The following is a 72,089-nucleotide window of genomic DNA, read 5'->3' as shown; positions in this document are numbered from 1 at the left end:
ACTGTGCATGTGTGAAAATTATGTGAGCTAATTTTACCGTTTAATAGCTCAATTTGAGAAAAAAAGGACTAAATCGCGTAAAATGCAACAGTTGCATTCTATATGATAAAGGTGTCTATTTGCCATAGCTTATTAAATAAGAGGTCCTTATGTTGTAATTAGACCATTGATAGTGGAATTTGACATAATTGGGCATTAAATGAATGATTTTAAATGGTTATAAATAAGGTTAAAATGGTAAATAGATTATTAATGTTATATTAGATAAAATCAAGTGAAATTATCATCATTTTTGTTCATCTTTGCATTGAAAATAAAATAAAAGGATAGGGTTTGAATGCTTAAACTATTCAGCCATTGATAAGCTTGATTAAGGTATGTAATTTGTTTGGTTTTTGATGATTTCTATGTTTTTGTAATCGTTGCTTCGTTTTTTAGCTAACCCATGCCTCAATTTTTGAAAGTGTTGATGATTTTGAAAGTTATCATTGATGAATTCATGTGTTTTATGATGTTTGATGATGAATTATGAAAGCTTGGTGCTTGATATACATGTTTTGTAAAGTGATTTTGAGTGAAAATACGTATTAGGGATTAAATTGAAAAGCATAAATCGAGGGGTTAAATTTTGAAATAAATGAAAAATATGGGCTACTAGGGACCTATAGAGAATTCGGCTAAGCATGGGCTTTGTTAAATTTTGTATAATTTGTGTTTTTGTGATTAAAAGGCTAAATTGAACAAATGTGAAACTCTAGGGCTAAAGTGCAAAATGAAAATATGTGTTTGTGGATGAAATTAAATGAGTTGGTGATTAAATGGGTTAATTTTGAATACATATAGATCAAAAAGAGGAACTCGGACTTAGATCGAGGCAAGAGCAAAGTACTTGATTAATTGACTAGTTTCGCTCGTTTTTACATCCGAGGTAAGTTAAATGCGTGATAAACATTGTTGTATTTATGTTTTAATGTTTTAATAATGCATAAATTGTATATATGAAACTACGAATGCATACAACGTGTAACACCTCGAACCCGAGACCATTGCCGGTGTCGGACACGAGGGGTTAATAAGTCAAGTCCACATATTTTGCCCACCAATTTGACATTTCCAGTCGGGCTGGAAAACTGCGTCACCGTCGCCTTAAAAATCATATCTCGAGTTTCAAAACTCAGAAACTAGTTTCGTAAATTTTCCCTGAATTTAGACTCATATATCCATCCATGGATTTATTTCTAGAATTTTTGGTCGGGCCAATTGGTACAGTTTATTAGTTAAAGTCACCCATGTTACAGGGATCGACTGCTCTGACCTTCGCGCGTTACAACTTGAATATCTCACAGTACATGGCTTTAATACTGGTTCCGTTTGTTTCTAATGAAACTAGACTCAAAATGGAATCTGTACATATAAGGCATGACTCCTAATTCTTTCTGGATAATTTATAGTAAATTTTTAAAGTTGCGACAGGGGACCCAGAAACCGTTCTGGCCCTGTCTCACAATAGCTTTAATATCTCTTAACATGTAACTCCTACGACCATTTCGTTTCTTCCATATGAAAATAGACTCATCAAGGTTCATTTACATAGCTTATTCACTATTTAATACCATTCCTACAAATTTTGGTGATTTTTCACATTCACGTCACTGCAGCTGGCAGCATCTGTTTTAAGGTAGGTCTTACCTATTTTGTAGTCTCCATGAACCAACTAGTCTTGCCATACATAGGTTCACATATGATCATTTTAACCATGCCAATGGCTGATCATGTGACCATCATTCCCATTTCCAATCCATAGTCACATCATGACACCATATATATATATACAAACCGCAAATAGTCTAAGTTGGTACTTCACTTTTACGAGCCATTTTCGCATGGCCGTACACATATACATCACAACATATTTAAACCAACAAGGGGTAGTCCTATACATGCCATTTCAAAGTTCAACCAAAAATTTATACCAAAATAGAGGAGTTGATAGTGTGGATGACTTCGACTTTATTGATCCCGAATCCGATTGCTATCTAGCGAAATCTATAAAACAGAGAGCCAAAGCAACGGGGTAAGCATTTTTTTTATGCTTAGTAAGTCTCAAGGAATATAATCAGCTTTTATTAAAGCAATACATTCACATAACCAAATACATCATTCCATTAATACTCATTCACATAGTCATTCTTACTTCACACCTCATCATTATATACTTTCACAAAGTATCGATCAATTCAATAGCTGAAATTCATTAGTCGATTGAGCGAATGTTGCTCAAACATGTCGACTTTCCAATGCACATATAAACGTACCTTATTCTTTGGGCTTTTTGAGCGTACTAATTGAATTTATTACAGCAACCAACACTCACCTCCAGCCCAAGATTCTTCGGAATATAACCGGATATAACCACGTGCACAAATGCCTTCGGGTCTTAGCCCGGATGTAGCCACTAGCACAATTGCCTTCGGGTCTTAACCCGGATATAATTTCCAGCATAATTGTCTTCGGGCTTAGCCAGATATCATTCAATTTCTCATGCACACATACATCAATAATCATTGGACATACATATTTCATTTTCGTTACTAAGGCTCAAACACAATTATATTCACTAGCATAATCGCCGGGACTTAGCCCGGGTATTATTCAATACTCATACACACATAAATCAATAATCAATACATCCATATTTCATTCCACATAATTCAATTAAGGTCACTTCTTGAGGACTTACCTCGGATGTTGTCGAACGGCTTTTACGGCTATTCGATCACTTTTTCCTTCCCTTGTCCAATTGTGGCCCTCTTAGCTCTTGAGCTAATTCAAACAAATTCAATTTATTAAAACCTCATTGTGCTAGCTTATGGCGAATATGACAAGGAGTTTAAATGGTCATATGGCCACTCTTTAGCTTGAATACACAATGGTCATGCACATTTTATACTACATCAAGCAATTCAATACAATTTATTCGAGCATCAAGGAAAAGCTAAGGCCTTCAATAGGCTACCCAAGGCGAATATTCATGTACATGTTGAGGCCAATTATGCACTTAATACCTCACAAAACAGCATGCATTTTACTAGTTAATGCTTTGCATATTGTAGCTCAAAACTTATAATATAGCATCAAGCACTCATATGTGTGCTAGGCCGAATGTGCTTGCAATTTCACAATCATTCTTCAACATCTTCTTCTTTAAACAAACATATTCATCACTTAATTCATAACCAAAACATCATGTGCAAACATATATATACATATATGAGCATGGCGAATTTCAAGGTGTCCATAGCCATCCAAAACACAAATTTTAACTAACATGCAAGAAGCATGAACCATGCTCATGAATGCATCATGGCGAATATGACAATCATGCCCTTTTCAACTTCAATCATGATTAAACAAAAGAAAACTCAAAATCTTACTCAAGAGTAGACAATCCATCATTGCATGCATCATCATCAAGCTTCACACTTAGCACGCAATGGCTTTATCACCATAACAACTTTGGCCAAATACCATTTCCATGGCATAACAAAGATTTGAGCCATGGCTAACATGCACATCAAGTTAGCAACCAAAACATGCATGAAACTCCTAACACAACCTCATACATACCTTAATCTTGATGCAAACTTAGCCAAATCTCCTTCTAGATCTCTTCCAAACCAAGCATGAAGCAAAAATCCTCCCCTTTTCCTTAGTATTTTCGCCAAGAAGTAAAATGGATGAACACAACAATTTTTTTTTCTTCCTTCTTTCTCAACTCACGGCAAGGGGGAATGCTACTCTCTCACACACATTTTTTTCATTCTTTTCTTACCCATGCTTATTTGTTTATTATTTCTCCTAATGCCCAACAAAACATGTTTCATGACATGTTTAGCCCATATCTCTTTGTCATGGCCGCCACACTTGTAAAAGGGAATTTGACATGCAAGTCCATTATTTTGCATGCATGCTTTAATTAGTCATCACACATTTCCCTATCGTACTTTCAAAGTTCACTACTAAGTCCTTTCTAGTGGAATTCACCTTTATAACACTAAATCAATCATCATAAAATGTCATACATGAGCACACACATATTATAGGCATCAAAATAAATTTTTAATTATTTTTATGCCTCGGTTTTATGGTCCCGAGACCACATTCCGACTAGGGTCAATTTTGGGCTGTCACACAAGGACAAATCTACTATATTTGGCACTCAGTGTGTGTATTGGAATAGCTTCGGCGTTATGTGGCACTAAGTGTATGATATCGAGATAGCTTTGATTTAATATGATGGCACTAAGTGTGCGATATCGTTATAGCTTTGGCCAAATAATTATGTACTAAGTATGTGAGTTCTTAAAGCATTGAAAGATTTCTGAACGATTAAACATATTGAACAAAGAGGTGAGAATGAAATACATAAATATAGGAAAGTACAGGTACGTACGATGCCTATGTGGTAGATGATACTATGTGTATAAAGCTTGATGAATTTGTATGTACATGATAAATTATCATGGATTAGATTTGAATGATGATATGAGAACTAATAAGTATTTATTAATTGATAAATTGAATAATATGAACTACTGAGTGTTTTTAGTATGAACTTACTAAGCTATGAAGCTTACTGTGTGTTATTTGTCTGTGTTTTATAGATTATCGAAGCTAGCTCAGACTCGGAGATTGTCAGGAATACGTCATCACACTATTGATCATCTCGTTGGTACTTTTGAAGCTTTGTATATATAGTATATGACATGTATAGGCTAATGTCATTGTGGTATGTTTTGAGACTTGATTTTAGCCATGAGATTTGGCTTGTAAATGTTGGTGTAGATTTGGCCATTTAAGTTGGCTTAGGTTATGTGTTTGATAAGTTATTTATGTGATGTATATAATGCTTATGTGATAGCTTGATTATGGGATGTTGAAATGGTAAGTTTTCAGGTATGAAATAGGTGATAAGATGATGATGAAATGATTTTAGATATTATATAAGTTTGATGATTTTGGCATATTGTTTCGGTATGATTTTGGTTGAGAATTTAATTAGAGAAATGGTTAAATATGTAATGGCATGAAATGTATTTGAATTGGCATGTTTAAATGCTTATATATATGTTGAAATGGTACCAATTTAATGGCTAAGTGAATATGTAAAAAGGGTGGCATATTGGCTTTACAAATGGTCTATTTTTGTCCACACGGACAGAGACACGGGCGTGTGTCTCAGTCGTGTGTGACACACCGTCATGTTACACGATTGTGTGTCCCCTGGGGTAGTCTTACAATTTAAAGTCAGTCTCGAGCATAGCCTTAGCACACAGGCGTGTGGTTAGCCGTGTGCCCAAGTCAGTTTCGACCACGGCCAAGGCACACGGGCGTGTCTTGTGGCTGTGTGAATAAGTCTGTATGTATGCCCTATTTACACACGATCTATAACACGGGCATGTTTGGTAGCCATGTGAGGTACACGGCCTGTTCACACAGGCATGTGACCTTTAAAAAAAAGAAAATTTTCTAAGTTTCTAAAAGTTTGTAATTGTTATCGGTTTAGTCCTGAACCTTGCTTCAACATGTTTTGAGGTCCCATAGACCTATGTAAGGGACATTGTGAATGATTTATATGAACTTTGGTTATGATTGCTTACATGTATGAAAATGATGTGTATTGATCGATAATGCCTCGTAACCCTATTCCAGCGATGGATACGGGTTAGGGGTGTTACATTTATTAAATCTTTCATCACCAAATCATGAATATTTTCTGGTTAATCCAACTTAAAAGTCGAATTACACTTACTAACAATAGCCTGGTTACAAATAAAATCAATTATTTTATTACAAAATCTATTGGCCCACACAGCCTTGGAATAAGTAAATTGCTCTATCTATTCGCATAACACCTCTAAGTAATAGCCCAACAATGTAATATCATGACCTCTTTTGTTTATGCAGTTAACCAGATTGACACAGTCAGTTTCCAAAATCATTTTATGGAAATTGAAAGCTTTTACAAACTTAATACTTTCTTCCAACACTTTAAGTGCAGCCTAAGTAGCTGTCATCTCCGTATCAATAAGGCCCCCAACCTCAAGCACAAAACCATCTGAGTCGTGTGCAATCAACCCAAAGCCAATCTTTTCTGATGAAACAGCAGCGTCAAAATTGATCTTAACGTTATCGTGAGGGGTTTAATCCAACATTTTTTAATCAGAGACACCGGCAATAAGGGTTTATAAACCAAATTATGAATCTAGAAATCTTGACTCAAAGTAGCAGCTCTTTCCTACACCACCCTTGCTTCTTCCTATTTACTTCTAAAGAGAAAATTGTTTCCATTATTCCAGCTATTCTAGAGGGTGGTTATGAAGTTAGAAATAACTTTAAGGTCCAAAACCCTCATCACGTCCTCTATCCAATCAATGCACTTAGAGTAAACACCCCATTCATGTTATATGAGGGGATTTGGGCTTTTCTTGCGTCGAGTCCAATTACGAGTCCTTCCTAAACCCTTTTTGACCCAATACTCTCTAATATGATCCAACCCGATTCACTTTTTCTATTTTCCAAAATAAAAATTAATATTTATATTTATAAACACATTTTTCTCATCCCAACTTTACCCCTAGAAAAAATTTGACTATTTTATCCCTGATAAAATTTAGAGAAAATATGATCAATATGTCACAACTCAACATGTTCACAATGACCGAATGATTTATTTTCATTTTCAAGCTTCAAAATAGTCCAAAATCATAAATTTATTCTTCCATCATTTATTAAGTAATGTTATATTCATTTCCATTTTTGGAAACCTATATTCATTTCTAAATCATTCCTTTTCTTCATTTCGAAAAAAAACCATAATCATTCTTGAATGTTTCCCATTTCTCTTTTTCTATTCATTATGTTCATTTTTATTCAAACACACAAATCATTTTTGGTTTCAACGAGCTAACAGAAGGACCCATTGAATATATGTAGTTGAGGCTCAAATGATTTATAAATAAGTACCAACTTTTCACCTATTAATCATAAACTCGTGTAGTCACAAAGTCATTCCAATATAGTATCGTGACTGAGCTCTCCCTAACGACATAGCATTACGAAAACAACTACTTAGTGCCCATTTAATGACATTGTCATAACTGTGTTACCTCCATAAGATATCCTTGATCTCTTTGGAATAATATCCGTTCTCCCAATATGATCCTATTTTATCTCATGGTAAATATTACATTTTCCTTCAAGAAAATTCAATCACTATAAAAAAATGATCAAGTCATCTATCACAAAGATGGACAACCTGTGGCCATGTTTACTTTTCATCAACCATGTAATGCCAATGAAAAGATATCATTTACTCATGTTTTAGGCTATGAATTCCACTATTGTGAAGGATGCTACATACTAAATAAGTCGAACACCGAACGTACCATTTTTTGGTTCCTTATCTATTTGAATTCAAGTTTTTACTTATATCAAAGTGTACGAGTCATGCATACATTGTCTGCCATCCATAAAATATTTAGGTATGTCACACTATGAATGTCACAATTGAATAAATCCATAAAGAAATTCAAGATCTATTCTGCTTGGGTCTTGTTCGATACACTGTCAGTCTAGTCAGTCACATCTATTTCTCAATTTTCTGGGAGTTATCCGCTCTGATGCCAAAGATAAGGCATCTCCCCAATTGGACTTGATAGACGAAATATTAGTCTTTTAATTGGTTTGCTCATTTTTTATTAGACTAAGTATATGTTTAGGTTCATCTACTAACAAAAAACCTATCTTTATGTACTATGATCCGACTACATAATACTGTTTAGTATTAATTAAACATTTAGACAACCAATGAGTAACATTTGCTTGTATTTTGCTTTGAATGCAAAAACAAAGTAAGAACAACCATACAAAGTATATTAATGTAATCAATGAATTTGTTTTATCAATTAATCTATTCAAAAAAATAATTACAAGTGTATATTGGCGAAAATACTACATTTAGGGCACCAGATCCAACATAGCCATGTACTATCAACTTGTAGTAGCAGGTTACATTGGGAGAAGACCCTAACATCTAAAACAACTGGAGGAAAATTTTTCTCCCCGATTGTAGTTCTTTGTCCAAGCCTTTGCAAGGTATTGTTTGGAAATCAACCACGATACTTGGCATGTACTTCTACATTGAAGATATCCACACATGAAGTTCATTGTATTACACATCCCAGTCACTGTACAACTGCTCCATTGCCATTTTTTTCACCCACCATGCTTTCTTGTACGACACTATGTACTTGAACCGCATTTGCATATTAGTGATAAGGATTGCTATAGTAATGGTGTGCATGTCTTTTACTAGCAATAGGATGTAGTTGGATATTGTTTTCGTATCTAGTTTGTGGTGGTCTTATGTCATATTTGAAGTCGTCCATGTATAGGGCCCTTCTAATATTCATCTTGTCCACAATTGAGTCCTTTGTATTAATGCATCCCGAACCTGCTTGTTACAGCATTCTTCAGCCCTCTAGCATTCCCTAACATATAAAATTAGTGTGGACTTGGACCAATGTAGTCCAACGACCCTTTCATAATATATTACTTGATGGCAAATACCCAGTTCGCCTTATTATCGAACTGTTTCCCAACAAAAAACTTCTTAAAATATGAATCTGCCCCAACCATTGAGCATGTATTATATCTGGGTACTTGTGGAACTTGGGTGCAAGTACTTCATTGGGTCTACGCTTAACATGTGGGCCTCAGGGTCATTCCATATAAATATACCATGATTCGAGTTCCCGACCAAAAGGAGGTGTACGCCTTGACCCTCTTTCATGCCTCAATCGTTGATATCGTCCGAGACCTCATTCGTATCGGGGTCACTAATTTCTTCACTGTCATATAAAAATGAGTATCATTATTGGACCCTTCTTCACCATCTGCGTTGGTTCCCATCACCTCCAAATGTATCTCTAGATAGGGGCCTGAAATAGGGTTGTTTTACGAACTTCCACTATAGTTTGGATTTCGAGCTTTTGTAATATTCCTCTATAGCCTTACTAATCTTCCCATTTAACATTAAGATCAAAGTCAAACTCGTGATGTTGACTTCTTTAAGGGACAATTTGAACAGGCTTGGGATTGACTAACTCAATGAATAACTTAACAAGTCGAGGGTTGTCGATCCCAGCCAGGCACTAAACTGCTATCCTAGTGCCTAGGTCATCATGATTTACAAGTTTCATCTCCTTGAATTTCCACGGATCTAAGGAAACTGGAAATTTGTAGAATAATCTTGACACCATCTTCCCACAATAGACAACTATTTTTGCATTAATCTTTCGTTTCAGTTCTTCTAGCATTACAGTCTTATTGAATCTTATCCCTAATTTTTGGTAGCCTTGAAATACACAACATTCTTCAGTTGTTTGTATGAACTTATACCAACAACATTTGGTTATTCATCTTCAATAAAATTTGTTTTCTCTTCAACTAAACATAGATATTTCCTTCTTTTTTTCTTTCTCTCTTAAACAATTAAAGCAAGAAAAACTCAACAAAAACCCAAACTGGATGCATATATATCTTGGTGGTATCACCACACAATCTGCCAGTACATTCTTTTCTCTACCACCAGTGTCCACAAAGAGAATGTTGACAAAAAAAATTTTCCAAAAGAAAATGGTGTTGGCAACAAGAAAGCCGTCACAAAAAAAAATATTTTCCTCACATCGATTCCTTCAAGAAGAACGTCTGCAACAAAAAAAAAACAATTCTATTAAAATTAACCCACACTGGTGCTAGCAACAAGAACCTTGACACCCAAAAAAGTCATCCCCCTAGCAAAGGTGTTGGAAAAATGCGGCGATGCGAACCCTAACAAGAACACCGGTACCAAAAAAGCACTGACACACTTATTTTAAAAATTTGAACCAGCTTCAGCAATGTGACCGTCGACACCTATTAAAATATTATTTTTTATTTCCAAAATATCATTATTTTTAAGGTGTATTTGAAAAATATACATATCGGTGCTAGCGAACATAGTGTTGGCCCCACAGAAATCATTTTTTATAGATCGAGCAATCTTCAAGCAATCATTACATGATGATGGAGGGTGGTGTCGGGGGTGAAATGGTCGGCGCCAACATGCACTATAGAAAATAAGTAATTTTCGTACAAGATATTGCACCTGGGTCATTTTCATAAATAATCAAATTATTGGGGTCAGTTTAAAAAAAGGCTACATGGCATGATGCATTACTGAAATTTATCAATTTATCTTCATTGAAGTAATTACCATTCATGTAGAGGTCCAAGAAGAAAGAACACTTTCGTAAAACAAAGTTTGATCCTAATCATCTCAAATATCTTAATAAGGAATTGTTTTTGACTTTTAATTATTTAAAATAATATAATAATGTATTTTTTACTTGAAAATACCCTTAAAGTAAAAACGAGTAAAAATAATGTTATAAATAAAAATCATGGATACAAAAGTAAAAGAAAAATAAGAGAATGTGAATATTATTTTTATTGATTAAACATTAACAACACTTTAAATTCACCATAAAAATATATTTTATTTAAAAATAAAGGCACTAATAACATGTTCTAACTTTTTTAATTGTCAATATTTAAATTTATATTATCTTTTAAAGTATAATATAACATGCCTTATCATTGCATTCAATATTTGTGTACGTATTAATATGTCTGTATCAACAAAAAATACTTCTATATATACAACTTCGCACTGTTCCACTTCATAATCCATACCAAGTGAAAACGATCTATTGAGCAATAGTTTGAAGCTTCAGAAATGGCTTTTTGTCTATTTAGTTCTTTCCCGATGTGCAGTTTCCCCATACACTCAAAATGGAAAAGCTTCTCATACAATAGGTCAAGCTTTCGTAGGTTAACTATTTTTTCTGCCTTACAAAGTGATGCTGCAAACAAAAATTCTACTGAAGACGCCATCATAACTAGACGATCGGCTAATTACCACCCTCCTATTTGGGATTATGGTTATGTTCAGTCACTCAGAAATGATTTTGTAGAAGTATATTTTACATTCTTAGTGCATATATACGTGGCAGTTAACATCATTTTTGTTTTGCTTTTCCTTTTTTTCTCCCTAGCAAAGCTAAATTTGGAGCAAGCTAACAAAAACTTGATCTGACCTGTGTGTATAGGATGAATCGTACAAGGAACAAGCAAGAAAATTGAAGGAAGAAGTGAGGATGATGCTTGGAAATGTGGTGGATCCTTTGGAGAAACTTGAGCTTATTGATACCTTACAAAGACTTGGCTTGTCCTATCACTTTGAAGCTGAAATAAACAAAACCTTGAAGAATATAAGTACTAATCACATCAGTACTGCTGCATGGAAGAAAGATAATTTATATGCTACAGCTCTTGAATTTAGATTGCTTAGACAACATGGGTATAAGGTGGATCAAGGTAAAAACAAAAATTAAAATATTGGATGTATCAATTTTTATATCTAATTTAATGATACTTAACATTGAATTATTTTCATCGAGTAGAAGTTTTCACTTGCTTCATGGATGATGTTGGAAACATTAAATCAAGCCCTAATCAAGATTTCAAGGGACTGCTCAACCTGTATGAGGCTTCATACCTCTTATTAGAAGGTGAAACAATGTTGGAGAATGCAAGAGAGTTAGTATCTAAACTTCTCAAACAATATTTGAAGGAGAACAATGATCATCAATATCTTTGGACGCTAGTGGACCATGCCTTAGAGCTTCCTCTACATTGGAGGATGCCAAGGTTGGAAGCTAGATGGTTCATAGAGGCGTATGAGAAAAACAAGGATAGAAATCCCATTGTTTTAGAGCTTGCTATTTTGGATTACAATATAGTCCAATCTATGCACCAGGAAGATCTTAGAAATGTTTCAACGTAAGTATGCCTACTACATCCTAGTTCAAAAATTTAACTCGTATGTGCTTCAACACAAGTATGATTTCCGTTTTTTTTTTTTTTTACATGTATTATTTAGATGGTGGAAGGAACTTGGTATTGGCCAGAGGTTTAGCTTTGCTAGAGATAGGCTGATGGAAAACTTTTTATGGGGTGCGGGAATGATAATTGCTCCTCAGGATGGAAAAAGTAGAATAATTCTTACAAAGGTCAATGCGCTAATAACAGTTATAGATGATGTTTATGATGTTTATGGAACCTTAGATGAGTTGGAGCTCTTCACAGATGTTGTTGAGAGGTTTGCACATCTGATTTTATCTTCTCTTGGAAATTCTTACCAATGTTTAATAATCTTTAATATATATGATGGTGTAATTTCAGGTGGGATATAAATGAAATACAAAGGCTTCCAGACTATATGAAGATATATTACCATGCTCTTTACAATTCCGTAAATGAAATGGCTTTTGACACTATTAAGGAACAAGGGATAGATGTCATTCCCTTCCTTAAGAAAGTGGTATTAAACCAATTTCTTGTCTTTTTTCTTGCTTTTCCTTATCAACTCTATCTTATTTGTGTTATTCATCCAGTGGACAGACCTTTGTAAAGCATATTTGGTGGAGGCAAAATGGTATTACATTGGATATACACCAACTCTAAAAGAGTACATCGATAATGCTTGGATTTCAATAGGGTGTTATTTAATGCTTGCTCATGCCTATTTGGTAACTAGTCATATAACGGAAGAGGGATTGCACAATATCCAAGAAAATTACATCGGTGTATATCAGCCCTCCATAATTACACGATTATCAAATGATTTAGGGACATCATCGGTAAGCAATATATAGTTGTAAACTTCAAATTTCCATTAATTAATTACTCTAATACTGATATGTGTGACTTATTTTTTTTTATTTTTGGGCTAGTATGAGCTAAAAAGAGGTGATGTTCCTAAATCAGTCCAATGTTATATGTATGAAAGTGGAGCATCTGAGGAAGAAGCTCGTGAGCACATAAGGAAGTTAATTGACGCAGCATGGAAAAAGATAAATGAAGATCAAATGGCTAAACTTCCTTTCTCTCCGACGTTTATTGAAAGTACTAAGAACATTGCTAGAGTGTCTTTATTGATGTACCAAAATGGCGATGGTCATGGTCATGGTATGGAAGATAAGGAATATAAAAAAAGAGTGTTATCATTATTTGCCCACCCAATTTCTTTGGCCAAATGATTAAGAACATTGGAATTATTTCCGTACAAGGTCAAGAAAATTGTTAGTTTTTAGTGTAATGTCAAACCATTTTATGATCTTTTACTATGATTTACAATAAACTTAAGGTCTCATTTACATTTGATGGTTTCTACTTCTCTCTATTGTTCTATTTATGCGTCTTTGAAGCCTTTGCTTGGAACTCTATTCTTATAAAATGAATGCTACATGTTTACTAAATTTAAACGAAACAAGAAAGGAAAGAAAAGAAAAGTGCCATACATGAGCCCCATGACCGAAAGAAATTTATTATTGTATAATTTTTATTAACTTATTCTTAGATTTTAAATTATTTTAATAAATAATATAATAATTAAATATAATTTTAAAGTTTACATAAACCATAAATATAAATTAACTAAATACTTAGAATTTTTATATTCATGTGTTAGAATTTTTATATTCATGTGTTAGTTACTAGTTATTAGATAAAATGATAATGTAACAATATCTACCATATGTTATTTTCACAATGTTTAACATGCCACATATCTGCATAGCATTATTACTTTTAAAATGTTTTTTTTCCTAAAATTTAAATTAAACTTTTGATCACCTATCTTTTAAATAATTTTATTTAGGTCATTTAACTTTGAAAAATTTACAATTTGATCACCTATTAAATAATTTTTAGTGATGGATTATTTGTTTTGATATTATGAAATTCTCATATTTCGATTAGAATTTCTTTATTGGTTGATGTAATCTATAATATACACTTAAATATATGATGAATTGGATATCAAATACTTCACTAATGAATTTGGATATCAAATACATGTGTCATAACATTGCTACACTATCTAATCGTTAGTCTCTAACGGTTTTGTGACCAAAATTTTTTTATGTTCCTAATGTTAATGCCCAAATTGATATTTTTAATAGTTGAATGATTGAGCCTAAACTCCTCGAATCATTAAATTCTTATCAATGTAATTTATACATAAAATATAGTAAACTTCTTAACTAAAAAATAAGTAATTATAAAATAGTAGCATATGATAAAATAATAAATAATTGATAAATAGTTGTAATTCTTAATAAAATTAAGAAATGCTAAAATTCTGGTAGAAATGCTATAATATTACATTATAGATATTTGATAGTATAGAAATAAATTATTGATTATATACCATAATTTTTATAATATCAAAGTCTAGTTATGCTTTTAGGATTATAATTTTAACATTTGAACCAATTCCGACAATATAAATGCTGAAACTTATTAAAATATTATTTTATATCTTAGAATACCAGTATTTTTAAAGTGCATTTGAAAAAAAATACACACCAGTTCTGGTGAACACAGTGCCGACTCTAAAAAAAATTCATTTTTTATAGACCAGACAATCATCAAACGATCATTACAGGATGATGGAGGGTGTGCCGGATACACTGTAGAAAACAAGTTATTTTCGTACAAGATTTTACAGTTAGGTCATTTTCATAAATAATCAATTTTTAGGGACAATTTTGAAAAAAAGCCTGCATGACGTGGTGTATTGCTGAAATTTGTCAGTTTGTCTTCATTGAAGTAATTACCATTTGTGTAGAGGTCCACGAAGAAATAAAACTTCCGTAAACAAAGTTTGATCCTAGATCATCTCAAATATCTTAATAAGGAATTATTTTTCATTCTAATTATTTAAAATAATATAATAATACATATTTTTACTTGAGAACATTATTTGTCCATCCAATTTCTTTGCCCAAATAATTAAGAACATTAGAGTTATTTCCATACCGGGTCAAGAAAATTATTAGTTTTTAGTGTAATGTCTCAAATCATTTTATGATCTTTTACTATGGTTTACAATAAACTTATGGTAGTGTAAGAACTATCCTAGTACATGTTCCCTTTTGCTTTTGATGGTTTCTACTTCTCTCTATTGGTCTATTTATGAGTTTTTTAAGCGTTTGCTTGGAACTCTATTATTGTAGAATGAATGCTACACATTTTTTTAAAAACAAAAGAAAAAACGAGAGGGAAGAAAAGGAAGTGTCAAACATACTACGTGACCCCATGACCAAAATAAATTTATTATTATGTAGTTTTAATTAAATTATTTTAATAAATAATAGAATAATTATACATAATTTCAAATTTTACATAAACTATTAATATAAATGATTTGACATCAAACTATACAAGTTATCGATTTAAGCAGAAAAACTAAACATGTTTGAAATGTTTTTAATATTCATGTGTTTGTTACTAATTATTAGATAAAATGATAATGTAGTAACATCTACCATATGTTAAATGCTATTTTCACAATGTTTAACATGCCATATATCTTATAGCATTATTACTTTTAAAATGGTTTTTTCTTAAAATTTAAAAATTATAATTTTTATCATTTATCATTTATCTTTAAAAATTTTATTTAGGTCATCTAACTTGGAAATGTTTACGATTTAATCACTAACTTTTTTAAGTGATGAGTTCTTTGTTTTGACATTATGAAATTCTCATATTCGATTAGAATTTCTTAATTGGCTAATGTAATCTATAATAAACACTTAAATATATGATGATTTGGATATAAAATATTTCACTAAATGTAACACCCTAAACCCGGCCTAGACGTTATGGCCAGATCCGGAGGTGTCACAAAGAATGAGTTTTGATAACGAAATCTACACGTTAAAACAATTTCAATTTTTCAACTCTTATTTGCTCTTATCCACTGTCAAAATGTTTATTCAGTTAATTAGTATACCTTAAAACAAGTTTTATAGCGGTAGCTTACGAAAAACGTTGTATTTAAAGAAAATAGTCCGTACTTTTAGAAGACCTTTGTTTTAGTAAAAACCATAGTTTTCAGATATCAATCACAAATTAAGTACTAAAACGAAAATCCAAATCCAAAAGAAAACCAGCCAAAAAGTCTGGAGAGTCTAGTTATTACAATAAAAAAACAGAAATAATCCTTAAAATAAAATAGAAAAAAAACCATAAACCCAATCAATTTACGTACTCATGGTCACCGAGAGGCTCCGTCGCACTGATCTGCCTAAGTCTGCAGATTATCAGAACAAAACAAACAAATGGATGTGAGTTTTTGTAACACCCCGAATTTTTGGGCTAGAAGTTTTGGGTTCTATGGTTATGGTTAGAGGCAGGGGTGTGCTATTGTGTGTAGTTTCGCATCTAAGTAACAGAATGGGTCTGCTAGTCTAGTGGCTTAGTTGTGTGTAGTTAATATGGGTTTGAGTCCTTGGGTGTGCATTTTGGGAGAACCATTTTATTTTGTTTTGTTTTTAGTTAATAATAATGATTTAGTGTTATTTATTTATTTATTTTTATTTTTATTTTTATTTTTCTTCTTTTTGTTTCTTTTTTCTTTGGTTTTTTTTTCACTTTCTCCTTTTTCTTTTTCTTTTTCGATTGGATTTTCTTTTTCTTTCTTTTTGGTGGGGAATGATTTTCAAGTGCATACTTCGAAGATTATTGCTCTCCATCATCGTAACAGGTGTGGGATTTAAAACTTTCTTATGTCATTTGCAAAATTAATTTTGTTAGAACGTTGCAATCTTGGTGGCTTTTGGAATTGATCGTCAAGGTACAGTAGTACTGTCGAATAGCATGGAAATTCGCTTTGGTTAGTAAGGTTCTGAGTCTATTGGTTAAAGGGTAGATGTAGTGACCGAAAAACCCGTTTTTCAAGCTATCTTGGGGTGGTTTCGTTGGCCACTGGGGTTTCCACACGGATGTGTACCAGTTCACACAGGAGTGTGCCTTTGGGAATTAGTGTTTCCAGGCCAATTTTGGTAACACATAGCCGTGTTGCTGACTTGGGAATTTTATTGTTTCTTACACGCTCGTGTCCCTTGGGCACACTGGTGTGTGAGTTTGGGGATTAGGGTTTGAGTGATTTGGTGTCACACGGCAGTGTGACACGGCTTGGCTACACGACCGTGCCTTAATTTGAAGATTTAGGGATTCCGCACGGCCATGTGTTTTGGACACACGGCGGTGACTAGTGGGCACACAGGCATGTGAGACCCCCATACAGCCGTGTTAGTCCTTATAACACCCTCTACCTGTGTCCGACGCTAGGACAGGATACGAGGCATTACTAGACCTAAACGCAATCAATCATGCAAACCTGGCCATAAAATTTCATTCATATTTTGAAATATTCAATCATATGTACATAGTCCCTTATTTGGGTCTACGAAACTCAAATCATACTTTAGAAGGGGTTCAAGGCTAAACCGAGAACCTCCGAAAGATTTACATCACTTAAAATTTTTTTCATGTTTTGGAGAGTCACATGCCCGTGTGGGTAGGCCGTGTGGTCAGCACATAGGTTATTTTCCAAGCCTTTTTGTCACTCTTTACATGCACACACACAAACATGGATCTAGATGCATTCAACATCCTCAATTATGATGAAAACATTTCATTTACTTATCAACATACATGTGTTGCACATTCTCACATTAAATCAAGTCTAGGCACACCATATCTTATTCATTTGGCTTTATCAAATACCTTACCAGTTATACCTTTATACCATAGTTATCTTCATGTCTATTTAATTCCAACTTATCATCAAGCATAACCTTCTAGCCAAGTCATAACTTTATATAGTTTCCACATTTCACATGCATAAAACAATATGCTTAACTAAGACATTCTACACCAATTCCATATTCAATTTAACATTATTACTATTTCTCACTTTATACCATTGTACCATGGTTACCAAACTATCCATCAAACATCCATGTTCAAGGCATTATCATTTTATTTCTACATTACACATTTAATTCATGGTCATGATCACCTCGATTGGTCATAAAACATGCATTCAATACACAAGACTTATTACCAACCATGCATGACAAACAGGCATATTCACATCACAATTATTAGACACAACATGAATAGCTAGATTTACAAGTCGTAATCAATAACTCATATAGGCTAATTCATTTTTCCAAATTATAATAACAAATGTTATAAAACTAGGTCCCTATACATGCCACTCACTTGATATTTCTAACTTATGTATAAATACTCCAAAGGTATTGGCTTGATAGTGTGATGCTGCCTCCGACGATCTCCAACCCCGAGCCGACCTGAGAACACTAAGGAATGGAAAGGAGGGAGTAAGCTTTACGCTTATTAAGCTCGCATGAAAAATAATAAGAAATGTATTAACATGTTATTTTCAAATTCTTTCTATTTATTCAAAGTCCAGTCAAGCTGTTTTCCTGAGTCGCAGTGATTAAATTATTTATATCTGGAGCTACGGAACTCAAAATTAAGATATGTTAATTTTTTCTGAAACTAGACTCACATATCTTCTTACTGTAAAATTTTCAAAATTTTTGGTTTAGCCAATAAGTACAGTTTATTTTTTAACATTACCCCTGCTTCACTGTCTAATAGTTCCGACCTCTCTTCACTAGAATTAATTATCTCATAGTACGGGACTTGGATGATGCTCCCATCTATTTCCCTTGAAAATAGACTCATTAAGGATTTTAAGAATATAATTTATAACCCATGGTTATTTTTATACAATTTCTAATGATTTTCCCAAGTTGGAACAGGGGATTCCGAACTCATTCTAACTCTATCTTATAAGAATCCCAATATCTCATAATATGAAATTCTTTTTCTTATACCATTTCCTTTATATGAAAATAGACTCAATTATCTTTTATTTCATATCTTATTCAACTTATAATTAGATTTCTACCATTTTTGGTGATTTTTCAAAGTCACACAACTGCTTCTGTCCAAAACTATTTTATTACTAAATTTCACTCTTTCATGTTTTCTTTGTAGTAACTTTCATGATAACACTTATTCCATATCAATCTTACCAAAGTTCGATCACATATCGAGCACATTGCTCATAAGTTTACACATGAACCTTCACTTATTCATTACATAGTCATGTTAGTAAATTTCTCGTTGAACTCATCGGAATAATAACAGATACCCGGTGGCCTGTACATATTACCACCCTTGTAACCAAAGTTCTCTGGTACGCATAGTAGCCTGCACTTAGTACTATACATGTGACCTAACAATCTGGTACACATAGGAGCCTGCACTTATACTATACACGTGACCTAACCATCTGATACACGTAGTAACCTGCACTTAGTACTACACACGTGATCAGAGCTATTGGGTACGCATAGTAGCCTGCACTTAGTACTACACATGCGACCTAACAATCTGGTACACGTAGTAGCCTGCACTTAGTACTAAACACGTGACCTAAAACTGTCTTAAACACATAGTAGCCTGCACATAGTACTACACATGTGTTCTCACAACGAATCATTCGTATCTTTTCTTTTTTGAAGGTCCAACCGGGAAGTTCCTCACTTTTCAACCTTTTGCCAATTCATCCATAATCAATTTCAATACATAATTTACATCAAGTGACCACTCAATATGCAACCACATCTCATATAATAACAAAATAGTATAACATAAATAAAAACGATATATTATTTACATACAAACTTACCTTCCTTTTCACTCTTTCACAAGTTATCCAACTTAATAAAACATCATGTTATATCAAATTCTCAATATATTCAACTATCATATAGCAAGCCATCAATAATTGAACCATCCAACATTTTATGTGCTACTAGTCATATATAATTGTTCTTACAATTTTTATATACCATTCTTTCATCACTTTGCAATATATTAAATCATGCCATTCGTGTAATAATAATATAGAATTTTCAATTCAAACATAGCATTGCAATATTATTGATACACAAACTTACCTTGGGACCAAAATAGCAAAAAGGAACCTAACCATCGATTTTCCATTTTTCACCTGATATATGTCCAATCCTCGTTTTCCTTGATAATCGAGCTTGGAAGCTTGAAAAACCCTAGCCATGGTTTCTCCATGCAAGTTTCGGCCATGAGGTTGAAGATGGACAAAAATTGGCTTTTAATTTTGTTTTTAATTCATTTTAATAACTAAATGACCAAAATGCCCTTAATGAAAAACTTTGGAAACATGCCTAACCATGTCCATTTTTGTCCACCAACTTAACCAATGGTCTAATTACCATATAAGGACCTCCAATTTAAAATTTCATAACAGTTGGACAGCTCTAGCATGTAGAACTCAACTTTTGCACTTTTTACGATTTAGTCCTTTTGACTAAATTGAGTGCCCAAACGTCAAAATTTTCGAACGAAATTTTCACGAAATAATTCTGTAAAATTGTAGACCATAAAAATATAATAAAAATAAAAATTCTCTCATCGAATTTGTGGTCCCGAAATCACTGTTCCGACTAGTCCCAAAATCAAGATATTACATTTCTCCCCCTTTAGGGATTTTCGTCTTCGAAAATCTTACCAAAAAAGTGGTTTTGGTTTTTCACTTATTTTCCTCAATCCTATAATCAGTGTCAACGAACTTTCACTCAAGCTGAGCTTTTACTACCTATCTCTTAAATTCCACGTACAAGAATCGTGAATGGTTTTCGCTTTACAACACTTTCGCTTAAACTTAATCTCTATTAGAAAGTTCATGTATTCAAAAGTCCGATCCATACCATCATGTTACATATACATTCATACTTGAATATTTTTTGAATTCGAATAGTGCAACTAGCCAGTTCATCCCGGCCTTATACTCTCTATAATTTCACACAGTTCGATTATTTGTCAATTCAACTCTCAGTTACCTTTCATTTCAAATCCTCCTTTGGCTTTCCCAAGAAATCACGATATGAAACTCGGATCTGAATCATATTAGTGGAGACTAGTATTCCAAGAAATCTATCAATCATAAAGACATGAAATTCCTCGAACCTGATGAGCGAAAATTCAGTACATACCAACATATTTACATATCTCATCAAATATTTAACAATAAGCTACATAACATTTTTCTTTTTCAAAGACAAGGATGATCCTGATAGGGCCTTGAGGATAATCCTTTCTCATTTTCCATTCTAATATCAATACTGGCAGAAATAACTCTGGTAGAACCTAATGATTGGCTTTAACCCCATTAACATTTCAAATATTCTTACATAAGGATCATACAATAACCATCTCATCATCTTTTAATTCCCAAGTCATTTGCATTATATCAAACTCAGGTCTTTCTATGACATCAGATACTTTAAGCTATCACTTGTCTTATTGTCTTAAAACACATCACCATTCAAACAATAATACATCACTGAAAATCAGGAAGTCTTTGCTCAACATAGACTAGACCAGTTCAAAGGCTTCGGTTAACAATGTTCTTATCTGTCCAAACTTTACCAATCATGCATTAAGCCATTAATTTCACAAGACGAAAATTTTACTACTTAAGCCTTTGCCAATGTTAAATCCTTATACGAAAATTTAGATACATCCAAATACTAAGATCACCATATTACCATAATTAAATTAGAAACATAGTCATGCTTGATATATATATCACAAACTGAAGATCATATTTTAGATATAAGCCATGCCCAACAAGTTACGAGATAAAGATAACTAGAAACTCAAGATAAAGAAACCCAATACTGAGAAATCTAGAATATAGAAATCCAAATCATGATGCTGTCTCGAAAGACCGAGAACAAAGTTCATAAGAAAGTATGAAAGACCACAATGGTTCCTCAGAGAAAAGAAATCTAGAAAGACATCATTCCAACTCACTAAAAATGAATACGACCAGAACGATATACTTCTCGTGTATATATATATATATATATATATATATATATATATAATCATAAAGAGCAATAGTTTGTAGAGACAAAATCATGGCACCATTTACAATTTCACATCAATTCCCAATAGACGGAATGTAACAGAATACCAGAATGAAGATAGAATCATGTAGATCATAACCCAAATCAAATTGACAATGTCTTTGTCTAACATTAAGATTAGAAAACATTCTCATAATATCAAAATTCATAAAAAAAAATAGATAGTCTCAATAACCTTTCCGCAGACAAATGATCTCATAATATATTTCAAGAGAGGCAGTCATAATCTGCTCATTATAATTACTATATGTGGACATCTCATATTTCAAATATTATTTCCTGACATCATTTCAGAATAGATCGATTTCCGAAGTTAACCTTTTTACTAACTGTGATATTGCGAAAATTAAATAATCTTTCAGTCAATCCAATATCTTTCTAACTCTATCTATACTTATCAACCCATTCTCAATCACTAATCATGTTTATAACCATTTTATCACTGAATTTTTTAGTTTCTCACTCAGAAACTTGTTCATCACAAATCTCGGGAAATTCCATTATAAAACACCACTTTGGTAAGGGGAAGGGAGTCGTAGGGCCTCTAACTCGACTCTCATATACATATAAATGTAACACAATTTTCATCATCATAGCAACATCATCACAAACATGTCATTCATTTCGGGTAAACTAACTTTCATATTGAATTTACACCCACTTTCCAATCATCTCATTTTAACAAGTATGCTTATGCATACATTCCATGTTTTTTGGATAACTTTACTTATCTATTCATTTAATCATACAAGTCATGCACATGATATCATACAAGTGCCAACAACATGGTTAAGTTTATCACAATCTATACTTTTACCTCATACACCATCATTTAGACATATCATTATAATCATATAAATCAATCCAAGCAATTTAACACATTTAATCAAGCTATACGAGCTTGCCAATCATAATCATCCAAACAAATATACATGAATTTCATCCCATTAATATTTTTGATAAGTCATATAAACAAATGCATTTACTCGAGCAATTCAGTCACATACATCATTGAATTATCAATCAATCATAGGTAAATTCATTATGCCATATAATCTTTTATCTCATTTCAATAATTCATTGCAATCCATCAAATTTTAATATTCAAAGGGGACAATGACATTTTGTCCGTAACAGGATATTATGAATCTCATTCATACCTTTCCAAGTTTCAACTCATCATGACTGTACTTTACTTAAATACCTTATTACCACAATCAATATGGTTAGGTAGAGCTTGGTTGGAGGGTACCTTTATCTAAACAAAACTGCTCATATACGTTGAGAGACATCACACTATCATAGATCGGTGGAATGTATAGCTAGACTGTCATACATATACTAGGTTAGTCTAAGAACTGACTAAACCATAGCTCTGATACCACTAAATGTAACACCCTCTACCCATGCCCGATGCTGGGATAGGATACGAGGCATTATTAGACTTAAACGCAATCAATCATGCAAACCCGGCCATAAAATTTCATTCATATTTTGAAATATTCAATCATATGTACATAGTCCCTTATTTGGGTCTACAAAACTCAAATCATACTTTAGAAGGGGTTCGGGGCTAAACCGAAAACCTTCGAAAGTTTTACATCACTTAGAAAAATTTTCATTTTTTGGAGAGTTACACGCTCGTGTGGGTAGGCTGTGTGGCCAGCACATAGGCTATTTTCCAAGCCTTTTTGTCACCCTTTACATGCGCACACACAAACATGGATCCAGAAGTATTCAACATCCTCAATTATCATACAGACATTTCATTTACTTACCAACATACATGTGTTACACATTTTCACATTAAATCAAGTCTAGACACACCATATCTTATTCATTTAGCTTTATCAAATACCTTACCACTTATACCTTTATACCATTGTTATTTTCATGTCTATTTAATTCCAACTTATCATCAAGCATAACCTTCTAGCCAAGTCATAACTTTATATAGTTTCCACATTTCACATGCATAAAACAATATGCTTGACTAAGACATTCTACACCAATTCCATATTCAATTTAAAATTATTACTATTTCTCACTTTATACGATTGTACCATGGTTACCAAACTATCCATCAAACATCTATGTTCAAGGCTCAAAGGGGTTCACTAAGGGTTAATTATGAAGGTAGGCTTTTGTAGAGTGAGTGGGTTAAACCTAAGTGCCTTTATCATCTTGACATATCAAATCAAATGGTGTGGTCTTGACATACATAATCAAGCAAGTTCTAGAATAACAATTCAATAGTGAGCATGAAAAAAATAATAGATGCTCTAGAGGTCAAGATCTCACAAAAATATGGCTTTTTGATGTTCAAACTTGTGAATTTCAACTCAAGATAATACTTAAACTTAGGGAAACAACCTAAAAGTTTTTAATTCTTCAAAAATCAACTTATCATGCTTCATTCTCTAATTTCTTAAAGTTTAAACAATCAATGTATAAATGCCCTAATTTCTTAAAGTTTAAACAATCAATGCATAAATGCCTATGTTTTAATTCAAGACATATCAATAAAAATCTTATGTTAATTAAAATTCATTCTAATAGTGATATGAGTGATTCACGTGAGAGGAAGACAGAATTTAGGGATTTCTAATGATGACATAAAAGACCCCCCAAACTTAATATGTACATTGCCCTCAATGTACAAAGATAGATATATTGAAAAAGATAGATATATAATCATAAGATAGGGAGAGTAGTGAAACTTCCTGAATGATGAAAGAACTCCTTGAATTAGAGTTATGGAGAGTAATCGACCAAAGCAAAGATGAAAGTGGAGGAGGATAATCCGGTGGTGGTCGAGGTTCATTAATCTATAAATCCTGTGCCAAAAGAATATTATATCTGGTGGTAGCTATGGTCGTGGTCAAGCAGGACATGGCAGTCATGGAGAACCTTTCCTGGTGGAGTTTTTAGTTCCTATGCGATGATGAGCTTTGGAGCTCTTTATAACTGTGATAGAATCAGGAACTTTTTAGGGAATATAAAGAAGCATAATTACTTGTGATGAAATAGCTGAAATTAAAAATTGTAAAATAATAATAATAAAACCTAATAAAAATTAACTTAAAGAAAAATAAAAAGTAGTCTTAAAATAGAATAAAAGTAAAAACATAAAATAATAAATAAAAGTTTTTAAACATCTCCATCGCTAGATGGTTCGCAAGGTGGGGGTGGCGATAAGATGTGAAAGTGCTGACAAATCTACTGCAGAGTAGCATCAATGTTATCGAAGCACTGAAAACACTATTGCTCTAACAAGTAAGGCGCTCAGAGATGTCAGCGTATAAAGCTGCTGCATAAACTAGACGAGAGAAGGTGGTGGCTGAGTCGGTGGATCCTCGTGACGTGGAAGGGACATCATCAGTAATGTCCTCTAGGTCCTCCTCCTCGGTAGACTGGGCGAGGCAGTACTGAGGAGGGTATATGCCACGTCGTTTCTCGATCATCCTCATACTTAGCATGCTCGAGATGCCCTGTGGGGACATCTGGCCGATAAGAGTGAGGAAGGATGATTGTGCTGCCGTGTTGAGGAGCCCAAAGTGCCGAGCCAATAGAGTCACATAGGGCCCGATAGAGATGACCCCTCTTTTGTGCCGCTCCGTCTGGTGGCAAATGGTGAAGGCAATAAAGTAGGCGAGGTCGATGACGTGCCTATTCGCCATACTCCATAAGAAATAGGCATCGTGGGTGGTGATGATGCCGGTGCTCTCTCATCTCCCTGTCAGAGTGTGAGCCAAGATGGTGTGTAGATACCTCAAGGATGGAGGGAGAGCTGATGCCTTGGAGCGGCTAGGATTCTTAGGTGGCCGAGGCAGGGCCGAGGTCCCTCCAACATTTCAAGGGGGAGTAATGGATGTGGCAGTGGAGGGTATTGAGTTCATTGTCGTCCATGAACATTTCCGTGTACAGTCCTAGTGCAATCTCGAACTCAGGTATGCTCAATGGCGTACTAGACCACCAATGAGGAACTGGATCATTCCAGGATCATCGAAGTTAGTCATGACGGTTTGAAGATGGAACGTCGAGCAGAGTTCCAATGTGAACTCGAGATATGTCAGCTCGACGATATCAAAGAAGAGCCCCCACAGGTCAGTCGTCAAGAGGGCTCAAATTGCGTCAGCTAATTGAATCTACTCGAGTGCGGCCCAGTCAATGCAGCGGCCCACACCTAAGGGTCGAACCTGTAATATCTGATATAATTCCTCTTGAGGTCCCAAGAGAACCTGGAGGTACGGGTGCCTAATCTTCGTGGTAGGACCCAAGCATGACGTTGTTCCTTTTCTCTTCTTTAAGGTGGGAACGACGGTCTTCTTACCACGTGAGGACGATATTGTACCTGCATTTGAAAAATCGAAGTTCAACCAATATGCCCCAAGAATATTATGGAAAATCAAGACTAAATATGAATATTTCATGAAATTTACGTACTAGATGATACAAACTAAAACAACTAAATATATCAAGTTATAGGATTATGGGAATAATGTAACGGGAATATGAATGAATGCATGTGGGTAAGCATAAATTTCATGAAATAAGAAAAAAAAATGAAAGAGTATAGCATAATGTAGTAACTAAAATGACAAAATTTTTATAAACAAGCGTCAGTATTTTAATCTTCTAACTATGAATATTCATTCAAAATAGTTCAATAGAGCAGAAAAATCCGAAAATAAGTAAAGAAAATAGAGAGAAAAGAGTAAAAAAATGCAAAAGGAAGGAGCTTGGGTCATCGGAATCAGTGTTGTAGGTGGCGCACGGGCGTGGGGGTAGGGCGTGTGAAGTTGCAGCGGCTAGGGTTAGGGATTTTTAGGGAGGGAGATGATGAATAGTGAAAGGTTTATATAGATTTTAGGGCACACGGCTATGGGACACGCCCGTGTGGCCTAATTTTTTCCTGTGTGTTTCACAAATTTTGAATTTGGGCGCGTCTGACATTCGGCCCATGCCCTTTGGGCGTGTTGGTGCAAACTGTCGTGTTGCACGACTGTGTCTTGCTTCATTTGGGAGAACACAACCGTGTCTTGCTTCGTTTGCTTCTCCCATGCCTGTGTACATAGGTCCACGCCCGTGTTGGTTTTGACAGTGTCGACCACAGGTGGATGGCACGGGCGTGTCGCACGCCCGTGCTACATTCTCAGTTTCAACCATCATTTCAAGGCACGGGCGTGTCTCAAGCCCGTGTTGTTCTGGCAGTTTCGCCCACGGCTATATCACACAGCTGTGGCAACTTATCGTACTCCGTGTTGGGGAAAAATCTTGCCCTATTTTCACACGGCCTAATGCACGCTCGTGTGCCTGGTCGTGTGGTCTTTAGAAAGCCTGCGTTCCATGATTCAGTTAGTATGTTAGATGTTAAAAACTAAGATATAAAGAAATTAACACTGTTAATACTTGGGTTGCCTCCCGAGAAGTGCTTATTTATGGTCTAAGCTCGACTTACCTCTCTTCTACATGATCAAGGTGGTGCGAGGAGTTTACATTCCTCATCCCTACTATAAACTTTATCAACATAGGGATTAAGACGAGTATTGTTTACCTTAAATGTGCCAAATTTGGGATGATTTACTTCGACTGTACCATATGGGAAAATACTGAGTATCGTAATAGGAATTTCTTCATTAGGTTTAGAAGTGGTAATGCGAGGATCTACTGCATCTAGTAGTACTTTGTCTCCAACCTTAAGTTGATTTGGTGAGGTATTGAGCTCGTCCTGGCTCGGTTTTGATTTATCAGGTGTTCTCGATTTCTGTGTCCGCCATTCATCTAGCTCCTCGATTTGTAGCCTTTGTTCTTCATAGATAGGTCCTTTGTTGTTGTTTGAACACGACTCATTTGTATTTTTCGTAACTGTTTCCTGCACAAAAGGTTTCACCACATGATCAGTACTAGTGGAATGATTTATACAACCACCTTCAATTTTTGATGTGTTACTCGAATTACGAGCTTGAAGGGTGATTGTTTTGTCTCCTACACGAAGTGTGAGTTCACCTATGCCAACATCAATAATGGTTCTAGCAGTCGCTAAAAAGGGTCGTCCTAAAATTAAAGGTGCGTTACTATCCTCTTCCATATCTAGAACAACGAAGTCTACTGGGTATATAAATTTATCGATCTTAACAAGAACATCTTCAATGATACCCCTAGGAAATCTAATGGTTTTATCAGCCAATTGAATGCTCATCCTAGTTTGTTTGGGTTTCCCAAGACCTAGCTGTTTAAACATTTTATAAGGCATAACATTAATGCTTGCCCCTAAGTCAGCCAATGCATTATGAACATCTAAACTACCAATTAAATAAGGAATTGTAAAACTCCCTAAATCTTTCAATTTGTTGGGTAGCTTATTTTGTAATATGGCTGAGCAAACTGCATTCAATTCCATACGCGACACCTCATCCAACTTTCATTTATTTGTTAAAAGTTCCTTGAAGAATTTGACTGCGTTTGGCATCTGCGAAAGAGCTTCAATAAACGATAAATTAATATGTAACTTCTTTAATAATTTAAGGAATTTACCGAATTGTTCTTCTGTGCGGTCTTTCCTTGTCGCATTTAGGTATGGTACACGAGGTTTGTATTATTTACTTACTAGTTTCTGGTCATTGTGGTCCACCTCACCCTTACCTTTACTTACCACAGTTTCTTGCTTCAGTTCTGGTTCAGGTGCAACTAACCCTTCTGCATCTTGAATGGTAATTGCATTAATTTTCTCCCTTGGGTTAGATTCAGTGTTACTCGACAAACTACCTTGTGGTCATTCAGAAATTAGTTTGGCGAGTTGGCCGATCTGAGTTTCGAGCCCTTGGATTGACGCTTATTGATTCTTAAGGGCTGTCTCGGTATTCTGGAAACGAGTTTTTAACACTGAGATGAATTTTGTTAACATCACCTCAAGGTTCAGCTTCTTTTCTTGCTGGTAAGGTGTTTGTTGAAAACTCAGAAGATGTTGTGGCCCTTGATTTCCTTGACCGCCCCACGAGAAATTGAGATGGTTCCTCCAACCTGTATTATAAGTTTTACTATACGGGTTATTTTGGGGTCTAGAATTATTGTTACCCATATATTGGACTTGTTCCTCCTCGATACTAGAGTTAAGGGTTGATATTCTGTGCATGCTCCTCCTCCATTCGAATCGCACCTCATCACTAGATGTACCTGAGTAGAACCACACAAACCGTCAATCTTTTTATTTAAGAGTTCTACTTGGTTAGATAGCATAGTAACCGCAAAGAGGTTGAAGACACCGGCTGCCTTCGTCGGCTTTGTCCTCATAACTTGCCACTGATAGTTATTCAGTGACATCTTCTTAAAAAATTCGTAAGCCACCTCAGGTGTCTTATTATTGATAGTTCCACCAGTGGCTGCGTCAATCATCTGTCGAGTCGAAGGATTCAGGCCATTGTGAAACGTTTGAACCTGTAGCCAGGGTGGTAACCCATGGTGAGGGCAACTTCGCAAAGGTCCTTGTATCTCTCCCATGCATTGTAGAGTGTTTCTAAATCCATCTGCACAAAAGAGGAGATATCATTACGTAATTTGGCTGTTTTAACCGACGAAAAATATTTTAATAAAAATTTTCGGTCATTTGTTCCCAAGTAGTGATTGACCCTTGTGGTAACGAGTTCAACCATTGTTTATCCTTATTCCTTAATGAAAAGGGAAAAAATCGAAGGCGAATAGCATCATCAGGAACACCATTAATTTTAAATGTATCGCAAATTCTAGAAAATTTGCCAAGTGAGTCTTGGGATCCTCGTCTTGCAAACCATCAAACTAAACAAACTGTTGTTTCATTTGAATTGTTTTAGGTTTCAGTTCAAAATTATTTGCAGCAATAGCAGGTCTAACTATACTTGATTCAGTTCCTGTTAAATTAGGTTTATCATAATTATACATAGTGCGTGGAGCAGGATTCTGATTTACTAGATCAGCAGCAATCGTAGGAGGTAGCAGATTTTCTTGGTTTTCAGCCATCTCCTCGGTTGTGGTTGAAGTATCGTCCTTTTGCTCGTCCTCTATGTATCTTAGGCTTCGCCTTATTTCTCGTCTGTTTCTGCGAACTGTGCGGTCGATCTCACCGTCAAAAAGTAGTGGTCCTGACGGGTTTCTTCTGGTCATAAACTAGAAAAACCTGTCAGAAAAAAATAAATAAATGAAGATTTAGAAAAGAAAAGAAAATAGAAACTTGATGCGTGATATTCGCAATAGATTTTAAAAATTTATAAATGAATTGTTCTTGAGACTAACTTATTATCACGATTAAGGCAAGTGTACCTATCGAATAGAAGTATAGTTCAGCAAGACCGGATTGTCAAACCCAAAGGAACTACGAGTACTAGTATTTACTTCCTTTTTATTATCTAGCCTAAAAATTAAGAGGTTTGGTTATCTAAACTAATTACTAACTAAGAATGCATAGAAAGAAAACTTGGGAAAATACTTTTGGGAAAATTCGATTGATTGAGACAATACCTAAGGGAAAATCCACCTAGACTTCACTTGTTGTTTGACTCTGAATCAGACGATTTATTCATTTGACTTGATCTGTAGAAATCCCTAAGTTATATTATTATCTCTCTCGAGACTAATAACGTCTAACCCTAGGTTGAATAATTGAAATCTCTTTCTAATTAACACCTTAGAATTGTATTAACTCTATCTATGGATTCCCTTATTAGGTTTCATCCTAATTCAGCAAAATCTTGTCACCCTATCTCTAGGCGCGCAATCAACTCCACTTAATTATGAAAATTTTACTCTTAAACAGGGTCTATTCCTCCTTTGAATAAGAGCGTTTAACTTGAATCAATATCCTGGAATATAAAACAAGAATTAAGAACACATAATTAAGAAAAAGTCAAATATTTATCATACAATTCAAATAATAATAAAATGATCTGTCTTAGGTTTCATTCCCCTTAGGTATTTAGGGGGTTTAGTTCATATTTATGAAAGAAAACATATCAAAAGCGTAAAGATAACAAAACATAAGAAAACCCAAAACTCCTAAAGGAACTTGAAGGGAGATCTTCAGTCTTGATGATGAATCCGACTCTTGAGATAGATCAATCGGCCTTCTTTGAGTAATTCCTTACTTCCTACTCTGCGTCTGTCTTCTGAGTGCCTCCTTAGGTGTTTAAATAGCCTTTGGAATGCCTAAGAGCCCTCAAAATTGGCCTTTACCAAATTGGACTAAACTTGGGCTCGGCAGGGCTCGTGTGTGATTACTGAAGGCCGTGGTTAAGGCTGTTAAATGGGCATGGGCGTGTAGTCTACCCGTGTAAGTCGTGCTTCGATCCTGCCAAATAAAAACGGCCATGTGACATGCCCTTGTGAGGAAGTCCAGGCCGTGTTGATTTCCCACGTCCGGCCATTTTCTCCATTTTTGTCCTGTTTCTTGCTCTTTTTACTCTCCTATGCTCACCTAAGTATAAAACATGAAATTAAAAGATTAGGAACATTGAATTCACCAGTTCTAAGGAGAAACCATCCATAAATGCGCTAAGCATGGGATTAAAATATGTATAAATTATGGTTTATCAATAGTCTACAGCTACTAAAATGTATTTGTTCCCATTTGAAGAAGGAAACGAGAATAAGAAGTCAATGCCCCATACGTCGAACAATTCAATCTCCAAAAATGTTTGTCAAGGGCATCTCATTCCTTCTTGATATATTTTCGGTCCTTTGGCATTTATCATAGTTCTTCATATAAGCATAAGCATCTTTAAATAGTGTAGGCCAAAAGAAACCTACTTGCAAAATCTTTACTACAGTACGTAAACCACCAAAGTGTCCCCCACTTGGAGATGAATGGCAATGATACAAGATCTCAGCAATCTTACTTTGAGCTACACACTTTCAGATTATATTATCAGCACACTATTTAAACAAAAACGGATCCTCCTAAAAATAAAACCGACTATCATGAATGAATTTTTTTCTTTTGTTGGTATGTCATTTCTCGAGAAATTATTCCACATGCAAGATAATTGGCAAAATCAGCAAACCAAGGTGTTCCATGAATTTGACTTACCTCAAATAAGTGTTCATCTGGGAAATTCTCGTTGATAGGCACACATGATCGAGTTACCTCATCTTGCTCCAACCTCGACAGTTGATCAGCTATTTGGTTTTTGACACCTTTTTTGTTTTAGATCTCAAAGTCAACTTCTTAGAGTAAAAGTATCCAACGTATTAGCCTTAGTTTCGTATCTTTCTTCATGGGCAAGTATTTAATGGCCGTATGGTCAGTAATACTATAACTTTGGTACCTATAAGATATGAACGGAATTTTTCAAAAGAAAAAACTATAACAAAGAGTTCCTTTTCAGTTACTGTATAATTAAGTTGGGCTCCCGTCATAGTTCTACTTGCATAGTAAATAGGGTGAAACACTTTGTTTTTTTTACCCATCTCAGCTCTAACGACATACTCACTTGCATCGCACATCAACTCAAAAGGTGAGCTCTAATCAGTTGTAACAATTATTAGGGCTAAGACTAACCATTTTTTTAGATCTTCAAAAGCTTCCAAACATGATTTGTTGAAATCAAACACGGTATCTTTCTCTAACCACAAACAGAACAGTTTAGAAATTTTCAAGAAATCTTTGATAAACCTTCAATATGGCCTAAGAAACTTCTGACTCTTTTCATATTAATTGGGGTCGGTAATCTTTCAACTACGTCCACCTTTGCTTTATCAACTTCAATTCCTCTCTTTGAGATTTTTTGCCTTAAGACAATCCCTTCCTTAACCATAAAATGACATTTTTCCCATTTAAGGACAAGATTCGTCTCTTCGCATCTCTTCAGTACCTTAGCCAAATTACTCAAACAAATATCATAAGTGTTACGAAAAAAGAAAAAACATCCATGAAAACCTCAACACAATTTTCAACCATATTAGTGAATACTGCCATCATGCATCGTTGAAATGTTGCAAGTGCATTGCATAAACCAAAAGGCATTCGCTTAAAAGCAAATGTATCATATGGACAAGTAAAGGTTGTTTTATGTTGGTCCTCTGGAGCTACAACTATTTGGTTATATCCCGAATAACCATCTAAAAAATAATAGAATTCATTACCTGCTAGTCGATCTAACATCTGATCAATAAAAGGCAACAGAAAATGGTCCTTCCGAGTGAATTTATTCAATTTTCTATAATCAATACAAATTCTCCAACCAGTAACAGTTCTCGTTGGAATCAACTCGTTTTGCTCATTTTCAACAATCGTGATTCCACCTTTCTTTGGCATACACTGCACCAGACTTACCCACGAACTATCTGAAATAGGATAGATGATTCCTGCATCTAACCATTTGATCACTTCCTTTCTCACAACTTCTTTCATAATAGGATTGAGCCTCCTTTTCCCATCAATTTGAGCTCTTTCACCTTCTTCTAAAATAATACATACAAAAAGAAGGACTTATACCTCAAATATCAACTATGGTCCAACCAATTGCTTTCTTAAATTTCTTTAGAACAACAATTAATTGCTCCTCTTGATCTTTCGTCAGTTCTGCTGAAATAATCATAGGCAAAGTGGAACAGTCACCTAAATAAACACATTTCAAATGGGAAGAAAGTACCTTTAGTTCAAGTTTAGGTGGTTCTTCAATTGACAACTTGGGTTGCACAAATTCTCTTACTTCTAACTTCAATGGTTCAAACTGTGTGGATTGAATAAAATTTCTCGGATTGGCTTCCATCAAAGACATGTTTTCTTCACCTTCTTTATCCTCCTAAGGGTCAAGATCTAAGGCTTTTTCCAATAGATCTTGTTCAAAACTACTTTCCATAGAAACCAAGGTTTCTATCTCTTCCATAACTGAACACATTTTTTTTGGATCGGGAAATTTCATCGCTTTAAGAATGTTAAAGGTTACCTGGTCATCTTGAACTCGCATGGTGAGTTCACCTTTCTACACATCAATTAATGTTCTTCCCGTGGCTAAGAAAGGTCTCCCAATGATGATCAGCACTTCCTTATCTGCTCCAAAATCTAAGACAATAAAATCAACAGGAAAAATAAATTTATCGACTCTTACCAAAACATCTTTAACCTTTCCTTCAGGATATGCTAAAGATTGATCCGCTAGCTGAAACATCACAGTTGTAGGTCTTACTTCACCTATCCCTGACATCATCAAAATAGACTTTAGCATCAAGTTGATACTCGCTCCTAAATCACACAAAGCTTTAACATAGTAAGATTTACCAATGTTACAGAGTATAGTAAAGCTTATTGGGTCTTTCAATTTCGGTGGCAGTTTGTTCTGTAGGAATGCTCTGTACTCCTTTGTGGAGGCAATAGTCTCAGATTTATTCAGTCGTTTCTTCTTGAATAGTATATCCTTCATAAACTTCACATAATTTGGCATTTGTTCCAAAGCCTCCACCAACTGAATATTGATGTGTAACTGTTTCAAAACATCCAAAAACTTCTTAAATTGCACCTCTTGTTTCTACTTGTGTTGCTGTAATCTTTACAGATATGGAGGTGATGGAACTTTCGGTTAAATCAGATAACTCTTCTGAGTAGGTAAATCTGCATCTAAAGAAGATATTAAAGTATCTGAATTCACTAAGTTAGGATTTAACTTGTTAGTCTTTGCAGATTCTGACTCATTTGGTGCAGGAATTTCAATAGCTGGTTGATTCTTTTCAACGGTTTTATCTTCGAAATCAATCAATTGGGGTTCCAGAATTTTACCACTTCACAATGCCACTGCCATGATATGTTCTTTACCCAAATTTCTTGTATTCTCAGTATCGCTCAGTAAGGTTCCTTGATGTCTATTACAAAGCTCTATAGCTAACTGACCCATTTGGTTTTCCAAATTTTTCAATGTTGCTATTTGGCTTTGGATCAAAGCGTCATTCTTTCCCATGTACACTTTCAATAAATTCTTCAAACTATTTAATGCCTCAGCTTGAGGTGGTTTTGGAGCTTGCTAATTAAACCCTTGAGATTGGTTGGGTCTATGCTGCAATAGGTTGTTGTTCGGTCCATTTCCTTAGTTACTCCAAGAAACGTTAGGATGATTACGCTATAAAGGATTATAGAAGTTGGACTGGGGTCCTTGTCCACTCCAATTTTGATGTTGGTTCCCCACTGTAACACTCCTCACCCGTATTCAACGCCGGAATAGGGTTACAGGGCATTACCAGACTCACAAAACAATTAAACATCCATTTAACATACATTTTCTCAATTCAAGTATTTATCATTCAATCTCAATCATTTTGTTCCTAATACGAGCCTAAAAGGCCCAAATCATACTTTAGGAGTGGTTCAAGACTAAACTGATAACTTAAGAAACATTCACGAAAGTTTAAAAATTTTTCTCAAAATAGGGGACACATGCCCGTGTGGCCAGGCCGTGTGTCTTACACGACCACAAGATAGGCCCGTGTCATAGGCCGTGTGGACACTCGAACTGGAAGCACATGGCCATGTCCCAGCCCGTGTCCTACCCCGTGTCCAAACAAGGGAGCTTACTGACTTGGGTCACATGGCCAACCACACTCCCATGTGTCTAGCTCGTGTGCCCTAAAAATGGCCATACATGCCTGTGTGCCAGGCTGGGTGCTAGGCCGTGTCAAACCTGTAGGGTATACTAACTTATGCCACACGGCCAAGTCACACACCCGTGTGTGAGGCCGTGTGGAGCATACTGACTTGATTTTAAATTCAACACCAGGGGACACACGACCGTGTATTTAACTGTGTGTCACAAACAGTTGAAACACACGCCCGTGTCTCTGCCCGTGTGGACAAAAAATAGGCTATTTACTAAGCCAATTTGTCACCCAACTTTGCATGTACCTACATAACTCAAATGGTACCATTTCAAGACACAAATATGCAATCAAAAGTCATCAACCAATACACAATTCATACTATATCTATTTCAACCATTTCAATACTCAATTCAATGCCATTTACTTATTCAAATACCTATCAACTCAACTTGCTTTTCTAGACATAATTCACATATGTATATCATGTACCATAATTCATCTAATTCATCACCCAAAACCAGTCCGCAACAAACATATCTCAACCATAATAAACATTTGAGTATCATGATTCAACATCAACCATATCACATGGTAATATACATAACAAACCACATAACTTTCATAAGCTACATTTTATGGCTCAAAATACATCTCCATCAAACACACCAAAATGACCAAAGTCTATACATGCCATATACGATATATACACAACTCAAAAGTACCAAAATAGATGTCCGATAGTGCGATGAAGTCCCTGACAATCCTCAAATCGAGCTAGCTTCAAAATACTATAAAACATAGAAAAATAAACAAAGGAAGCTATAAAGCTTAGTAAGTTCAGATGTAAATATGTAATAATCTCATCATTCATTAGCATTTCAAAATGGATAACACAATTAGCATTTATAGCATTATTCAATGAGTTAACATAAAATTTAATCACATAGTAACTCATAAGTTCTCAACTTCTTTTAACTTGTTACTTGAATAGTTTTCCATACATACTTGTACCGATATGTATCTATTTCTTACCAATTTTCTCACCAATTTTCTTACCAAACCTCTCCAGGCTTATAAATGCTTACGGTATGAGTACATCAATTTTCTAATGCTATAGTCCAACTTTGGTCTTACACATACATTGCCATGACCCTGCCGTGGTCTTACATTCACATGCCATAACCCGATTATGGTCTTATTTTCTAATTACCATAGCCAGCTACGGTCTTATTCAACAACTTGTCTTATTTAACCGTACATTTAATTTAAGATCTCTAAATTAACTAATAGAATAAATACAAGCCCGATTTCATCCATCATTTAAATAAATACACATTTAAATTCAATTATACGAACCTATCTCGTGTATAGAAATGACGAAGTGGACGGACTATTCAATTACTTTGTTTTTTCCCCGATCTAAGTTCGAATTCATCTTTTCTTGATCTATAAGTAATCAAAATCAGATTATTTATTCCTCTATTTATTCAATTCAATCCAAAATATACATTTGAGCTATTTTACACATTGGCCCCTAACCTTTCACCTTTTTTTACAATGTAGTCCTTATTTCACAAAATCACAAATTCATGCAAATTTCAAAACACCCATGCTTAGTCGAATTACCATTATACCCTAGCAGCCTATATTTTTCATTTATTTCATATTTCAACCAAAAAATTTTAATATTTCTCAATTTAATCCCTATTTTTTATTTTCACTAAAAATGACTTAACAAAACTTGTATATCTATCAACAAGCATTTATAATCTATCAAGAAACATCAAAATATACATGTATTCATCAATGGAATCATTCAAAATCTTTAACAGTTTTGTAAAATAGTCCTTGGGCTAGCTAGTACTAGTTGCAACGATCACAAAAACATAGAAACCATTAAAAACGAAACAAAAATCATACCTTAATTTAGCATCAAAGCCATAACTGAATGAAACCCTAAAACTTAGCTTTTCTTCTCTTAATATTCGACTAGGGAAGATGAAGCATAAACTAAATGGCCTTTTTGTTTTATGAATTATCATTTAAATTGTTTAATTACAAAATTAACCTTTATTAATGTTCACAAAAATCACTTATTACTAGTCCATAATTGTCCACTTATTAATATAATGGGATAATTACAACATAAATCCATCAACCATTTAAATTCATAGCTAATAGACCCTTTTTGCTTATAGAACTCCAACTTTTTACTTTACGTGATTTAATCCTTTTTATCAATTTAACCAATGAAACGATAAAATTTCTTAACGAAAATTTCACACAATAATTTTATCATGCCACAGACATTAAAATAATAATAAAATAAATATTTCAACCTCGGATTTGTGGTCCTGAAACCACTGTTTTGATTTGACTAAAAACGGGTTGTTACACCCACATAGTACACTGATTTGGGATTTGATAGACAATTTTCAAAAGAATGACCTTCCCCACAATATACATAGGAAACTACTTCAAACAGACTTGGTGGCTGAGCTACAAAATTATTAGCAGTATTAGCGATAAACTATTTTAACATAGAGGTAATAGACGATAACGAAGTAAGGGCATCAACTTTATGAACTCAGCTACACGTCTTCCTAAAGCTGTTCGATTTGTTGGACATTGATAGTTATTACTCACGATCCTCTCAATGATATCATAAGCCTCATTATAAGACTTAGACAAGATTGCACCATTTGCAGAAGCATCTACCATCAATCTTGTATGTGCATTGAGACCATTATAGAATGTCTCCAACTGGATACAATGAGGAATCCCATGATGAGGACACTTATGAAGTAACTCCTTGAATCACTCCCAAGCCTCATACAAAGACTTGTCATCCAATTGTTGGAAAGTTGTGATCTCGTTCCTCAACTTAGCATTTTTTGCTAGGCGAGAAATACTTAACCAAATATCTTTCTACTAATTCTTGCCATGTAGATATGGAACTTGGTGGCAATGAATTGAGCCATGCTCGTGCTCGATCTCGCAACGAGTACGAAAACAACTTCAACCTCAATGCGTCTTTAGTCACATCGGCTATCTTGAATGAATCACTCACATCCATAAATAATTGAATGTGGAGATGTGGATCTTTCGTGGGCATACCACTGAATTAGCCCATTGTTTGGTGCATTTGAAACATCACTGGTTTGAATTCAAATTGGGTTGCCTCAATATCTAGCCTTCTAATTCTTGGATTTAACTTACTGAAAAGTGGCATAACATATTGTTTGATGCATCGATCCCTATCATCGGTAATGAGGATGGGATTTCGTACACGATGGACTTCATTACCATGGTCTTGATTCTTATTTCCAAGGTCTATCTCAACTTGTCTTTGAATTGTTTGTTCACGTCTTTTTTCTCTAAAAGTTCACTCAATTTCAGGGTCTACAAGGAGTAAATCGACGATCTATTATCATAAACACCTGAAAAGAAAATCATAAAATTAAAAAGAATAAGTTAGTAATGTTATAAATAAACCAAATTGGAAGTAGATAATTTCACAAAAAAATGACTATGGCAACAGTTAACAATCCCCGACAACGGCGCCAAAAACTTGTAACGTGTAGGTTTGTGCAAGTGTACACAGTCATTATCAAGTAATAAGTAAGTCTTGAGTTATCGTCTCCACAGGGATTGTATTTGTGTTAAATCACTTGATTGTAAAATTATACTTAACAACTTGGTAAATGAAAACACAATATGATTGAGAAGTGTTGATTCAAATTAAATATATTAAACTAAATGCAATGATCCCTAATGCAAATTATCCTAAGTATGCAAACTATATGAATGACATAGATTTTAGCAAAATTAACCACAATTTGTAATAATTATAACATAAATAAACTAGTACAATTACTTTAATTAAACTCAAATTATTATCAACATGCTTAATAACATTCGGAACATATTCCATGGCAACTCGATTTTTCATGAGTTTGGAAACCACATTAGGTCCTTTTAGAATCCTTTACATAGTAAATACGTATTTTATCGATCCTTATTTACTAAGGGTCTCTTAGCATTTGTGTGAGGTAATAGGGACGTGTTAGGTTTGAAACAGTTTAATCACAAAAATCTAAAAAATATGCAAATAATAGAGCTTGGTTAGAGTTGTTATGCAACCAGCAAGCTAATCAGGTTAGGATCTAAATTGAGCATGCACATTTCAATTATGTGTCCACTAGCCGTCGTCTGGTTAGGATCATTCAGCTAATTCAGGTGCATTTCAATCACGTATGAATGAAATACAGACTTGATTTTAATTGAAAACATGATCGATTGAGGCACAAACATTATAAGCATGAATCAAATAAATATTATTTAATCAAAGTAATCATCCTAGCTTAAATAAAATTAAGCTAACATTTTTGTAAACAAGAACAAAGAACACATAGCAAACATTTTTAGATTAAATTAAAGAAAAGAAAGATTAAACCCAAATCAATGTGGTTGTCACCCAAGACTCTGATTGATGGGGCTCCTTCACTCCTTCGCTTTGCTCCTTTGCTGATGGCTTTCCAAGATGGCTAACCAATGGCTTTTTAAGAGGCTTAATTGTCTATGAAGAGATGATGCTAAAGAGTGAAGGAGGGATGATGAGGGATGAGGGATGATGGATGATGGATGAGGATCAAATGAGGTCTTATTTATAGGTAAAGAGAAGAAGGTAGTTTGCTAAAAATAGAAAGGTTTAGTCTCTTCAAGCTTTTCCAATGAGTGGCCGACCATGCTTAGTGGATTTTGAGTTGAATTTTGCTTGATTTTTAAGCAATTTAAATGCCATAACAACTCCGGACTAAGATTCAGTCAAATGTAAATCTTTAGGTAAATCTTTAATTTCTTTAACATTGCAAGGATCTTGTGTAATTAAACCAAAAAGTGGTTTGTGTGGACAGCCATGTGTAGCCGAAATTGGGTTGACTTGGTCTTCAATTTGTATGGTTTTTTTTTGTAATCCAGCAAAACTAACAAACCCGTCCAAAATAAATCAATAAATTAAAGGACTAAAGAATAAAATTTTATCCAATTTAAATAATTAATTAAAACCCAATTTATTAATGAAATATTTTTAAATGAATTATTAAATATAATTTTATATTTTATTATTTAATTTAATCATAATTTATATTTTATTATTTAATTTAATCATACATGGCCCATTTTATGTCTTAAAAATATAATATGTTTAAACAAATATAAAATAAGCCATTTTATGCATGAAAGCTATATAATAAAGCAAAAATCACATTTTAATAATTTATATGCCCTAATTTCATATTTTCACATATTTCATTAATTTATTAAACAATTACTTAGTTTTAACAATGAATTTAAGTAAAAGGTGATAAATTACATAGGAAAAATACTATATATTTTTAGGTTTATACTAACCAAACCAGAAAACTGTAGATTTGATAGTCTGATATTATGTTCTAAGCATGATAATGCTATGCATGCCTGATTATTCTCTGATATTTGTACATAAGCATGTATAGGAGGAAGAAGTATTCTCTACTGTGATCGTCACCTATATTCTAGTAGCTTAGCTACATATTATCTGGCATGTGTCGTTATGGCATGGTATAGTGTGTATGGATAGGTGGGTGTTTTTAACCCTACATGGTGTGATGGGATAGTCGGAGTTGGTGTGTAGAGGATGGGGGTAGGATTCTATATATCTGATTCTATTTACTGAATTTGAAAAGGGCATGAGCATGACTCTGTATCTGTATGTTTGCATGCTTAATTTTGTTGGGGTACACACTGAGTTTACAAAAACTCACATTCATTTGTCTATTCTGTTCAGGTAATCCAGAGACTTAGGCAAATCAGTGCGACGGAGCCTCTCGATGACCATGAGTACATAAATTGATTAGGTTTATGGGTTTTTTTCTATTTTATTTTAAGGATTATTTATTCTTCTTTTTTTTTTGTAATAACTAGACTCTCTGGACTTTTTGGCTGGTTTTCTTTTGGATTTGGATTTTTGTTTTTGTACTTAATTTGCAATTGATATCTGAAAACTATGATTTTTACTTAAACAAAGGTTTTCTAAAAGTACGAACTATTTTCTTTAAATACAACTTTTTTCGTAAGCTTCAACTATAAAACATGTTTTGAGGCAAACTGATTAACTGAATAAATGTTTTGACAATGGGTAAAAGCAAATAACAGTTGAAAAACTGAAATGGTTTTAACGTGTAGATTTCATTATCAAAACCCATTCTTTATGACACCTCTAGATCTGGCCATAACGTCTAGGCTGAGTTTCGGATGTTACATTTAGTGGTATTAGAGTCAAGTTGCAAAACTCGAGCTGTGAATTTTGGGGTTTCAAATTTGTGATATAAAAAGAATTGGTTTTCAAATATTTTGGATAAGTTGAGAAAGTATGTAGTACACCGAGTCTCAGACACCGATTCTGTAAGTATTTCTGAAACTTAGATAGTACACTCTGAAAACATTGTAGGTAGCACTTTCTGAAACTATACCGAAATAGTTAGAGACTAAAACTTCTAAAAACATCTCTAAACTTCTGATAATTTATACATAAAATACCTGTTAATAAATATTAGAACTGAGACATAAAACTTTATAATATAGATAAAGTTGAAAATTTACGATGAGCACTCGTGGAGCTCGCAGATGTGGTATTCGGGGCCGTGGTAGAGGTTGTAGGGGGCTCGAGCTGAGTCTTCCTCTCTCAGTAGTATGTCAAATTTAGATACGAGTGAGACGCCGATTTTACCTGTTACTAAGACTGGGCATCAAAGTCATTCGGCTGGGGCGTCGCATTGTCCCAGGCCATGTTGAGGATATTAGAGAAGGTCGCTGGACCCCATTCTGGTTCTGGGGGCCGTGGGTCGATAACTGAACGACTTCGGTCCAATGGTGTTGAGTTGTTTAAGGTGCAATCTCTTTGCTTCACGACTAGGCATATTAGTGGTGGTTGATTGTTGAGGAGGGTACTCAGCCTAATCGTCTGAATTAGGATTTCTTTAAGACCACCTTCTAGAGTAAGTCCGTGGGGGCGAGCTATGTGGATGCTCGTAGGTGTGAGTTCTTGAATCTCATGCAAGGTGATAGGTTAGTGGCCGAGTATGAGGCTGAGTTTCTGAGGTTGAGCCACTACGTTTGAGGCATAATGGTATCTAAGTATGAGAAGTGTGTCCATTTTTTAGGACGGTTTGAGAGATAGTCTAAAGGTACTGAGCCACAGAAGGAGCAGGAGTTCGCGCTTCTAGTTGAGAAGGTGAATATTACTGAGGATGTTAAGCGCGTGGAGTGCTAGAATAGGAACCGAGAGAGGGGTAAGAATAAGATGGATTCAAAGCCCTCTAGTTTTGTTTAGAGGCCTAAGAAAAAGGTCAGGCTTGATGGGCCTGTTAGAATGGGGGTTCCTATTGCACCTACTAGCATTCAGCCGTGTGGAGATTGTGGTAGGCGCCATCCGGGCGAAGTGTTGGAAGAGGATTGGGGCTTGTCTAAGGTGTGGGTCTTTGGAGCATCAGATTCGAGAGTGTCCACAGCTGGTAGATTAGATACAAGCTTCTGGACCGGGTTCTGTACAACCTCAGAGGGCAGTTCAGGAACCACCTAAGGGCCGTGGACCGGCTAGGGGTGGTAATAGTATGAGTCATGGGCAGAGAGCACCAGGTAGAGGTGCTGGTCAGACTGAGGTGAGGTAGCCTATGTTGGTTTATGCTGCTCGACGCTGAGAGGACAGAGATGCTCCAGATGTTATCATCGGTACATTTTTAACTTTTGATGTACCTTATACTACTTTGATAGACATAGGTTTTACACACTCCTATACAGCTAGTTCTATATCTAAAAACTTGGGAATTTCTATCGAGAGCACTTCTAGTGAGATCATTGTATTGAGTCCGTTGGGGCAGTCTGTTCGAGTTAATAAGCTTTATAGCGATGTTCCGTTAGTGGTGCAAGGAGCTGTTTTTCTGGCAAATCTGATGGAGCTTCTATTTTGGGAGTTCAACTTAATTCTGGGTATAGACTGATTACACATCTAAGAGGGTTTTTCTGAGGACTAAGGATGATAAAGAAGTGGTGGTGATAGGTGAGCACTGGGATTATTTTTCTAATGTGATCTCTGCACTTGTGGCTAAGAAATTGGTTTGAAAAGGGTGTGAGGTGTAATTGGCTTACGTTAATGTTTCTGCTTCTGGAGGCTCTTCTATCGGGTATATCAGAACTGCAAGGAATTTTCTGGATGTATTTCCTAAGGAGTTACTGGGTTTACCTCCTAATCAAGAAGTTGAGTTTGGAATTGAGCTTCTATCGGGTACAGCTCCGGTGCCCATCGCTCCCCACCGAATGGCACCAAAGGAGCTTACAGATCTTAAGGGTCAACTTTAAGAGCTTTTGGATCGTGGTTTCATCCGCCCTAGTGTGTCTCCGTGGGGGGGCACTTGTTCTATTTGTGAAGAAAAATGATGGCACCATAAGGATGTGCATCAACTATCGGCAACTGAATAAACTGACGGTGAATAATAAGTATCCACTTCCAAGGATCGACAATCTGTTTGATTAGTTCTAAGGGGCTTCAGTGTTTTTGAAGATTGATCTTCATTCTGGGTATCATCAATTGAGGGTTAAGGAGGTGGATATTTATAAGACTACATTTAGGACTCGTTATGGACATTACTAGTTCCTAGTTATGCCTTTCAGTTTGACGAATGCTCCGGTTGCATTCCTGGATCTGATTAATCTAGTCTTTTATCCATATCTGGATCAGTTCATCGTGGTCTTCATCGACGATATTATAGTTTACTCTAAGACTGAGGATGAGTATGATGAGCATCTTAGAGTAGTGCTCCAGATTCTTCGTGAAAAATAGTTTTACGCTAAATTGAACAAGTGCGAGTTCTGGTTGCAAGAGGTAGCTTTTCTGGGGCACGTAGTGTCTGTTGAGTGGATCTGAGTTGATCCTAGGAAGATTGAGTTGTGCTGGGTTGGAAACAGCCTAACAATGTATCTGAAATTTGTAGTTTTTTAGGTCTAGTAGGTTATTATCAGCGGTTTGTTGATGGGTTTTTTTCTGATTGCAGCTTCTTTGACTAAGTTTCTGCGTAAAGGTGTTCCTTTTGTTTGGACTGATGTAGAACAATCGAGCTTCAAGAAGCTCAAGTCTGTTCTGACTCAGGCTCCTATTCTAATACAGCCTAAATATGGTAAGGAGTTTGTAGTATACAGCGATGCATAATATATTGGTTTGGAATGTGTATTGATGTAGGATGGTAAAGTTATGGTTTATGCATCCCGTCAACTTAAGACACATGAAGGGAATTATCTGACGCATGATCTCAAGTTGGTTGCAGTGGTTTTTGCATTGAAAATCTAGAGGCACCATCTGTATGGTAAGAGGTGTATTATCTACACTGATTACAAGAGCTTTAAGTACCTCCTTACATAGAAAGAGTTGAATCTTAGACAGCGGCGATGGATTGAACTGTTCAAAGATTATGACTGCAAGATAGAGTATCATCCTAGTAAAGCCAATATGGTGGTCAATGCTCTATGTCGTAGAGCGATAACTGATTTGAGAGTGATGTTCGCTTGACTTAGCCTGTTTGATTATGGAAGTCTGTTAGCTGAGTTGCAAGTTAAGCCGACTTGGATTGATCATATTCAAGTTAAGCAATTAGGAGATGAGTTTTTGGGTTTGCAATTTTTTTAGATTGAGAGTGGCAGTACTATTATCATGACGAAAAGGTAAGCGCACCTATCGAACAACAGTATAGTAATGGCAAGACCGGGATATCGTACCCAAGGGAACCAAAAGTACTAGTAATAACTATCTTTTTATTATTTAACCTAGAAATAAAGATGGGTTGTTTATTAAACTAATTAACTAAAATAATTAACTAATTAAACTAAAGTAAAGAGAAAATTTGGAAAAAGACTTGAAGAAAAGTAATTGATAAAGACGACACCCAAGGAGGAATCCATCTAGATTTCACTTGTTATCTGACTCTGAACTAGACGATTTATTCACTTGACTTGATCCGTGAGACTCCCAAACCTATACTATTATCTCTTTCGAGACTAATAATGTCTAACCCTCAGTTGAATTAATCGAAATCTCTTTCTTAATTAAAACCCCTAGGGAAGCAGTAAATCGATCTATGGACTCCCATATTAGGTTTCACCCTAATCTGACAAAATCTCGTAAGCCTATTTCTGGGCATTCGATCAACTCCGCTTAATTATGCAAGTCTACTCTTAGACAGGGACTTTTGCTCCTCTGCATAAGCACATCAAATCATGAACTAGTACCCAGAATATTAACTCAAGCATTAAGAACACATAATTAAGAACAAATCAAGTATTTATCATATAGTTCAAATAATAATAACAAGATCCATCATAGGTTTCAACCCCCTTAGGTATCTAAGGGGTTTAGTTCATAATAAAATAAGAGTACATCTCAAAAGTATGAAAATAACAAAACATAAAGAAAACTTTAAAACCCCTTAAGGAATTCTGAAAGAGATCTTCAGTCTTGGAGTAGTTTCGGCTTTTGGGATGGATCGTCTGGCTTCCTTCAAGTAATTCCCGGCGTGTGGTAGTATACTCTAAAAAAGTTCTGGAGGAGGGGGGCCGTTTCTAAGTCATACTTAGGGTGTTTATATAGGCTTTGGATTGACTTTCTTCCTCCCTAAGTATCCTTTCCGTGTAAAATACAACTCTTTGAAAAAGGGACACGCCTGTGTACCACAGCCGTGTGACGTGTTTGCCAGGCCGTGTTCGATCCGTTAAATTGTACACGACCGTGTGGGTTAATGGTCAGGCTGTGTAAATCGTGAAAGCCTTGGTCGACACCCTCAAAAGACACGGGCGTGTGAGTAGCCCGTGTGGCAAGGCTTAGGCCGTGTCATCTTCTCGATTGGGTCCATTTTGTCCCTTTTTTGGCTCGTTTTTGGCTCCTTTTAACTCTTGGTGCTCTCCTGAGTACAAAACATGAAATAACCGAATTAAAAGTACCAAAATTCACAAATCTAGTAATAAACATCCATAAATATTCTAAGTATTTGGGGTAAAAATATGTATAATTTGGCATTTATCAAATACCTCCCCACTTAAGCATTTGCTTATCCTCAAGCAAAACTCTCATTCACTGCTAGAATTCATTCCTTTCAATCATATAATCATTACTGATAATGTTACAAATTATTCCACAGAAAATCATACAGTGAGAATTCAACTATAGGGGCATTAAAAGCCTCAAACAATCTAAATCGAATATTTTGATAATAAAATCATAGGTAATCTCCTTCCTCTAAGTAATTAACTTTAGTCCTAAATATACAAGAGATGACATCCTCACTAAAGATTCACTTAAATCACTCAAAGTGTTTAAGGTTCAATATTAAGCACTCAATTGTCCAACATGAGAAGTTATTACTATTGGCTTGCATGAAAATCAAATCTCTACCACTTGTAAATGATATGATACACAAATCAAAAGGTCTTTGCATGGTTGTAACGGGTTTTAGGTTACGGGTATGGATACAAGCTAAAGAGACAAAGGTTAGAATCGAGATAATTTTAATATATTACCCCACTATCAAAAACTTAATTAATGAATCACAAACAAGTATCTAGAACTACATTACATGAGCTCTCTTTTTTTTAATGACAACTTTAGCTTGCTGAGGATTACAATAATAATACTGAGTTTTTTTTTTAATAACAAATCAAGTCAATACAATATAGGAATCATACTTCATGATTCAGTAACAAAAAATGGTGAACATAGTGAGGTAACAATATTAAATTTAATCTCGATAAAAAAGGGTAAATTAAGTAAGAGTATTTCAACAACAATGGGTTAATGGGTTAATGATGAGGGTTAATCAATAAAAAAGGTTAGTAGGCTCAAAGGGGGTTCACTAAGGGTTTAATTATGTGGGAAGGCTTTTTATGGAGTAAATGGGTTAAATCTTAAGTGCCTTTATCATCTCAGTATATCAAATCATGCGTGTGATCTCGACATGTATAATCGAAGCAAGTTCTAGAATATCAATGTTGACACACTCAGACCACAAAAAGAAGTGATCAAGAAAGAAATCTACATGCTGAAAAGGCTAAAAAATCTCACCAAAAATTTGGGTTTTTGATGTCATTCCTATATACTTAAGATTTCAAGATAATACCTCAATTTAGGAAAATAGTCTAAAAATTTTAGTTCTCAAAATATCAACTTACCATGATCGATTCTCTAATGTCCTATAATCAAATAATCATGCATAATTCCCATGGTCTAATTCATGACATATCAACAATAATTATAGATCAATCACAATTCATTCGATCAAGATTATGAGAAAATCACTTAAGCACAAGACCAAATTCAGGGGTTTGAGAATAATGCAAAAAGTTAGGTATTATGTTCATGTTCACCCCCCCACACTTAAGATGTACATTGCCCTCAATGTACAAAGATAGATTATTCAAAATAAAGAAAATCATAAGAGGGAATGAGGTAAAACTCTCTGTTATATGGATGCGGAGCTTGATTCTGAGGCTGGAGTGTTTGGGGAAAGTGGTAGCTACCATTGTTCTTAGCTTATGAAGAAATTGGGTCGTTGAACATGGCACTCGTTGGGTATTGCTCCCTATTTTTTTCCTCATTCCGTAAAATATTCCTAGCAGCTTTGTTGGAAGTCTTTAGAATCATGAAGAGCTTATTAAGAGTTGGTGTGGAAGAGAGCGTAGTGGGATTACTTGTTAGAAATACCAGAAAAATGAAGATATCTTTCAAAAGAAAATAATAAAATTGAAATGAAAATAAAAATAAAAAGATAGGAGGATTCAATGATCCTCATCAGTGGGGCCTTCAGTTGGTGGCGTTGGAGTGGCGATGTGAAAGTGCTAGCACAGCTGTTGCATCATGGCCTGCATGTCGTCCATCTGTCTGTCACATCACCGATCTCACTCGTGAATCATCTCGAACTGTGTAGTGCGATACTGCTCGAAATGAGCAAGTCAGTTGGAAAGGTGTAACAATGAAGCAGCCGTATGAATTGGTCGTTCCCTAGGTGGTGTGGTAGAAGGCTCCTCGTGCTGTGGGGGGAATCATCAAGAATGTCCTCAAGATCCTCCTCGTCAATGGCATGAGTGAGACGGTACTGAGGAGGATCGGTCCCACGTTGGCGCTCGATCATCCTCATGTGTAACATAGTCGTGATGCCTAGTGGGGACATCTAACCTATCAGTGTAAGCACTGATGACTGGGCCACGATGTTGAGGAGGCCGAAGTGTTTGGCAAGGCACATCACGTAGGGGCCGATAGCGATTACTCCCTTCCGATGTCGCTTGGTCTGATGGTGAATGGCGAAAGCGATGAAATATGCCAAGTCAGTTACGTGTGCATTCGCCATGCACCATAAATAGTAGGCGTCGTAGCTATTGATGACATCGGTGCTCTCTCTCCTTCTGGTCAAGGTGTGTGCTAATATGACATGGAGATATCGTAGGGAAGGGGCAAGAGCTGAGGCCTTCGAGCGGCTGGGGTCGTAGGTGGAAGAGAGTAGTGCCAAAGCCTTCCAGCATAAGGAGGGAGAAATGTGGATATTGCATGGTAATGCATTCATGTCCTCCTCCTCCTCCATAAACTCATTGGTGTAAAGTCCCAGAGCGACTCCAAACTCTGGGACACTCATCGTGTGAACTAGACCGCCTAATCGGAAGTGAATGGTGCCGGGGTCATCATTGTTCGTCATCACCACTTGTAAATGAAAAGTAGAGCATAATTCTAAAGTTAGCTCTAAATAAGTGGGTTCGGTAATAGCAAAGAACCGTTCCCATACGTCTGTGGACAGGAGGGCGCAGATGGCATCAACTAGCTGGACTTGCTCTACAGCAGCCCAGTCGATGGAGCAACCTGTAGTGAGGGGTCGCGCGCGTAGTATTTGAAATAGCTCCTCCTGCAAAGCTTTCAAAAACTCAAGGAATGGGTCCGAGCTTTGGTTGTAGCACGTACCGAGGAAGAACCCAGTCTCCTACGTCTCTTTGAGGATGGGACCGCGGCCTTCTTGCCTCTCAATAATGACATAATGTACCTGAAAATGTATGAGCATTGATATAGTAGGTCCAATATGTGTTAACATTTAACGATATCAAACGAAAGTTGAAAAATTTATATGATTATTCAGAAACATTTACTGGAATCAAAGATGCATCATCAGTTAGGCAAAAATCCTAAAACTAGTATATGTTATTTAGTAGCTTAAACAATTCAAATATAGAAAGTACTAAAGCAAATCCCTAACTTATTCAAAACAAATTGGTAATAGTAACAATATCTTTGTAAGGCATATAGAATACCAATGTAGTAATGCAAGTTGGAAAAACAAGGTTGAGAAAGTGAACCAAAAGCTATTGTAGTGTGGTGCACGGGAGTGTTGGTGGCGAGCACGGGCGTGGGGCATGAGTGTACAGCCGTGTGGAGGAAAAATGAAGGGGAAAGTGAGGATTGATGCAGGGGGAGTGGATTTTAGGGTGGTTTGGGGGTTGGGGAAGTGAGAATCTGGAGAATGGTGGCCGGAATAGGGATTAAAGAGTGGAGAGGGGAGATTTCGGCTAAGGTTTTCAAAGGAAGAAGAAAATGAACAGTGATTTGCTTATATAGAGGAGGTGCACACAGCCTAGGGCCACACCCATGTACTCTGAAGGTGAGCACGTGTTTTTTGAATTTTGCAATTTAGGTCGTGCCCGGCTACTTATCCCACGCCTGTGTGTCTTGGGCGTGTGTGGCACACGGCCATGTCGCACGGTCATGCCTAGCTTTGTTCACTTCACCCACGCCTGTGTGTTAGGGTACCACGCCCGTGTATTGTTGTCTACGGCTTAATGGCACGGGCGTGTCTCATGCCCGTGTCAAAGAAATAGAATCGAGCCTTGCCCCTGGCACGCCTGTGTTTTTCCATTCCCACGCCCGTGTTCACCTATCAAGTTCACCCACGGCCATGTCGCACGGCCATGGGAATTTATCGCATCCCGTGTTTTGGGGAAATCATGTTCTGCTTCTACACAGCCGTATCGCACGGCCGTGTCTCTTCCCCTGTTTGGCCACGGCTTTAGCCACGCCCGTGTGCTTGGCCGTGTATGCTGAAAAACTTTGCAATTCAAAGATAAAGTTAATGATTCAAAGTGTTAGAAATTAAAAATAAAGAAATCAAAATATGTTAGTGCTCGGGTTGCCTCCCGAGAAGCGCTTATTTATAGTCTAAGCTCGATTTACCTCCCTAATGAATGGTCAAGGTGGTTTGAGGAGTTTATACTCCTCATTCCTGCTATCAATCTCCTCAAAATAAAGTTTTAATCGTGTGTTGTTTACCTTAAAAGTGTTGAACTTAGGGTGACTCACCTCCACCATACTGAATGGAAAAATACTAAGTACTATAAGAGGGATTTCCTCATTCGGTGTGGTAGTGACAATGTGGGGATCTGCGGCATCTAGTAAGACTTTTTCGCTGGCTTGTTTTGGCGTAGTTTCGATTTATCATGTGTTCTTGATTTGTGTGCTCGCCATTCGTCTAACTCCTCTATTTATAGCCTTCGTTCTTCATGAATGTGTCTTCTATCATTTCTAGAACATGGCTCGTGAACTTCTTTGAAGCTTAATTTCTGCAAAGTCATATTGTTAGTTTTAGTAGATTGGTATGGACTATTACCTTCAATGTTCGATGTGATGCCAAAATTATGAGCTTGAAGGGTGATTTTGTAAGCCATGCCAAAATCTTATAGTTTTATCTTCCAATTGAATGCTCATCCTAGTTTGTTTAGGTTTCCCAAGACCTAGTTGCTTAAATATTTTGTAAGACATTACGTTAATACTAGCCCCTAAATCAACTAATGCATGACTTATATCTAAACTACCAATTAAGTAAGGAATTGTAAAACTCCCTGGATCTTTCAATTTTTGGGGTAGCTTATTCTGTAGAATAGCTGAGCAGATTACGTTTAGCTCCACATGCGACGCTTCGTCCAACTTCCTCTTATTTACTAAAAGCTCTTTTAAAAATTTCATTGCATTTGGTATCTACGACAAAGCTTCAACAAACGGTAAGTTAATATGTAATTTTTTCAAAAGTTTAAGGAATTTATTGAATTGTTCATCTGAGTGGTCTTTCCTTGTCTTGTTAGGGTATGGCACACGAGGTTTATATTCGACAGTCACTGGTTTGTTTGTATTTTGATCTACCTCATCTCTCCCTTTGCTTACCACTGTTTCTTGCATTGATTCTTGTTCAGGCTCAACGACTCCTTCGTCATTCTGGATATTAATTGCGTTGAGTTGTTCCCTTGGGTTGGGTTCATTGTTTCTTGGCAAGCTACCTTGTGGTTGTTCGGAGATTAATTTGGATAGCTAGCCTATCTGAGTTTCGAGCCCTTGGATCGATGCTTGTTGATTCTTAAGTGCTGTCTCGGTATTTTGGAAGTAGGTTTTTGACATTGATATGAATTTTGAGAGCATCTTCTCAAGGTTCGGTTTCTTCTCTTGTTGATAAGGTGGCTGTTGAAAACCCTGAGGATTTTGTGGCTTTTGATTTCCTTGACCACCCCGGGAGAAATTTGGGTGGCTCCTCCAACCTGCATTATAAGTATTAATGTAGGGGTTATTTTAAGATCTAAAGTTATTGTTACCCATATAGTTGACTTGTTCCTCTTCGGTTGTGGGATTGAAGGATTGATATTCTGTATGCACACCTCCTCTACTTGAGTCACACCTCATTACTGGATGTACCTGCGTAGAACCAAGTAAACCATCAATCCTTTTATTGAGAAGTTCCACCTGATTAGGGAGCATGGTGACTGAATCGACGTTATAAATGTCGGCTGTTTTCATTGGCTTTGTCCTCATAACTTGCCACTGATAATTATTCAGTGACATCTCCTCTATAAACTCATAGGCATCTTCCGGTGTTTTATTGTTGATAGTTCCGCCAATAGCTGCGTCAACCATTTGCCGAGTCGAAGGATTCAGACCATTGTTGAATGTTTGAACTTGGAGCCAAAGCATAACCCATGGTGAGGGCACCTTCTCAGTAAGTCCTTGTATCTCTCTCATGCATCGTAAAGTGTTTCTAAATCCATCTGCACAAAAGAAGAGATATCATTACGTAATTTATCCGTTTTAGCCGGCGAAAAGTGTTTTAGTAAAAAATTTTTGGCCATTTGTTCCCAAGTAGTAATTGATCCACGTGGTAATGAGTTCAACCACCGTTTAGCTTTGTTTCTCAGTGAAAAAGGAAATAACCGAAGACGAATGGCATCATCAGAAACGCCATTGATTTTAAATGTATCGCAAAATTCTAAAAAGTTTGCTAAGTGAGCGTTGGGATCTTCATCCTGTAAACCATCAAACTGAACAAACTGTTGTATCATTTGAATTGTGTTAGGCTTTAGTTCAAAAGTATTTGCAGCTACAATCGGTCTAACTATGCTATATTCAGTTCCTGTTAAAGAAGGTTTAGCATAATCATACATAGTGCATGGAGCATGATTTTGATTAGTCGCAATTGCAGGAGGTAGCTGATTGCCTTGGTTTTTAGCCATCTCATCGGTTGTAGGTTGAGTATCTCTTCTTTTTCGTTCTCTATGTATCTTAAGCTGTGCCTTATTTCTCATTGGTTTCTTCGAACTATACGATCAAATTCTTCGTCAAAAAGTAATGGTCCCGACGGGTTTCTTCTAGTCATAAACTATAAAAACTTGCCAAGAGAAAGAAAAAGTAAATTAATAAATAATGATAATAATAATCAAAATTAAATTAAATTGCAAGAAAAATAAACGGCTAAAGTAATAAAAATTGAGCGTTCCTAATATCTTAGTTCCCCGGCAATGGCGCCAAAAACTTGATCGCGTGATTCGTAACAAGTAATAAATATTTATAATGAAGATCAAACCTAGACTAACTATTATCACGACGAAAAGGCAAGCGCACCTATCGAACAATAGTATAGTAATGGCAAGACAGAGATATCGTACCCAAGGGAACCAAAAGTACTAGTAATAACTATCTTTTTATTATGTAACCTAGAAATAAAGAAGCATTGTTTATTAAACTAATTAACTAAAATAATTAACTAATTAAACTAAAGTAAAGAGAAAATTTGGAAAAAAACTTGAAGAAAAGTAATTGATAAAGACGACACCTAATGAGGAATCCACCTAGATTTCACTTGTTATCTGACTCTGAACCAGACGATTTATTCATTTGACTTGATCCATGAGACTCCCTAACCTATATTATTATCTCTTTTGAGACTAATAATGTCTAACCCTCAGTTGAATTAATCGAGATCTCTATCTTAATTAAAACCCCTAGGGAAGCAGTATATCAATCTATAGACTCCCATATTAGGTTTCACCTTAATCCGGCAAAATCTCGTAACCCTATTTCTAGGCGTTCGATCAACTCTACTTAATTATGCCAAATCTACTCTTAGATAGGGACTTTTTCTCCTCTGCATAAGCACATCAAATCATGAATTAATACCCGGAATATTAACTCAAGCATTAAGAACACATAATTAAGAACAAATCAAGTATTTATCATACAGTTCAGATAATAATAACTAGATCCATCATAGGTTTCAACCTCCTTAGGTATCTAAGGGGTTTAGTTAATAATAAAATAAGAGTACATCTCAAAAGTATGAAAATAACAAAACATAAAGAAAACTCTAAAACCCTTGAAGGAATTTTGAGAGAGATCTTCAGTCTTGGAGTAGTTCCAGCTTTTGGGATGGATCATCTGGTTTCCTTCAAGTAATTCTCGGCGTGTGGTTCTGTACTCCAGAAAAGTTCTGGAGGAAGGGGGCCCTTTCTAAGTCATACTTAGGGTGTTTATATAGGCTTTGGATTGGCTTTCTTCCTCCCCAAGTATCCTTTTCCGTGTAAGATATAACTCCTTGAAAAAGGGACACGCCCGTGTGCCACGGCCTTGTGACGTGTTTGCCAGGCCGTGTTTCATCTGTCAAATTGCACACGGCTATACGGGTCAATGGCCAAGCCGTATGAATCATGAAAGCCTTGGTCGACACCCTCGAAAGACACGGGTGTGTGAGTAGCCCGTGTGGCAAGGCTTAGGTAGTGTCATCTTCTTGATTTGGAGTGTTTTGTCCCTTTTTTGGCTCGTTTTTGGCTCCTTTTGACTCTTGGTGCTCTTCTGAGTACAAAACATGAAATAATCGGATTAAGAGCACCAAAATCCACAAATCTAGTAATAAACATCCATAAATATGCTAAGTAGTTGGGGTAAAAATATGTATAATTTGGCGTTTATCAATTATTTTTGATAGAGATTATCGCTTCACTTCTCGGTTCTGGAAGGAATTACATAAAGCTCTAGGTTTGAGATTGGACTTCAGTACTACATTCCATCCTTAGACTGATGTTCAATCTGAGAAGGTGATTTAAATACTGAAGGACATGCTTTGGAGCTGTGTAATTGATTTACGAGGTAGTTAGGAAGATCATTTGTTGTTAGCTTAGTTCACCTACAATAACAGTTTCTAGGCTAGCATTCAGATTGGACCTTATGAGGCTTTATATGGTCGTAAGTGTTGCACTCTGCTATGTTAGATTGAATTGGGCGAGCGTCGAGTTTTGGGTCCTGAGTTGGTTTCTGAGACTGAGGATAAGGTTAGGCTAATTCGGGATCGTCTGATGGCAGCTTCTGATAGACAGAAATCTTATGCAAATCTGAAGAAGTGTGATATTAAGTACTCTATGGGGGACTTCGTTTTTCTTAAGGTTTCTCCATGGAAGAAAGTTCTAAGATTTGGCCGTAAGGGCAAGTTGAGCTCTAGGTTCATTGGGTCGTATCAAATTCTAAAGTGTATGGGACTGATCGCTTATCAGTTAGAGCTACCTCCAGAGTTAGACCGTATCCACAATGTCTTTCATGTTTCAATGTTAAGGCTCTATCAGTCGGATTAATATCATATGGTCTCTATTGAGAAAATCGAGGTTAGACCGGACTTGACTTTTAAGGAGGAGCCAATTAAGATTCTGGATCGAGATGTTAAGGTTCTGAGAAGGAAGTCTATATCGTTGGTAAAGATTCTGTGGCAAAATCATAGCACTGAGGAGGCCACATAGGAATCTAAGGACTTGATGCATCCGTAGTATCCTCATCTATTCTGTTCAGGTAAATTTCGTAGTCAAAATTTCTTTTAGGGGGTAGAGTTGTAATGCCCTGAATAATTTATTCCTATTTCTATAAATATCTGACACAACTGTGTATCTGCTTCAGTGGCTAAGTGTTTTGGGTGTGTGTATGAGGTCTTGGGTTCAAGTCCCAGATTTGTTAATTTTGTTATTTTTTGACCTAAGCCTTACCTTTGTTCAGTGGGTTTATATTTAATTGCATGTAAATTCATATCAGAATGGGCTTCCTAGTTTGGTGGTTGAGTGAGTGTTAGTGTACCTGAAGGTTTTTTGTTTGAATCCTTGTGTGGGCAAGGCTGTTAATTTTTGTTCTAGTCAGCTATTAGTAGTTTGATGGAGTTGGGAGTCTGAGGTGGTTAGTGGGTGAGATTTAGTGGGATTGTGTAGTTTGTGGGATGTTTTCCAGATAGTTGTTCTATTTTTTTATTATTTTTCCTTTCTCTCTCTTCTTCCTCCTCTCTAACATTTCTGATCTCATTTTTCCTATCAAATTTTTGCCTCTTCCAATCGTGGTTTTTCTCTTCTCGGTTCTACCATTCGTTTTGAAGGTAAGGGTTTGTGTTGGTGTTTTGAGAGTCCCTTTTGTATTTTTGTTGTTTTTTGGTGTGTTGAGTTAATTTGGTAAACCGTGTTGGTAGGTGTTCTTCAGGAAAATAGAGACCTTCAGTGGTGTAGTGAAATCTCATGGTTGCTGTTGCAGAAGGTAAGTTTTTTTGAATCATTGGAAAGTAGTTTTTGTTATGTTTCCGAGTTATGATCAAGAGGTGTTTTGGTTGGATTTAGAGGATTTGAGTAATCATGGGTATTTTTATTATTTTTATTAGGTGTTGTTCACTACAAGAGTGATTTTGCATCAAAAGGTGTGTACCCAAAATGTAGAAAATCGAGCTTTAGTGAAAGCCAAAAACCCAAACTATTGATGCCCGTGTGGTTGGCCGTGTACGAGACACGACCGTGTGGTCGACGAAGGCATGGCCATGTGAAAAACATGACCTTGTGTGGTACGACTGTGGCCATGTGGGCCTACATGAGTGAGTCACATGGGCGTGTGGATTCTAGGCCAGGCCGAGTGGGCCACACAGGCGTGTGGGCCCACGCGAGCATGTGGGCCCATATTTCAAAAAATTTCCCTAGGATCGCACGGGTCGTTTCGATCGATTGTGAGCCTACTGTAGGGTTGGTAAGGGCTAAAAAAACCATAAAACTATAGATTTGATAGTCTGATATTCTATTCTGAGCATGATAATGCTATACATGTTTGATTATTATAATATCTGTACATAAGCATGTTGAGCATGTCTAGTATGATATTTTATATCTGATTCTATATATGATTGTGGGGTGGGATTTGTATATGAGGAGGAAGTATTCTGTACAAAAATTTTCATTTATATTCTGGCAGCTTGGCTACACATTATTTGACATGTGTCGTAATGGCACGATATGGTGTATAGGGATAGGTGGGTGTTTTTAACCCCACATGGTGTGATGGGATGGTCGGAGTTGGTGTGTAGAGGATGGGGGTAGGATTCTGTATATCTGATCTGCATATTTGATTTTGTTTACTACATCTGAAAATGACATGAATCTAGCTCTATATATGTATGTTTGCATGTTTAATTCTATTGGGTTACACACTGAGTTTACGAAAACTGTAACACCCCAAACTCGGCCTAAAAGTTTAGGTCGAATCCCGGATGCTACATTGATCACCGAAGTGATCGTAGGCAAAACTTTACAAAACAATTGATATGTCAGTTCTTAAATCTTAAACATTTAAAACCAGTCAGTAAAATTACAGTTAAAATGGTAAATAATTAAAAGCGGAATAAAAATGATGAAAACTTAACTCGAACTTGTGCCACAGTTTTAATAAAATCCTACAGTCCAAAAGTAATTAACAAGTAGAAACAACTGGTAATGTATTCTTCTCTGAGGCTATCCGAGACCTCCGCATACCGAGCCCAGTGTAAGAATTTGAAAATGTACCTAAAAAGGAAACAACTGGAAGGGGGAGCTACTCGAGTTCAGTATGAGATCGAAACAAGACATAAGACAAAAGTTACAGATTTCAAATCAATAGTGCAAAATATTTTCAAATACTCACAGAGTCAGAAAGCATACCTGAAACTAATGTCCAAACAGAGCTTAACAATCAGAACACATCAAGTTCGCACAAAAGTCTCAGCACAAATGCTAATCAAACAAATAGATTACAGACAACTAGTCTTACAATCAGAACTCACAAACAGATGCGGGTGAAATGCAGTCAAATAAACCCACCCATCCAGCCAATACACCTCTCTGTCCCCCGATCACACCTCATAAGAGCTGTTAAAGCTCATCCAACTAAACACACCAATTAGGATCTCGAAAGGCCTATCCAACCCTACACACTACATATGTAGACTAAGCCACTCAGATAATGATAAGCAGCAAGGCTTGCGTATGTGTTGTACTGTACAATGTGGTATACCGCTGTACAGGCGAGTTGTAGTTTAAACTGCTAGATCAGATAATGTTACGTAGCAGAGCTGACATACGTACAATATAGTGTAATGTGGTAATCTGTTGTACTGACATGTTACAGTTAAACTGCCAGATCAGATCAGAATCAGTTTCCCTTCTCTTCACCACCCAACCCAAAACAGTTTATGCAAGTGCATGTATGCATTCAATCTCACAGAACAATGACACAGTATCAAACATTCAAACAGAACAAATATGCACACACACACCCTGGTTAATCGGGTTCAGAGTCAAACATTCCATATATCAATTACAAATTACACTTAATCAGCAGCCCGAAACGGAGTCTTAACTACCCTTGTTTAAGCTTAGCCAAGGGTTAAAGCATGAAAATACATTTTCAAATCAGAACTGCACACAGAACCAATATTAGTGTCTTAGGACTAGATGCTCATGTACTTTGGTTGTATGGACATGCCTAGGTCGTGCGGGAGGTCACAAGCCTGTGTAAGAAGGGGCACACGGCTGTGTGACTGCGGCACACGCCCGTGTGAAGAGAGACATACTGCCGTGTGATTGAAGCACATGCACGTGTGGACCAAGGACATTGCCGTGGGAACAGGCTGTGTAACTCTCAGTCCATTTGCACTTAATTCAAGTACAGGACTATAACATCCCGATTTTGAGACTAGTAGGAACAATGGTTTCGGGACCACAAATTCAATGAGGAAAATTTTATTTTTATTTTATTTTTATGGTCTAAAATTTCACGAAATGATTTCATGAAAATTTCGTTCGAAAATTTTGACATTTTGGCATTCAATTTAGTCAAAAGGACTAAATCGTAAAAAGTGCAAAAGTTGAGTTCTACATGCTAGACGTGTCCAATTGTTATGAAATTTTAAATTGGAGGTCTTTATATGGTAATTAGACCATTGGTTAAGTTGGTGGACAAAAATGGATATGGTTAGGCATGTTTCCAAATTTTTTCATTAAGGGCATTTTGGTCATTTAGTTATTAAAATGAATTAAAAAAAAATTAAAAGCCAATTTTTGTCCACCTTCAAGCTCTTGCCCAAAACTTTCATGGAGAAACCATGGCTAGGGTTTTTCAAGCTTCCACGCTCAATTATCAAGGAACACAAGGATTGAGTTTGAGGCCCAAGACAGCAAAAAGGAGGGAAAAATCCATCTATGCCTCCACTCCCATTACTTGCCACCCAAGTAACCCTAATGTAGCTAAATTCTCACTACATGTTGCCTTAATTCTTCCCTATATAAAATCCTCTTCATTCTACTATTTTTCATATCCCTCAAAGCAATTTGCTTAACCCTAAAAATCCCTAAATCTCCCTCTTGTGGCGCTAGCCTCAAATCTTGAAAGAAACCACAGTCTCTCTTCTTTTCTTTTGAAATCACCTATTACCGCCACAAGAAGATTACTGAAGTACCAACGTTACCGCTGTACACTACCGTTGCTGTCGTTGTTGTCGCACCATCCTTGCTGTCGCAATATTTTTGTCGTAGCAGGTCCTTACCCACCTTACCGATTTCTCCTTTCCCCCTTGTGCAGAAACTTTTCCAAATTCTCAAGAAAAGTTACCATGTCTCGCAAAAGAACTAGATCTTTAAAGACTACTCCTGAAAACTTGATTTTGATTGATGAAGAAGTGAAAGAGAAATTTGATTCAATCTTCAAGCATCAACCCATGATGCCAAAAAAAGGTTTTAACTTGAAGAGTCATGATTTGATTGTTGTTCCTATACTGATTAGAAAGAAAATCAATGCTCTCAAGTGGGAATGATTTTGTGATGCTTGTTCACTTCCTGATGATGAACTAGCTCAAGAATTCTATGCTAGTTTGACTATGCAAGATGCTATTGATGTCATCGTTCGAAAGAAAAAGGTACCTCTTACTTCTAAGTCCATCAATAATTTGTTTAACTTACCTGATGTTGAGGAAGATGAGTACTACCCTATGATGAACAATATCAATTGGGATTTTCTTCAACAAATGTTTGATATTGTGACAAATCTGGGATCCCAATAGATTATAAGAAAGTATGGGAGCCATTCTTGCTGAAGGGAATACCTAAAACCAATAGCAAATGTATGGTTTTATTTCGTTCTCTACAGTTTTATGCCTATCTTACATAGTTCCACTATCTCGATGGAGCGTATGCTTTTGTTATATGCAATCTTGACAGAAAATTCCATTAATGTTGGGAAAATTATTCTCAAAGAGATTCATGATTGTGCTAAAGAGAAGACATGAAGTGCTTATTTTCCATCATTAATCAGTTCACTTTGCTTAAGGGCCGATGTTAAAACACAAGCAAATCTGAAGGGGCAATATGTTCAAGGGTGCATTACAAATCATGATCTTGAAAGGTTAGTAGAGAGGCTGCATGAGCTGAATCAAGGCAAGCAAGAAGAGCCAACTGAGATAGATACTGAGGAGTCAACAAAGGAAACTGAAACTGAAGCTAATTTAGTTATAGACAGTGAAGAAGAAGAATTTGACAAGGAACCGAACTGTCCTAAACTAGTTGAAGGATCTACAACCCATGAACTAAAGGTTAAGCCAGAAAAAGAAACAATCAAGCTAAGTGTTGAACCTGAATCTACAACTCCAATGCCGACTTCTACAAGTGCTTCAAAGAAATTTGAGTTGTCAATTATGATGATATGTGCAAGTTCATGCACAATCAACAACAAACTTACTAGAAATATGCAAAAATTAGAGATGAATCAATTCAAAATAATTTTAAGAATATCTCTAATAATTTTGTTCCTGAGTTCCTAGATGTTATCTTTGAGACATGGATGGAAGATACTGACTATGCAAGTGGAGATGGAGCTGAAGAAAACAAGGGGAATGAGTCAAAAAAATAAAAGGGGGGATTCTTGTCTTGTTATTTATTTAATTATTTTTAGTTTTTTAGGGATTTATTTCTTTCGTAATTAGGATTTAATTTCTGCAGAATAAAACATAGCAAGCATGAATAAACTTAACACTTCTATAAAAAGAAAAAGACTAAGTAATGTGGTAAGAGGAATGAACATGTCTAGGATTGAGTTATTAGGAAAGACTTGGTATTTAAGCAGTCTTAATGACTCACCTCTCTTTCTTTACAATCCTACCTGGTGTTCAGTTTTCATTCATTACTTTGTTCTTACAATGAGAATATTGTTTTTTTTAAAAGGGGGTAAGGCAAATAAATTGCTCAAATTTTAAAATTTTCAAGTATGTGTCAATCATTTATCTTATAAGTATGTTTTAATAAATGAATGTTTAGAGACATTTTTTTGTTAATGAGATAGTTTGTATGCAAGTACGAATGATGATTCTATCTGACTGAAAGTATGTTATCATGAAGAATGGAATGCTTGTATGATCTTAGCCTTAGTAATGTTTGCTATGAAAACTTAGTTTCTCTTGAGATTAGACATGCATGAAGGTTTATATATTTAGAATTGACTTAGTAACTTTCTTGAGCTGAAATCCTAGGAGACATAAAAATCTAAAATGATTTAGGCACTATTTCTTTGGATTGTTTGAGCCTTTTCAAGCCAACCCTATGATATTAGACTTTTAAAACTGTAATTTTGAGCTTAAAGGATTGTTTATTGCAATGAACCTACATTATAAGCCACATTACCATCTTTTTAAGTTATCCTAATTTTTTGCACCCATCTTAACTAAAGTTGTCTTGGTAATCAACATTTGAGGAAATTTTAAAAAAGATGTATGTGCTCATGCTTTAAAAAATAGAAAAAAAAAAGGAATGAGATGAAGGAAGAGCGAATAAAAGTTTACTCAGTCTCCAAAAAGAAAAATGTATGAGCTTACTTTCAAAATAAGTTTGGGGGTGTCCCAAAGGTTCACTTAAAGAAAAAGGTTGTATTTCGAGAAATCCAAGACACAGTTAAAGGTTAAGATTTTGCAACCAAAACGTTTCATCTCTTAAAGTCTCTACCTTTAACTGAGCCCCATTACAACCTTATAAAAGACCTGTTGATTTGATGATTATGTCACCTACATTAGTGGAGAGGCAGTACTAAGTTCAACAAATGAAGATCATAAATAAGCCTTATGATTGTTTGCTTGATTGATAAGAAATTAGTTGAATGAAGAATGTTATCTGTGGCTATGACATACATACAAACTATGATTCATGTTGGCATATTTTGAAACTTAGTATGAAACTCTAAAACTGTTTGCATATGAATTACTTGTTAATAAAGAATATCTAAGAACATGAAGTTATTAATGCATGATTATGGGACAAAGATTGATGTTGCTTACACAGTTAGCAATTTTTCCTTAGCAAGACCTTTTGCTATGCATAACATTACTCGTTCAAGAAATGATTTAAGTTTGGGGGTGTGTAAACTGAAAATATATAGGATTTTTCCTACGTAATTTATCACATTTTATTTAAATTTGTTGTTAAAACTAAGTAATTGTTTAATAAATTAATGAAATATGTGAAAATTTGAAATTAGGACATAGAAATTATTAAAATGTGATTTTATACTTTATTATATAGTTTTCTTGCATAAAATGGCTTATGTTATATTTGTTTGAACATATTATATTTTTAAGACATAAAATGGGTCATGCATGATTAAATTAAATAATAAAATATAAAATTATATTTAATAATTCATTTTAAAATATTCCATTAATAAATTAGGTTTTAATTAATTATTTAAATTGGATAAAATTTTATTCTTTGGTCCTTTAATTTATTGATTTATTTTGGATAGGTCTGATAGCTTTGCTGAATTACAAAAAAACTGTCCAAATTGAAGACCAAGTCAACCCAATTTCGGCTACAGATGGCTGTCCACGTAAACCACTTTTTAGTTTAATTACACAAGGTCCTTGCAATGTTGAAGAAATTAGAGATTTACCCGAAGATTTACATTTGACCGAGTCTTAGTCCGGAGTTGTTATGGCATTTAAACTTGATCGCGAGATTTCGTGATAGGTATTAAATATTTATAATTACTCATTCTTGAACTAACTATTATCGTGATGTAAGCAACTGTACCTATCGAACAGTAGTATAGTTTTAGCAAGACCAGATTGTCGAACCCAAAGGAACTAAAAGTACTAGTAATGACTATCTTTTTATTATCTAGCCTAAGAATAAAGAGGTTTTTTTTTAATTGACTAATTATCTACACTAAGAACGCACAGAGAAAAGAAGTAGGGAATTGCTTTTGGGAAAAATCGATTAACTTAAGACAATACCTAAGGAAAAATCCACCTAGATCTTACTTGTTATTCTGGCTCCGAATTAGACGATTTATTCATTCAACTTGTTCCGTAGAGATCCCTAAGTTATATTATTATCCCTATTCAAGATTAATAACGTCTAATCCCTAGATTGAATAATCGAGACTTTTCTCTAATTAACACTCTAGGGTTGCATTAACTCGATCTATGGATCCCCTTATTAGGTTTCACCCTAATTCGGCAAAATCATGTCACCCTATGTCTAGGCGCGCAATCAACTCCGCTTAATTATGACAAATGTACTCTTAGACAGGGTCTATTCCTCCTCTGAATAAGAGCTTGTCTTGAATCAGTATCCTGGGATATTAAAACAAGAATTCAGAACACATAATTAAGAACAAGTTAAATATTTATCATACGATTCATAAAATAATAACAAGATTTGTCTTGGGTTTCATTTCCCTTAGGTATTTAGGGGTTTTAGTTCATAACTAAATAAGAAAACATCTCAGAATAATAAAGAATACAAAACATAAAGAAAACCCAAAACTCCTGAAGGGAAATTGAGGAGAGATCTTCAGTCTTGATGATGAATTCTGCTCCTGAGATGGATCAATCGGCTTCCTTAGAGTAATTCTTTACCCCCTATTCTCTGCCTCCTTTTTCCTCCTCCTCTATGGTGTATTTATAGGCTTTGGAATGCCTAAAAACCCTCAAAATTGGCCTTTTTCTAATTGGACTCAACTTAGGCTCGGAAAGGACACGCCCATGGCACACGCCCGTGTTCGATTACTTCAGGTTGTGGTCAGGCCTACCAAATTGACATGGCCGTGTGATCTGCCCGTGTGAGGAGGTCCAAGCCTTGTTGATTTCACACTTTGGCCCATTTTCTCCGTTTTTGGCTCGTTTCTCATTCCTTTCGTTCTCCTATGCTCTCCTAAGTATAAAACATGAAATTAAAGCATTAGGAGCATCGAATTCACCAATTCTAATGAGAAATCATCCATAAAATGCATTAAACATGGGGTAAAAACATGTATAATTTATGGTTTATCAAAGTTGCTTAAAAATCAAGCAAGATTCAACTCAAAATCCACTAAGCATGGTCAGCCAATCATTGGAAAAGCTTGAAGAGACTAAACCTCTCTATTTTTAGTAAACTACCCTCCTCTCTTCACCTATAAATAAGACCTTATCCATCATCCCTTATCTTTCATCATTCTCTTTATTCTCTCAATCTTCTTTTGCAATTTTCGTTCCCCACGCCTAGCATCATCTCTTCATAGGTATTTTAGCAATTAAGCCTCTTAGAAAGCCATTGGTCGGCCACCTTAGAGAGTCATCAGCAAAGGAGCAAAGTGAAGGAGTGAAGGAGCCTCGCCAATCAGAGTCTTGGGTGACAGCCACTTTGATTTGGGTTTAATCTTTCTTTTCTTTAATTTAATCTAAAAAATTTTGCTATGTGTTTTTTGTTCTTGTTTACAACAATGTTAGCTTATTTTTATTTAAGCTAGGATGATTGATTTGATTAAATAATATTTATTTGATTCATGTTTATAATGTTTTTGCCTCAATCGATCATGTTTTCAAATAAAATCAAGTCTGTATTTTGTTCATACGTGATTGAAATGCTCCTGAATTAGCTAAACAATCCTAACCAGACGATGACTAGTGGACACATAATTGAAATGTGCATGCTCAATTTAGATCCTAACCCGATTAAATTGCAGTTTGCATAACAACTCTAAGCTCTATTATCTGCATAGTTTTTAGATTTGTGTGATTAAACTATTTCAAACCTAACACGTCCCTCTTACCTCACACGAATGCTAAGAGACCCTTAGTAAGTAAGGATCAGTAAAATGCATATTTACTAAGTAAAGGATTCCGAAAAGACCTATGTGGTTTCCAAACTCATGAAAGATCGAGTTGTCATGGAATGTGTTCTGAATGTTATTAAGCATTTTGATAATAAATTGAGTTTCCATGGAATGTGTTCCGAATGTTATTAAGCATGTTGATAATAAATTGAGTTTAATTAAAGTAATTGTCTTAGTTTATTTATGTTATAATTGTTGCAAATTGTGTTTAATTTTGCTAAAATCTATGTCATTCATATAGTTTGCATCTTAGAATAATTTGCATTAGGGATCATTCCATTTAGTTTAATATATTTAATTTGAATCAACACTTCTCAACCATATTGTGTTTTTATTTACCAAGTTTTTAAGTATAATTTTACAATCAAGTGATTTAACACAAATACAATCCCCGTGGTGACGATAACTTGATACTTACTTATTACTTGATAACGACTGTGTACACTTGCACAAACTTACGTGTTACAAGTTAGCCCTTATTGTAACATCCCAAACCTGGCCTAGACGTTATGGCTGAATCTGACGATGCCACATGGAATGGAAGTCGAAAATGAGTTTGTCGAGTTAAAATCATTCCAATTAATTAGCCTTTATCTTAATTCCAGGTAAAATGCATGTTCTTCATTATATCTAAAATCATATCTTTTTAGTGGAAGATTTTAAAAACGTTTGTTTGAAGAAAACAATTGGTGTTGAAAGAAACCATTATTTTAAACAAAATCGAGTTTTTACTGTCTAGCTGTCCTAAACCTGTAAAGTAGTAAAAATTCCAAAGTTTAAATCGAAATAGTCCAAAGTATTACATTAACCCCAAATAAGTAATAAATTATGAAAATTTACGAGACGTCTAAAATTTACGTGTGGCCACCACTGAGTCCTCCACTGCGCTGATCCGTCAAGTCTGGGGCTTTCCTATACAGATTAAACAGAAAGGGTGAGTTTTCGCAAACTCAATGTGGGTAATCCCCACAGAAAACATGCATATAAAAACACATCAGAATGCAATCATTTACAGTACGAGTCTAAGCCCATTACAGAATCAATTTGGGCCTTACCCATTCAGATACAATCTCAGAATTATATTAGGGCCTTGACCCATATCACTTACAGAATCCAGATACAGTAAATCAGAATCCTACCCACCAACCTCTGCACACCATCTCCGTCCAGCCTTACACACCATGTGGCGATTAAATCAACCCACCCATCCCTACACACCATGCTGTACCGAAATGTGGCACATAATCAGAATATTGCAGCTGAGCTGCCAGATAACAGGCTTAAGAGCCTTTCAGATACTTCCCCCAAATATCATCAACCCACCCCAATGCAATGCAACATACCATAAATGACAAGCAAATATGCTAATAACAGAACATACATTCAGTTCAGTACAGATCTCATGCTGAGTCAGACACCATACAATCAGATCACATAATTAGGGGTCTAAGTAAAGCTTACCGACCCCTACAGTAGGTTCACAGTCAACTTGGGCAACCAGTGCGGCCTTACCAAATATTTCAGAAAATGGGCTCACACGCCTATGTGGCCTGCTCATGTGGGCCCACACGCCCGTGTGGCCCACACAGCCCAATTCAGTCTAGCCCATGTGTCGCACATGGCCTACCTGGCCATTACACGACCATGTCTGGTGCACACGGCCTGGCCTCGTCGATTACATTCCCGTGTTATGACAAATGGCCTACCACACGGCCTATCACACAGCTGTGTGGCGTCAATAGAATGGTTTTAGGCTTTCACTGAAACCTCGTTTTTCGCATTTCTGGGTACACACCTGGTGTCGATTCGTTGTGAAAAGTAACCCAAGCCTTCAAGAACTTATATTTTACCAATATAACACTTAACAAATTATATGATTCGTCATTTAAGAAAAACCCCAAACAAAAACCCGATAAACTAATCCAACAACGATTCAAAAAACTCACCTCGACGAAAACGATGACCAGTCGTCACCACCCACTGAAATATCGGTTTACGACCTTAGAATAGCACCTAAACGATAGTAAAATGAACCCTCATGTTAATTGCTTAATCAAAAAATGACAGAACTAAGGACAAATACCACTTACCGATCAAGCATGATTAAGTGCTGCACCAAAAAGGAGGTTTTTTCCTTGGTAACATAAATGAAAAAAAAAGAGAGGGAGAAGTGAAAATTTCAGTAGAGAGGGAGAAAGAAGAACATCATTTTTGCAAAAAGAAATCAAATGAGAGATTTCGATAACCCCCTATCTCAACTCCCATTAATTCACTCAACTTAAATCCCCACTACCCAGAACTTTATAACGACTGAAACTCTTTCACTCAAAGCCGAACAAAAATATTGCCAACGCAGAGATTTGAACTTCTGACCCTCAGCAACCTAACACTCCCCTTAACCACCAGACTAGCAAGCCCATTCTGATATAAGCTTACCAACAATTAAATAAAAGCCTACTGCTCAAGGTCAAGGCTTTATTCAGAAAAATACCAAAAATTTCCAAAGGCATAGCTTGAACTTGGGACCTCCCACACACACCCAGAACACTCAACCATTGAAGCAGACAGATATTTGTGTCACAAATTCAAGAAAACAAAAATTAGAATTTTAGGGCTTTACAACTCTACCCCCTAAAAGAAAATTTCGGCCTCGAAATTTACCTAATCAGAATAGATGAGGGTACTGTTGACGCATCACATCCTCAGGCTCCCACGTAGCCTCCTCAGTTCTACGATTCCACCACAGCACCTTCACTAAAGGAATGGATATCCTTCTCAGAACCTTGACGTCACGATCCTGAATCTGAACTGACTCCTCCTCGAAGGTCAAATCTGCCCAAACCCCAATTTCCTCAATAGGAATAATATACGTGGGATCAGAGCGGTAGTGCCTTAACATTGAGACGTGGAACACATCATGAATGTAGTCTAGCTCTAGAGGTAACTCCAACTGGTAAGTGATCGATCCCACTCGCTTCAGAATCCGATAAGGCCCAATAAACTTAGGGCTCCACTTGCCCTTGCAACCGAACCTCAGAACCTTCTTCCATGGTGAGACATTCAGAAACACAAAATCTTCCAAAGAATACTTAACTTCATATCTCTTAAAATTAGCATAAAACTTTTGTCTGTCAGAAGCTACCTTCAATCGATCCTTGATCAATCGAACCTTATCTTCAATCTCGGAAACCAACTTAAGACCCAGAACACGTCGCTCACCCAACTCAGTGAAACATAAAGGAATGCGACTGTAACACCCAAACCCGGCCTAGACGTTATGGCCGAATCTAGCGATGTCGCATGGTAGTGTTTTTCGAAAACAAGAGTTGTCGTTAAAAATAATTTTTCTATATAACCTCTTCACAAAATTTAATGTTAATTCCAGGAAGTGTCATTCATTTCCAAAATGTTATTCATTATCACAAAGTTACACTCTTTCAAAATGTTATTAATTTTCAAAACGTTACTTATAGCGGAAGCTTTTTAAAACAGTTACATATCTAAGTGAATTTTGTTCAAACGTTTGATTCTTTTTAAAAACTCGATTATCCCTACTACTAGCAGCCATAATCATAAATAGTATAAAACCCAAATTTAATCCAAAATCTGTAGAGGCCATATTACATAAAAATTACCCAAAATAAAATTTAAAGCCATAGATAAGTACGAGACAAAGTCAAATGGGTCGTGAGGCCACTGTCGAGTCCTCTTCTGCACCAATCCACCTATGTCTGAGGATTACTTGTACGGATAAAACAGAAGGGTGAGTTTACGAAAACTCAGTTTGATCCCTAGCATACAAATAGACAAACACAATCTAGGCTTAAGCCCTTTTCAGTATAGAATTAGTCATACAGTAGGACCTTGGCCATTACAGTATCAATAATCAATACAATCACAAATATGCAATATCACATCCTACCCAGCCGGCCTCTACACTCTATCTCCATCCAACCCTACACTCTATGTGGGGATATAATCAACCCACCCAACCATACACTCCAAAAAGTACCGAATGCGGCACTAACAGTGGTTTGCAGCTGAGCTGCCAGTATTAGGCTCGAAGTCATCAGTAAGTCGTAGCTGTGTTGCCAGTATATTAGGTTTAAAGCCTTTCAGTACACTTCCTCCACATATATCATCCCATCCCCATGCAACGTAACATACAGTCATGGCTTGCTATCACATAGTGCCATGCATATAATCAGTACGGTATTATAATCATGCTCAGTAAATAGTTATGCATACATCATTCAGTCAATCATGGATCAAAGCATTGCTTACCGACCCCACAGAAGGTTCACAGTCATCTCGGGCGACCCGTACAACCTTAGCAAACAAATCAGTAAATTGGGCTCACACGCTCTAGTGATCTGCCTATGTTGGCCCACACGCTCGTGTGGCCCACACGCTCGTGTGGCCCACACGACCTAAGGTGGCCTTGGTCGTGTAGATCACACGGCCTGCCCCAGAATCCCACACGCTAGTGTAGTGTACCCATATGGGCCCACATGCCCGTGTCACCCACAAGGCTCAAATTGGTCGAGCCCGTATGTCACACATGGCCTACCTAGCCATCACACGGCCGTGTCATGTACGCATAGCCTGGTCTCATAGACCACACGCTCGTGTTCTGTCACACGGCCTACCACACGGAGGACCACACGCCCGTGTGGCATCGACAGCGAGCTTTTTTGAATTTTTACCGAGCCCCATTATCTACGTTTCTAGTACACACTTGGTACCAATTGATGCAAATACAGTCTCCGAGCACTCTGAAACCTAAGAATGACCAAAAAGCATGGATTAATAGCCTAAAGAATCCCATTAAAATAAACCCCAATCGAGATACTTATCAATTGATTGACAATCACTTACCCTCATTGGAGCAACCGAAGTCCTACCCTCTTAAACTGTTGAGGAACGATCATCAACCCCTTGGTTAATACCTACAAACCAACCGAGACCCCTTCTTAAACAATATATAAAAGAACATTCTAAACCAATCAAATTCCAAAACTTACTGAATACGCAAAACAATCGTTGACCCAGACAGAAGCAGAAAAGAACCAAAATAGGAAAAAAATTGAAGAGAAAAGATGTGGACAATATGAAAATTTGGCAAGGAGAAAGGAGAATCAAAAGTCAGAATTTTGAAAGAAAGGAGAAAAGGTGCTGAATTTTGCCAAAAAGAAATCAATTAGAAAAATATTCTGATAACTCTCATTAACTCAAATCCTTTAATTTTGTCTACGAACTCCCCACTACCAAGAATTCTAGTGCCACTCAAACTCCTCTCCATAACCACTTAAAAATAGAGCCAAAGTAGGGAATCGAACACAGAATCTCTAACACACCCCATCACATATCTTAACCACCAGACCAGCAGACCCATTCTGATATTAACTTACTAACATTTAAAGTTAAGCCTACTGGACAAGAGTAAGGCTTTATTCATTTTAAAAACAAAAATTTTGCTTAAGTCAATGCTTGAACTTGGGACCTCTCACACACACCCAGAATACTTAACCACTGAAGTAGATACACACTTGTGTCACATTTTTAACAGAATCACAAAAAAATATAAATTTCGGGGCGTTACAACTCTAACCCCCTAAAAGAAAATTTCGGCCTCGAAATTTTACCTTATCAGAATAGCTGAGGATACTGCTGACACATTCAATCCTCAGGCTCCCACGTAGCCTCCTCAATGTTATGATTACGCTAGAGAACGTTAACCAGTGGAATCGACTTCCTCCTCAGAACCTTTACATCCCTATCCAATATCTGTATCGGCTCCTCCTCGAAGGTTAGGTCTAGCCTAACCTCAATATCCTCAACTAGAATAATATGCGATGGAGCAGTAGCGCCTCAACATAGAGATGTGAAACACATCATGGATCCGATCCAACTTTGGGGGTAGCTTCAACTAGTAGGCAACTAGTCCCACTTGTTTCAATATGGCCCAATAAACCTAGGGCTCAACTTTCCATTCTGACCAAGTCTCACTACCTTCTTTCATGGTGAGAACTTAAAAAACACAGAGTCTCCCACAAAATATTCGATCTCAAGTCGCTTTAAGTCTGCATACGAATTTTTCCTGTCAGAAGCTGCCTTTAGATGGTCCCTAATCAGTCGAACCTTATCTTCAGTCTTGGAAACCAACTCAGGACCCAACACTCGTTGCTCACCCAGTTTAGTCCAGCACAAAGGAGTACGGTACTTACAACCATACAGAGCCTCATAAGGTGCCATCTGTATACTCGACTGGAAGTTGTTATTATAAGCAAACTCTGCAAGTGGCAAGTACTCCTCCCAACTGCCACAAAAATCAATTACACAGCTTCGCAACATATCCTCCAGTATCTGAATCACCCTCTCTGATTGACTGTCTGTCTGAGGATGGAGCACAGTACTGAAGTCCAATTTAGTACCCAGAGCTTTATGCAGCTTTTTTCAAAATCGAAACGTGAAGCGAGGATCCCTATTAGATATTATCGAAACCGGTACCCTATGCAATCTCATTATCTCAGACACATACAATTTAGCCAGCTTCTGTAGCAAGTAGTCAGTACGAACCAGTATGAAATGGGAAGACTTGGTCAATCGATCCACGATGACCCATACAGAATCTTTCTTAGTGGGCGTTAGGGGCAGCCCACTAACAAAGTCCATAGTCA

The 72,089-nt window shown here is 36.0% G+C and overlaps 1 protein-coding gene and 3 non-coding genes across 4 annotated transcripts; all 4 read left to right on the top strand.

Annotated features, from left to right (window-relative positions):
- The first annotated feature begins 10,703 nt into the window (after window positions 1-10,703).
- Window positions 10,704-13,306, top strand: LOC108482290 (terpene synthase 10-like). The gene is made up of 7 exons (XM_017785413.2): window positions 10,704-11,080; window positions 11,214-11,481; window positions 11,568-11,946; window positions 12,047-12,265; window positions 12,349-12,487; window positions 12,561-12,806; window positions 12,900-13,306. The coding sequence occupies exons 1-7, from the start codon at window positions 10,841-10,843 to the stop codon at window positions 13,203-13,205; spliced, it is 1,797 nt and encodes a 598-aa protein (XP_017640902.1). The 5' UTR covers window positions 10,704-10,840; the 3' UTR covers window positions 13,206-13,306.
- A 16,178-nt stretch (window positions 13,307-29,484) lies between these two features.
- On the top strand, window positions 29,485-29,590 carry LOC128293614 (small nucleolar RNA R71). Its single transcript, XR_008283794.1, has one exon. It is a non-coding gene; the product is annotated as a small nucleolar RNA R71 (small nucleolar RNA).
- Window positions 29,591-38,367: 8,777 nt separating this feature from the next.
- On the top strand, window positions 38,368-38,474 carry LOC128293374 (small nucleolar RNA R71). The gene has a single exon (XR_008283558.1). It is a non-coding gene; the product is annotated as a small nucleolar RNA R71 (small nucleolar RNA).
- A 14,182-nt stretch (window positions 38,475-52,656) lies between these two features.
- LOC128293463 (small nucleolar RNA R71) lies at window positions 52,657-52,763 on the top strand. The gene has a single exon (XR_008283645.1). It is a non-coding gene; the product is annotated as a small nucleolar RNA R71 (small nucleolar RNA).
- Window positions 52,764-72,089: the final 19,326 nt, after the last annotated feature.

Source organism: Gossypium arboreum, chromosome 5 (genome assembly GCF_025698485.1).
Source record: "Gossypium arboreum isolate Shixiya-1 chromosome 5, ASM2569848v2, whole genome shotgun sequence".
Classification (NCBI taxonomy): domain Eukaryota; kingdom Viridiplantae; phylum Streptophyta; class Magnoliopsida; order Malvales; family Malvaceae; genus Gossypium; species Gossypium arboreum.
The sequence above is the reverse complement of the archived record's forward strand: the minus strand, read 5'-3'. Positions and strand labels throughout refer to the sequence as shown.

What these genes read in the sequence shown, in the direction of transcription:
- LOC108482290 (XM_017785413.2), top strand. Translation starts at nt 10,841, where the DNA reads ATGGCTTTTTGTCTATTTAGTTCTTTCCCGATGTGCAGTTTCCCCATA. An exon ending in TTCACAGATGTTGTTGAGAG is followed by an intron (nt 12,266 to 12,348) that starts GTTTGCACATCT and finishes GTGTAATTTCAG; the next exon opens with GTGGGATATAAATGAAATAC. An exon ending in ATGATTTAGGGACATCATCG is followed by an intron (nt 12,807 to 12,899) that starts GTAAGCAATATA and finishes TTTTTGGGCTAG; the next exon opens with TATGAGCTAAAAAGAGGTGA.